At 38.3% G+C, this 72089-nt stretch overlaps 2 protein-coding genes across 2 annotated transcripts; both read right to left on the reverse strand.

Annotated features, from left to right (window-relative positions):
* Positions 1-442: 442 nt before the first annotated feature.
* skib (v-ski avian sarcoma viral oncogene homolog b) lies at positions 443-46013 on the reverse strand. The gene is made up of 7 exons (XM_072666462.1): positions 44517-46013; positions 10243-10356; positions 9289-9392; positions 8568-8812; positions 5625-5857; positions 5153-5383; positions 443-2587 (listed from the first exon to the last, which is right to left on the reverse strand). Exons 1-7 carry the CDS (start codon positions 45408-45410, stop codon positions 2369-2371), a joined length of 2040 nt encoding a protein of 679 aa, XP_072522563.1. The 5' UTR covers positions 45411-46013; the 3' UTR covers positions 443-2368.
* Positions 46014-52869: 6856 nt separating this feature from the next.
* tmem51b (transmembrane protein 51b) lies at positions 52870-69877 on the reverse strand. Its single transcript, XM_072666091.1, is given in 6 exon segments — positions 52870-54255; positions 54257-54329; positions 55563-55728; positions 55731-55753; positions 64007-64450; positions 69656-69877. Coding segments are annotated over 5 exon segments (786 nt in total). The 5' UTR covers positions 64384-64450; positions 69656-69877; the 3' UTR covers positions 52870-54108.
* Between the last annotated feature and the right edge of the window lie 2212 nt (positions 69878-72089).

Below are 72089 nucleotides of genomic sequence, written 5' to 3' on the forward strand. Positions count from 1 at the left end.
TATAGGGCCATTTTGAAGTATAGAAGTATTCAAAGTGCATATAAATACCAAATGAAACCTAGTGTTTCAGTCATGAGTTGATGCACTTGTCACAAGCCAACATTCCAAACATAACACAATATTATATAATATTTTGCTTTACAACACCAAATGCCGCTGCAAAAGCTGGGTGGCTTTATACCCTTCTAGCAAAAATGTGGCATTCTTGACCTTATCATGCACAGCTCCTCCAAAGCATCCCTTTTGGAAATGCTTTCCAATGGAGATTATAAAAGCTATGTATAACCTGTCAACAATAGATGTATTTTAAACTAACTGAACATACTAATTAATTGGAATGGTTGTCAAGATATTATGAACAAAGGGTATATTCACGTAACATTTCTGTGAACAAACTGTCGTTGTTTGTGTGAATAATGTGGAATGAATATGAGTCGAAATGTCAATACTCATTGTTTTTTTTTATTTATTGGGAAATATATGCAAGGAAAACAAAAACAATCGGCCAAAAAGAGCCACATCAATACCAAGACAATGAGCCAAGCCTGAACATGTGTGTGTATAGTATGTGTGTGTATAGTACATTGGATGGATTAAAGCACAGAGGAATGGAGCTGTAAAAACAAAAAAGCAAGCAAACAGTACACAAAAGGGCTGCTAGAAAATCACCCCGAATAAATAAAGTAAGATATACTGCATAACTGCACAAATGCAAATAGGTCTGAATACAAAAGGGGCTCCTGGTTAAAAAGAGAAATAAAAACATCACATATTATTTACAATATGTCAGTTACACACCTGGGCTTTTTCTAGAGAAATCTGAAAAGAGTTGCTTTGGTAAGGTATTAAAGTGTTTTTCAAAAAGACTGGAATTAACCAGAAATATACTGATTTAACATTTTCCCACGTTATTATATTACAAGAATTTTCTACAGTAAATGCCCTCTGGTTGAAAATGTGGTAATTTTTTTTGTTTTTGCTTTAGAATAAAAAAAATCTCAAAACATACAGTATATACTGTTTGAGAGCAAAAACAAACAAAACAAAACAATAGTTCAGCTATAACAAGAGAAAGCAAGCACACTGACAACTATCTTATTTACAATAATTCTCCACTAAATTGATGTGTTATTTACATAAGTAACAAATGTATGAAAATGGTTTTTAAACTAGCTTTTGTGGTTTGACATTTGAAAAAAAAACAAAAAAACAAAACAAACAAAAAAAAAAACAGAGGGCATAAAATGCACAGTACAATTCTTTATTTCTCAAAGTGCAATTCTTTTTTGGTAAAGTAAAAAAATATATATCCATATTTTTGTATATAAGTAGAAATGTTATTTCCATAAACTTTTTTTTTTCTTAAACAAGCCCTAGAACCAGTGACTAAAATGAACATTTGAAAGAGAATAGCATTCCCTAATGATAATGTACCAAATAAAAAGACGTTTTGATTCTATTCAATGACCTTTTGAACAGTTAAAATATTCCTCCACAAAAAAGTCCTCCATAGTTCTGTTCATTTCAACAGAACCGAGATTTGTACAGAGAGGCAAAAATAATACTTGCTTAAAAAGATACTGTAAGGAAAAATGGGGGGTTAAAATCCACAATCATAACTGCCAGTACTATAGGGTGTAAATTAAGGGGTTAATATGGTGGTAAAAATATGAATACAAAACTATATATATATATATATATATATATATATATATATATATATATATATATATATATATATACATACATAAACTGGTATGCATGTTTATAATAAAATCCTGCCCAGAAAATACATATAGCACTGCTGCTCATGCAAATTATATGGCTAAAACATGAAGTAAGCATTATAAACATTATAATATGTAGTGAAATTCTGCATGTCCTGTGTATATTCTGCTTTTTTTTAATACCTTTTTCGTTTACAAATCATGTGGCACTAGCAGGTCAAATATCTGCTACTGTCAACTCCTAATTAGAAAACAGTTGTTTTCTGTATATTTTCAAGTATCTGTGTTAAATAGCTTATAACAAAATATAATTCCTCAGATTAGCTTGAGAAGCTAACTCAGGGTCTGTCAGTTCAGCGTGACAATGATTTCCGCCTGAAGTGTCATCATTAAACTTAATGCTGATCTAAACTGTTATGGTTAAAATGTCAGGGATTTGCTTTAGGTAAAATAAAAAACACACCTTGTTCCAGTTCACATATTTATAACCGTCCACAAGCGAATAACTAATATGCATGTATTTGTATTCTTTTTTTTTTTGCTCCCAAGTCTTTGTAGTTTAATCACATCTGTTTTGTTCATTTCACTTGAGGCATATCAAAAAACTAAAAATGTCTCAGAGTATTTGTTATTTTATTTTTTTAAGAAGCATCCACAGCATCTCCATTCTCGCTGCCTATTGGCTGCTGGCTCCCATGAGTGTGTGTATGTTGTGTGTGTGTGTTGTGGTTAAGTTGCTGCTGTAGTTGCAGCACTGCTCTCTCTAGGCTCTGCCTCGCCTCACGCTCCTTCAACAACTCCTCTCTCAACTGCTCACGATCAGCTTCTGCCTGCTGTAACTTCACCTGCAAATCTTCAATCTGAAAAGAAAAAAAGGAAGTGAGAATGAGTGAGAACAGAGAAAAAAAAAACATTTAAAAAATAAAGACAAAACTGAGGTTAGGAACGATAGAGAAGGAAAGAAAGGTAAGACAGAGAAGGAAAGAAGGGTAAAACATTCTTATAAACATTTTAAGCAAGATTACTATATTGTTTTTGTATTGTACAATTATAGAGTGAAAAGGTCACACATAAGATTTGAGCTCTCTTAACTTTTACCAAGACCTTCAATTGGCTTGTTAGGGCTATAGCTTGACCCCTTCAAACATTGTCCTGACATTCAGCAGCCTCTATGAGCTTATCTAAGCAGCTGCCTAGCATTGATGTCTGGAAAAATAAGAAAACTTTTAAAAAGAAGAACTCTTTAAACAGAAGCTCATCTGTTGCTGCACAGTTTGTGTTATTCATCTCCTAGTTCTTCATCAATGATCACAGATTGGTGCCCACAGGACACTGTTGACTGGATAGTTTTGGTTGGATAGTTGTGGTTTGGTTATTTTTAGTCCAGTAGTAACACTGAGGTGTTTAAAAACATCAGCAGCTCTGCTATGTCTGATCTAGCCATACTGATGCAAAACACACTAACACACCACCACATCAGTGTATCATAAAATGTTGGTGAGAATCCACATTTGAAAACAGGACATCAAATCATTGTGATTTTACGTTCTTGCTCTCTATCCTGCAGCGCTGTTAACCAATTATCAAATGCAACAAACAATGACTATTTTATCAAAGAGAAAAATAAATAAATCCATATCAATTTGACACATTTTTCTCACTGAATAATGAGCTTCTGTGGGCAAGGGTGACCAGATGAGAATGAGAGAAATTCAGGGCATGAGACTTGGGGTGAGTGTGTCATGACAGAATAATTAGAATAATTTAGATCAGACACACCAATTTTAATAATCAGTTATCAATATTAATACGATTATCAACAGATTTTGAGCATATGATCAAGATCATGTTGGCCTTACTCTCTCAACTGAACCTGCCTTTTTTTCTGGAAATATCCATAGCTGACTGGCTGACCACATACATGCACAGTTACGTTACGTTAGTATCATCTCTTCATATCTATCATACACATACAGACAGCACTACTTGAGCACCTTAGCTTTAATAACATACAGGGCAACCAACGACACAGCAGCTATTCCTTCCCTCACTTCTTTTTAAACAGTAAACAGATCACCTGCATCATTAGCCTGCTTAATTTAAAAAATGTCAGATAATCACTTCTAGCTAAATATAACAGAATAAAGAGTGCATCAGAAATATGGACTGCTGATAATGACTGCAATGTGCTGGTTCTGAGTGATAAAATACAAAATACTCCTTTGCAAAACTTACAGGACATACAACACCAGTCAAATAAAGCACTGAATGTGTGTGCGCGCGGTGTTGCACTGAGAGAAAGAGAAGCTGGATCATACTATTTTGCAAGGCAAGGGGGGGCTGCTGTATTTGCGTTGTTAAAATAATTGGTTTAACCATATACAAATTAAAATTAAAATTAAAATAAAAAAAAAAACTAAAAGAGGGGTTGGTTATGTCCCTGCTGACCATTATTTAAAACTGGAAATAGAAATAAATAAATTATATTGCTTAAAATATTGAAGAAATTAATGTTATCTTTAATTTCATGCCTTTTGGAAATCTTTTACTCGCTTAGCTCGCTTTACAGTAACAGTAATTTTGCATATTACTGTATATACACTGATTGACCATTTCATTAGTACAACCTGCCTAATATTTAGTAGGTCCCCTTGTGCAACCAAAACAAATCTGACCATTCAAGGCATGAACTCTACAAGACCTCTGAAGGTGTTTTTTGCTATCTGGCACCAAGATGTTAGCAGCAGATCCTGTAAGGTCTGAGGTGGGGCTTTCATGGATTGCATCAATGGGTCTTAGGCACCCATGACCCTACCACTGGTTCACAGGTTGTCCTTTCTTGGACCATTTTTGGTATGTACTGACCACTGCATACCGGAAACACCCCACAAAACAGCGCAACGTTTTGGAGATGCTCTGACCCAGTCAGCTAGCCAACACAATTTGGATCTTGTCAAAAGTGTCTCAGATTCTTATGCTTGCCCATTGATCCTGTTTTTAACACATCACCTTCAACAACTTACTGTTCACTTGCTGCCTAAGATATTTCACCTCTTATTTTGCCAACTAATGTGCTGTGATGTTAATCTAGGTTAAACCACAGTATTATACAAAATTTACTATTATTTACTCATTCGTTACTGTAAAAAACTGCAGAAACCACCTAATATTAATAGTATATGTGTATTTGTATAAGAAAATATAAGTTAAAGAAAAGATATTTTATTTTAACTGGAATTGTGCATATGGTCTTGTGCATTTAGGATGAAAAACTTGCCATGTTTTTTACATATAAATATGTTAATTTAGAATGTATATCAAATGTAAATGTAATGACAATTATGCAAAATGACACAAATAACTTCTAAGGCTTAATGTCACCAAAAATAGATTGTAAAGACATTGAGCAAATTGATCCATCTTGCCTGTGTGGAGTATTTTGCGCGCAGTCGTCCAGCCTCACATCCTTTATCACACACTCGGAGCTGCCGCTCTCGCTCCACCTCCCGCCTCAGCCTGCCACACGATTCGTTAGCGTCACGCACCCTTTTCTCACACTCCACTCTCAGTCGTTCAATTTCCTTTCGGAGGTTGCGCTTGGCCTCGATGGCCTCCCGCAATCTGCCCTTCTTTGTTGCCCTCACAAACTCTAATTCCTGGAATGGAATTGTTAAACAGAATTAATAATTCAACTGAATAATTCAACTGAAACAGAACAGAAGGTCATTAACATATAGCAGTTTTATGTACAGTAACAAAGAGCCAGTTAATTTCTAAAGAAACTCAAAAATATTGTCAAAATAATGCAAAAATGCATTCTGCACGCACGTCATAACTAGATCTCAGAGACACAAATAAAGGATATGGCCTTTTAAGCACTAATTGTACTAATATTACCTGTTGAAGGGTGCGTTTGGCCTGCAGAGCAGCAGTAAGTTTTTCCTCCTGCTTGACCCTCATGCGGACAATCTCCTGTAGGAACCTCTCTCTGGCCTCTCTGGAACTCAGGTCACTGTATAGTGTTTGCCGCAGTGCCTCCAGCTCTGTCGGCCCGGCTGCTTTCAGCCGGACATCACACACTTCCGCTGGGCTTGAGGTAACTCCGGTACTGAAAGAGTGTGAGCGAGGGTCTGCAAAAAAAACATGAAAAAGATTTAGCATCCTCAGCTGCATTAATATACCATCATGTTTAGTCTATCAATACTTTTTGCATAGCTCTGTCGTTTACATTTCACAGGATCATCAATTAATTCTACATTGGAAAAAAATAAAACCCACAGTTGAAAAAAATAAAATAAATAATCTCAATTAAAGTGAAATACAACTTAAGTCCCTAAACTGTTGAACTGTTTAAAAAGACTTTAATTGTTCTGCAGAGTATTGTCTATGGGCCTAACAGAGAATAAAACACAGACTAACTGAAGGGTCCATCAAGTTCTGAACTAGAGTTTGTCTTCTAAGGCTGAATAATACTATGAAAAAGTAACATTTAAATTTTTATTTTTGCTTTTGCTACTATGTACTATGATATATTGTGTTCTGATAATGTGTACAAAAAGATATTTGGACTTTTATAACATCTTTACCAATGTTTAAGATTAAACAGAAATCGAGGTAAAAATTAATACAGGATCAGTTAAGGACTAAAGGCTTATTCAGACAAAACATTTTGTACAGGGAGGTGGAGCAATGTAATTTTACCACAGGACATCTATAATGTTAATAACAGATTCGCAATGGATATTAATGAACGACAGTGATTCTCCTTATTACTGGCACACCAAAAAAAGTAAGCCTGGGAGATAAGGTTAATTTAAAAAAAATTATTATCTATTGAACTATTGTAATTAAAAATGATATTAATATTATAAAGTGTCTCATATGAGCGTTATAACATCTAACGTGATGAAGAATCAAAGGAGTGAATGTTAATTGTTCACTATACTTCACTATAGTTGCAGGTAGTACAGACTTAAAGTATTCATCAACATAGGCTTGTTGTTAGAGCCAACATGTTAGTTTGTCAGAATAATTTACAGTGGGTTGCAAAAGTATTCACATTTTGTCACCTTACAACCACAAACTTAAATGTATTTTATTGAGATTTTAAGTGATGGACCAACACAAAGTAGCACATAATTGTGAAGTGGAACAGAAATTATACATTTTCAAAAGTTAAATCAAATAAAAATCTGAAAAGTGTGATGTGCAAAAGTATGCAGCACCCTTTACTCTGATACCCCTAAATAAATTCCAGTGCAATAAATTGCCTTTAGAAGCCACTTAATTAGTGAATAGATTCCAGCTGTGTGTAATTTAGTCTCAGTATAAATACACATGTTCTGTGAAGGCATAAGTGGTTTAAAGCATCTTCACACATCAGCATCATGAAGACCAAGGAACTCACCAGACAGGTCAGAGATAAAGTTGAGGAGATGTTTTAAGCAGGGTTATAAAAACATATTTGAAAAACAAGCTTTGAGCATCCCAAGGAGTACTGTTCAATCCATCATCCAAAAATGGAAACAGCTTTCTACAACTGTAAATCTACCAAGATTTGGCCATCCACCCAAACTGACAGATTAAGCAAGGAGAGCACTGGTCAGAGAAGCAGCCAAGAGGCCAATTGTCACTCTGGAGGAGCTGCAGAAATCAACAGCTCACGTGGAAGAATCTGTGCACAGGACAACTATAAATTGTTCACTCCACAAATCTGGCCTTTATGAAAGAGTGGCAATAAGTTGAACATTGTTGAAAGAAAGACATAAGAAGTGCTGTTTGCAGTTTGCATAAGCCATGTAGGGGACACAGCAAACAAATGGAAGAAGCTGTGGTCTGATGAGAGCAAAGTTCAACTTTTTGGCCTAAATGCTAAGTGGCAGGTAAGTGTGGCAGAAAAGTTGTACTGCTCATCACCCTGAACACACCATCCCCACTGTGAAACATGGTAGTGGTTGTATCATGTTGTGGGGATGTTTTTCTTCAGCAGAGACAGGGAGGCTGCTCAGAGTTGATGGGAAGATGGATGAAGCTAAACACAAGGCAATCATGTAAGAAAACCTGTTGGAGGCTGCAAAGGCTTAAGATTGGGAAGGAGATTTACCTTCCAGCAAGACAATGACCCTAAAATACATCACCAGAGTTACCGTGGAATGGATCAAAGAATATTCATGTGTTAAAATGGCCCAGTCAAACTACATCCCATTGAGCATCTGTGGCAAGACATGAAAACTGCTGTTCAAAGACACTCTCCATTCAACTTGGCTGAGCTTGAGCCATTTTTCAAAAAAATAATGGCAACAATCTCAGTCTCTAGATGCGCAAAGCTGGTAGAGACAATCCCCAAAAGACTGTAATTGCAGCCAAAGGTGGCAAGTATTGATGCTGAATACTTTTGCACATCACACTTTTCAGATTTTTATTTGATTAAAAATTTTTAAACCATGTGTAATTTTTGTTCCACTTCACAATCATGTGCTACTTTGTTTATCACTTAAAATCTCAAATACATTTAAGTTTGTGGTTGTAAGGTGACAAAATATAAATACTTTTGCAATACTTTTACTTTTAAAGAGTTTTGGGTACAGCATCCTAGTACAAAATGGGATGTTGTTAAGGACTAGATTACTTTTTTAGTAAAATAAGTGGCTCATGTGTGTGTGTTGCCTAGTCAAAACACCCAAAGAACACCTGTGACTGGTGGGAATGCTTAGAGTTCACATTCTATGATTGTTTTGAAGCTTATCTGCATATTGAAACCATCAGGATTGCAAAGGCCAATGATCATGATTAACATATTAAATATACTGTGGAGCCCAAATGGCTTCTTTGTGAAATTACCTTCGTCACAGTTGTCCACTTCAATCTCAGCATCAGAATCTGAGTCATTTTGCTCTGGCTGATTGAGCCGTGCTGTAGGCAAAGTCTGGGTCTCTCCAGATGGCTCGTGTTTGGCAGGTCTGGAGGTGAGGGCCAGTGGGGCTGTGAGTTGACAATCTGCAGCCTGTGGTGTCTCATCCTTCCTCAGGCCAGCCGAGGCCACAGTCACACCAGGGGCCAAACTGTCAGGGCCTTTAGTGAGCGATCTAAAACATCCCAGAAAAACAATCTAACATTCTGAACACACAACATGGAATAGCAGAGAACATTCCCAAGGACAACTTATGTACTCCAAAAATGTTTTTTTGAATTTGAAAATTATTTATTTGATGACACTACATGCTTTTACTGAATCAAATACATCCCAGTACAAAATGTTACTTTTACTGGGGGTTACTTTTACTGTTGTAAAAATGCTCACATATTTTTATTTTCTAACTCAAATATCTCATTCTTTCCCAATGTTTTGTGTCATACTGCATTTCCATCTAAAAAAAAATGAGGTACAGAAAAAGATGGACTATATTACTCTTTCTTATTCCACATCAAATAACCATTTACCAATGCAGTGTTAGTGATGTTGCCTTTAAATGTGACAGTTCCAAAATACATAACTACTATCTCCCTATGCAAAGGCCCAAGAATGTCTGTGAATTGGCATGGTTGAAGTGTACACACGCACCGGTCATGCTTGTGGCTGAGTGCTGCTCTTTCAGAGGATGGAACTCTGGGACTCCACGGTCGGAATGCTGATGGTCGCTGCTTAAATTGTAGCTGCTTCAGATCCTGATCAGGAACAAAGCATGTTAGAGACTTTTCTTACACAACAAACATATTAACATAAAATGTTAGAGAGAAACACATTTAAAACATTTACTTTAAATGAGCATTATGTGAGAACTGTGTTTTTCTTGATCCTAGGTTTCCTCTACAATCTGGGAGCATAATCTGAGACACCTTCAATGCTACATTTTACACATGCATTTCTAGACAAGCTATAGGTACAAAACTGTCACTTAAAATAAAAGAAACACATGGACCGTTGCAGTATAGTAATATTACCGAATTTGACACTAATATGACTCAAGTTATGCAACGTTATGCAGTTCTAACAAGTGTTTTCTTGCCTGCTTCACCAGAGTACCTCAGTGCAGTTAGCAGACGTGCTGAGCCCGGAGTGGGAATAACAGACACACTATTTTCTCTATTCTCTATAACAGTATTCTACACGTCACTGGAGCAATTGTTTTAAAGCTGTTATTTTAAAGTACAAATTCTACATAATTGCTTGAAACCTTCAAGTGATTATGCAAATAATAATGGAAAGCTTTCTCACTAGTGCAACACGCATGGTGCACACAACAAAACTAAATTGTTTGAAGTTAACAGTGTTGACTAATACCGAAGTACAGTATATCGACAAACACTGCTACTACACTGTTTACAAGATAGCTGATTGTGTTGCCATCTTATTAATAATCCTGATTTTTAACAAGAATATTTGTGGTTCATGCAAGATTCAAATCAAGTCAACGGTAGTGGCAAGGAAAATACATTCATCCTCATTTTAAATTAGATACTTTCTTTGACCACTGATGCAGTGACAGTTCTGCAATACAGTTTCAGAAATACCAACCTTGTTTGTGGACACGGTCAGATACTGTAGCCAATCAGCTTGCTTTTCTTTTTCTTCAGACGGTGAATGTGAAGGTTCCTGTTTGGATTTCTTGGATGGTATGGGACTATATGTCTGTGAAAGAAAAGATGAAAGATGTTAATAGCAACCCTTGACCCTATATTTGCTGTATTTATTTATCATGTATTATGTACTTTATAATGGACAGAAATATGTGTAAAATATTATCTTTATATTCTGTCCAATTACCATGCTATTATACAGTATCAATATATCAAATACAATTGCTATAAAAAACATTTCTGTTGTAAAACCTTGCAGTTAAGGCTTAAGAAACCTAATATACAGTAGCACACAGTTCACAACATAGTATCAGGTTGGGTTGATGTGACATTGCTTAGGGTGGGCACACAAACATGCATGTACACATACACACACACACACACACACACACACACACACACACACACACCCTTTAGAGCCTGCAGCGAACATTTGAAACTGAGTATAAGCTACCATCTGCGAAAAAGAAAGGAGGAAAAAAAAACAGTACAGGCATTCATTCATACAAAAAGAAAGCCATCAGGACATTAAAGGCATAAAGGCTGACAGTGAGTAATCTAGCTGCCCTCAGGTCACCACTTGCCAGTGCAGGATGTGTTTACTTTTTGTATTTCTAAAAACCTGCCTAGACCTGCTTTTTCTCTAACTTAAACACAGGAATTTAAACTGCAGTGCCAGTGTTAGTGCAGGCTACTTCAGTAAGTTCAGCTCAGCATAAATGTGTTAGAAAGTAGGCAAAACCATGTTTATAACCAACTAGTGTGTAATATGTGAGTATGTGTATCTTTGTTTTACTCCAAGGCTAACTCTGGCACACACTTTGCATCAGGCAGATACGATCCAAGTGAGTGCTGAAGTTTTAAGAAATTAAGTAAGCAGGACAGTGCAGTTCTGATGCTTAACCACCAGAAGGAGGTGTTGGTCATGTTTCTAATGGAGCAACAGCACACTGAGCCAATAGCCAGGCTTTTACAAACTCTTTTCCCACACTCTCTCATTTTTTCGCTATTCGCCCCCCCCCCTTCTCTTATTCCTATATCTTTCATTTCATTTCTCTCTCCTTTTTCTTAACCTCCTTCCTTTCTCCCACTCTTTTCCTCTTGCTTGTCTTTTTTCTCCTTGCCTTTGCAGTTCTGGACTATAATAATAAGCTGCTCCTTTTATCACAGGGCACTGCTCTGTGTGGTGCGACTGTGGCTGTCTGGAGTCCACACTTACACATACACACACAAACACACCCTCTTTCTCGCTTTTTAAAACTCAACCTCTGACTAGAGTGGTTAGCACAAAAATCCTTGGAGCTAGAGCACCACACACACACACACATCATTTAATGTTGAAGAACACTTCAACAGTTTAAAGAGAGAAACCTCTTGTAGACTCAATACTTCATCACTCAAAATGTTATAATATCTACATACTGTATATATACAAATATACACACATATAAACCAGCTGCATAGTTCACAGTGAATGAAACAAATACAATACCCCCAAAAAATGATTTCACAGCAAAACAAACATGTTTGGTGTAACTTGGCTAAACTACATATAGCTCGGAGCAACACTACAGCATGTCATATTGAAGATTTTTATAAGTGTCAGTGCAATTTTGGGCCCTGTTTGGGAGTTAACATCTCTGCGAAACGAGTAATTCTAGACTTACAAGGCAGCAGTAGAAAGTGCTGCAACTTACATTTAGTAAATTTCACACTAGGTCAGAACATAAACTGTGACCAAGTGCATATTAGTCTGTGAATCACAGTAAAAACATTTACCAGATCACTGAGCTGAGAAAGTCAGTCCTAACCGCAAAATCAAAGTGGTTTCACATTTTTGTGAATATGCTAGCCTGAATGCAATTTCATGTTAACATTACATTATTTGAATGCTAAATGTGATGGTTCTATGCTTCCTGAGCGCTGCTACTCTATGCTTAAAGAGCTTATTTTGTTCTGTTAACATTAGACAGTAAGAACATACACAAAGAGAAAAAGTTGAACTTTTGTTATTGATCAATACCACTTTAACTTTCGGAGTTGTTTAGATGTTTAAGAAAGCCCACCCGGAGTCAGCCTTGGATGCACAAAATCTCCATTTATCACAATCTGAGATATAACGAGCTATTTTTATTTCTCTGATGGTGACAGTAGTTATAAAAACATGAAACAAAATCAAATTAATAAGATTTATCACTCACCTCAGACACAGCCAAAACATGTCTGGTATCTAAAGTTTGCTTCTTTTGTTTAACAACTGGAGATGCTACATTAACTTAAAACCATTAGTCACACAACTCACACTGTCACAAATCTCATTTCAGTAGACACATGTATCTAGATACTTGTATATTGTTAACAAAATAAGATTGGTGATACCCCAGTGCTTGTTTGCAATGTTAGCAAAGTATCTCTCACTCTTTATTTAAAAAAATGTCAGTGTCAGATCAACAATCTCTCTGCTGATCGACTACAACTCGCCTACGTGATAAATCATGTAACTTGGAAAAAAAAAGAAAATTCATGAAAGCAATGTCTAATATGTTCCAAAATAAACATGTAAAATGAATGATGATGAAAACTACTAGATACTTAAAACAGACTTCTCTGCAATGTTTTAAAGGACTATTGCCCTGCCCTACTGTGGACTGTAGATGTGTTTGACCTTTGGTAACATATCACACTCCAAATCCTTTCTAAGCCTTATCGCCTGTCTACAAGGAAAGAGGTCAACTTCTTTTTTCTCTTTCTCTCAACAAACTGCGGATGGGCAAAATCAAAACATTACTCAAACATCCCCCCAACACACACACACACGCACACAGCCTGACTGTCTACTGCTGTTCCTTCCCTGAGGTTTGCAGTTCCAGGAAAAGCACAGAGCCCAGACAAAACATACTACACACACTCCAGACACCACCCGAAGCTCAGTGTGTGTGTGAGAGAGAGAGAGAGAGAGAGAGAGAGAGAGAGAGAAGGAGGGAGATTGCAGTGACGTGGCTTTTGCTCACCGGAACATCAAACAGCCAGACATATGACAAACATGTAACACAGGCAGTATCAAAGAGCTGGGCAAAACCACACACACATCAGAGAATTCCAAACTATTGTTAAAAGCACACATTGAAACTCTTCTGGCTCAAAATTGTTTTAAACACCTGAAAGGTTCAAAGTTTAAAGCCTAGTGAGTAATAATGAGTGCTGACATTACAACAAAATATGTGGACGTTGGAATTATTCTCAGGGTAGGACTTTTTAGTAAGACTTTTTAAGTAAAACTGAACGGTTCAAATGAGTGAGTGAATGAGCAAGTAAAAGAATGACCAAATGAATAAATGAGTGAGTGAATAAATGAATAAAGCCACATAGTTTGCTTTGGCTTGCAGATCTGTGGGAACTGTATGTGTAGCCCCTGAATGGTGTGTGTGTGTGTGTGTGTGTGTGTAGGAATTTAAACTTGAAGGCCAAGTACAGCCTTCTGAAGTGGCCATTCAATCCTATGGCCTTTCAGAGGCCCATTGTGCTGCACTGCTTTGAAGTCTCTCTCTCTCTTTCTCTCTCACACACACACACACAGGCTGAGGCCAAGGGAACATATAACACATAAATGTCTAAAAATATGAAGCTACAGGGTTGTAAAGTCTAGCCTGATTCAGATTACTAAAAATGTTGTATTACAAAATGTTGCTGTTGTTCCATTTATTAGGAAATGTTTACTAGTTGCACCACATTCTTTTCCTCACCACATTATTTTCCTCACCATCTCTTAGTGCCATCTTGATCACAAACGTAATAAATATAACTTTAGGCAGGTAGCACACATATTTGGCTTTTCCACACACACATCAAGTCATTAATTCACTGAAAGTTTAGCAAAGTAGGTAGATTAAATCAGTCTGTCAGTATTTATTTCTAAACCAATAATAGTTCTTGTGCATTAAGTATTGGTACAAAAATTCAACTACGATTATAATGATACAAGTTCACTTGTCATGCAATGAACAGCAAGCATTCAATGAGATAAACAAGAAAAACTGTTACAAGGTTACTTTATGTCAACAACTAAAAGTAGTTTTCAAAACTACTGTGACGATGCTCCAATGAACCCTGTGAGGAGACACAGAATTACTGGGTAGATTGTGGCTGAATGGAAGAATGGAATGCAGCAGCAGGTTGGGACGGGACAACGCAGAATAATTATTTTATAAACAACGTGATTTATTCATAACAGTGAAGACAAACAAAAAAAAGTACAAACAAAACAAACCAAATTAAAAGGTTAACATGACTCACTGGCAGTAAGAAAGAGTCTTAGGTCACAAGGCCATAGAACCGTGCTCTACTCCTTGTCAGTCTCCTTGCTGTCTATGGTGAGTATCTGCAGGCCCCCTTTTAAAACATTCCTTACCTTTTCTATGATTAGCCACACCCCTGCATCACCTAAGCCAAACCATTACCCTCTGCAGGGGTGTTGCTGTCCTTTAAGAGTGGATAAAACAAGCATAAATAAAACCATCATAATCATTAAGCCTTAATCTGTAGTATTAGCAGTATCATGATTTGAATACAATGCACACTTTACCTCACCTGTCTCTTTCTGGTTCTGTAACAGAGTGTAAAAGACATCACCCCTCTCATGAGCTAGCTGTGGGCCCTTGCTCATAAGTGAGCTCTGATTGCTCTGCCTCCCTTTTACTAAATCCACTAGACCACAGACAACAGGTATCACAGGTAAGTATTGCAAAAACACATGCATTGTCTTCAGGTGATGGACAACGCGGTTGCCTCATCACAGTGCTTTAAAGCATAAATAATGCAAATGAGATTCTATATGAATAAAACCACTAAAATCACTAGTTCTCCTTGTTTTTGGTAAATGAAAACATTGTGCAGATCAGCTACTTATATCTCGGCTGTTCCTCAACACTGCCAGTGCCAACTGGAGCACCATAACTGATTCAGCTTTGTTTGGACCACCAGGACAAATGACAATGACAAAATGACAATACTGGCTTTAAAAGAGATTAGAAATTGCACCAAGCTGCAAATATTTATACAAGCCATGATTTAAAATGTGTAACATAGGTATGCATGTTCTTGTAAGTGATCAGTTCAACATATGAACATGGTAAGTGGTGCCTGCGGACTGGCTAATGGGACTGCAATCACTGCAATCAGCTCATATTCTACAAACATATATTCAGACAGTTGTGTGGAGGCTAGAACAAAAATAAGTTTGAGATTTTTCTCTTTTGTCCTGATTGCTTGTAAGTAGCAAACAATCTGCCATCTTGCAAACCTTTCTTCTGCCATATTTCTTCTTAAAACATTTCAGAAATTATTTGGAGATACAACGTTTCCTCTATTTCAGAATCAACAACACAATTTAGTTTACTTGAGTACACTACTTTGGACATCTTGGTTTAATCTGTATGTTGTCCTGTATTGTTTTGTATATGCATAAAAAACAGTTTGATTTCTTGGAGATGACTTAAACTTATTACTTAAAATAAACTTATTTATTTATTTATTTATTATTAGTCTGCCTTCAGGCAGTCAGTAGTCACACAATTTACAATGCCACTGTATATTGTAGCTGGTGCACAGCAACCAGTATAACATGTTTAGTGTAACAGCTTTCTTTCCCTGACTAAACCCTGCACTTGAATCCTCAGATTCGTGCAGGTTAGGTGAGCTTCACCAGGCTAAATGACAACAGCCTGGCAGCGCCGAACTGAGCAAAACTGTTACTGTGAGGTGTTGGACGCATGTAGCTTTATTAAGAGGATATGGAGCATGTACATTTGTGTTGGAGCTGTGTGCAGTATATAGCAGCACAATATTTATCTACCTGTGAGGCGAGTACCTTGCTGAAACATTATTTTGGACTATACAAGTTATTACTTTTTTTACTTTTGTTGACTGATAAATGTACATTACAATTGAATTATCTAGGAAGGCAAGAGGATATGTAGTAGAAGTACAATACACATATTTTGTCCAATGTGCAGTCCTAGTTGACTAGGCTATTGTATTTGTGCTATATTAAGATCAGTGATCACTCAAAAGCAGCTGGTTAGGGCTAAGCGGGCCAAAGTCATCTAAAAAGTTTTATATAATATTTTTTTGCCTGAGCAAAGCTTCGTCCCTCTGCGTCCCTTGACATCCGGCCTTTTGCTTCCTTTCCTGGAAGCCCAACTGTTGTGGCTGGAAACAGTGAGCACTGTTGAAAAGTGCTGATTTAACTGCATTGATTTAGAATACGAGTCAATAGTATTCAGTACCTTTTAGCCAAAAGACTATTCTTGCAAATGTTAAAAAAAAAAAACAGGACATAAATCAAGGCACATTAATTTAATGTAATTAGGTGAAGTCAAGGCTTTACACTAAATGTTGGGACATTACTATAAGGATTTGATAACATTCAGCCAGAAAAGCATTAATGACTGAAACTTATGTTAAAACTTATGTTTTACATAAAGTACATCAATCAACAAGAAAAATCTTAGTTAACACTTTTCATGCTAAATACCTTGCCCCTATGCATCACATTGTAGTCTGAAAGATTAATGTGAGTTACTTTAGATACAGAAGGTTGACAAAGAATAAAGCAGTGGAGAAACATAACAAGAAAAATGATTTTGAATCAAGATGGCAATCAGAATGGCAGATGGCAGGAACAGTGACTAAAGTGAGATCTTCTGTGGTTTCTATGGTACATCAGTAATTACGGTTTGGAAATTGTGGTTGATCGTACACATTCACTGAGCTTTATGTTTGTTATTAACGCAACACGCTTTGAAAAATAGAATAGCAGCAGGTGACACAAAGACGAACATTATTACACTGGTTAAGACACATTTGTAAATTTGGTAGTATGAAATCCACAGGTATGGGCAATTCACATGTACAGCGATGTTGTAAACAGTGGTACACGTCTTTATCATATTCTCCAAATGTAGACAAGTGTAGGTATGGCATAAACCAAAAATGATTTGGCTCTACCTCTAACCTAGGGGTCACTGAAAATATTTTGAATCAATATTTGAATGAATTATGCCATGATCCAGATAGGAGAGGTCTCTTGTAAGATGACAAAATGTCACATCCTCAAACCATGAGTTGGCACTGAATGGCTATGTATGAAAATGATGCAAATAGGCTACAACCTTCACAGTCACCAGATACAACCCACTCGAACACTTATGGGAGAATATGACTGATGTGTTAAACAGTGCCACAAATTAAGATCATTAAACCATCAAAACAAATTGTGCTAAAGGGCTGACCACTGAAGCCACAAAGTTTGTACTCTGGGCCATGGTGGCTATGTCGTGAGGATGATCTCAAGGCAAATCAGCCCTTATTGGATTGCGATAATAGACTTTGGACTGGTCACTTGAAGCTGGGCAGTAGACAGACTTTCAGGAGCTGTTTATGTAGATGAGTTTCAGACTGGGTTCAAACACATAATCCACACGGAACACACTCCATCTGCCTTTGACAAGCTCCACACTCACACTCATACATAGCCACACAGACACACACAGACTTAGGCAACACTCAAACTAAAATCTATTATAGTAACTGTGTCTACTCTAAAATCTCAAGGGGTCAGGGGAACATTTTGTAATTTCTGCAGCAGATTCAGGCCAAGGCTAAAAGTTAAGCTCCTGTATTGCTCTGTATTGTTATTGTGCATTAGAGCTGGACGATAGTGAGGAAAACCTGGAAACCTCTGTCCTTTAAACATCTACACAAGGGTTGTTGTAATTCAGCTAAATCCAAACATACAAAGCTAATCAAAGAATTAAAGGTAGCTAGTATGCAGTCTTTGGCAAAGACTAGCTGGAATATTTGGCGACTCTGCATAGGCAGTGTATTAGAATGTATTTTTATCCACTGATGCAAAGGAATCTCTTCATTAAGCTTATATTGTACTCATGGTACAAGATGGAATCAATCTGTGCATTGTGAAGTCCATAAGCTACAGGGTATGTGGAGCATGTTTTAAAATGCAGAGCCTTTACAGAAACCATAAGCACAGGATAAGTTACTCCAGACACACACACACACACACACACATACACACACATACACACACATACACACACACACACACACACTAACACATTGTCTTTCTGCTTCTCTTCACATTTAGAGCACTAATAATGCAGGAACAGCTGCAGCACTAACCAGAAAGCCACAGTGCCTTGTGGCCAGAGCGCTTTTTTCATTGCCCTTTTCACGTTTTTTTTTTTATAACTGTACTGCAAGCATACTTTTTTTTTGTCCTGCAAGGACCATCATTCCAGAGAACACGGTTCCACTGCTCTAGAGCTCAATGCTGGAGGGGCTTTATAACCCTCTAGCCCAAGCCTGACATTAAGCACGCTGCCAATAGATTTATGTTTTATGCATCTACTCTGAGTTCTATTTTATTGGCTATACTTCTCTGTGCTGTGTGTGTACATTTGTACAATTGTGTCAGCAATGAATACAACTTAGTGTAGCTAAATGTATTCATTAAAAGGGGTGTCCACAAACATTGACATATAGTGTATTAACACAAATGTACTTGGCCCACAAAGTGATTCTAAAATGTTGTGATAATGAGTGTAGCAAGTAATATGAGGTGAAGGCTACGAAGTTACTATTTAAAAAAATGTACTGAATTAGTTTGGAAAATGGCAAGGAACATTCCAGGACACACAGACATGATCGGAGCTTAAGTGTTGACCAGTTTAAGTTTTTAAGCTGTGAGCTTAAGTGCTAATGCACAAACATGGAAGGCAAAGACACGATTAGAGTCTCACGGGATAACCTCGGCCCAACCCAAACACACCGGGCTCTAAATAAACAGTGGTATAATATCAGGTAAAAGGTACAATGGGATTCAAACAATGGAAAAGCAAGTGCTAAACAGACAACTGTGCAAAACCTCAGCTCAAAATCTTACCTTACTTTCCCTTCATGATCTTGCTATGACCTTCATGACCTTGCATCAGACAAAATGTGCTCCTAATGCACATTCCACAATCAAGCGATGTGATTCTAAGCAGTCCAATCTGTGAAAATTTATGATGTAAAGTGTTTGTTCCACATTGACTGACCAGAGTTTAATTATGGTAAAACAAAGTTTGTCCCGTGTGAAAATTCTTCGACTGCTGCCAGTTGCTGAAGTTCAAAGTGGACCAGAAACGGAGCTTGAACATAGAGCCTCATCTGGAATGTAGGGTGTGATCAGGTCAGGGGTTTTCCTTAGAGATATCTCTGAGTTCAGCTCAGTCACCAATCAATCAGTGCTGACAGTTAAACGGAGCAGGGCACACAGGATATGCGCTTTGTCAGGGTTCTGCTGTGCCCTGTCTGAAACTGAATACACAAACACTCCCTCACACACACACCTAACTCACACATCACAGCAGCATGGTGCTACAGAAAGTCTAACAAAACTGCAGCATAGGAGTGGGTGATTTGACACGGTTATTGTTACTGTGGTAAATTACAACATAATACACTGGTAAAACACTGAACAACTGCAGAAATGATAAAGAACTTAATGAACTATTACCTTTTTTATGTCCAGAATTTAATAATTTAATAATTATGTGTTGTGAGTTAAAATCTTTCATTTTTGCAAGGTTAATATGTACAATTACTTTAAGGTTAGTATATATTTTTTTCTCTTTTGTTACTTGAGCAGTTTAATCCATGTATATATCATAAAACCTAATTATTAAATGCAGCTGACCATCCAGTGTTTGGACAGCTGTATTAGAATTGCTGCTTTGGTGCAAAACTAAAAGTAGTAAGCTTTTGAAAATCAAGCATGTCTTGGCTGATCTACTGTATTTGAGTGGAAAATAAAGCAGTGCTTTAGCAAATCCTTTAAAACATGCAAATATTTCACTGACATTAGCAGTGATGCAGTTTCACCAAATCATATGCACATTTTTCTTCTTTCTCTATTAAATCGATTTTTTGTAGTAGCTACATAAGTCAATGAACTTTTGCTCACCATATACGGGCCAGGCCATAGAAGGGGAGTTGGGGGGGGGGGTATGTTGGAGGATGAAAAAGGAGCTGAATGCCAAGGGAAGGTTAAGAGGTAAAAGCGTACAGAGAGGCTGCAGGGCTCGTAAAAGGCCACTGTTAGAGGGTAGGGTGAAGTTAGGGTCAGTGTTTAGGGTCCTGGGTGATTCTGAGTCTGCCCCAGGAGTTTGGAGCGTGAGGTAATTGGCAAAAGCTGGGTGATAAATCCATCGGTAATTTACAGCCTCTATTGGGCTCCCTTAAAAACACACTAAAACACACTCCCTCCCCCATCCACTGGCTGCAGTTAAACGTCTAAACATGGTGGGAGAGAAAAACGGAGGTGTAGTAAAGGCAATGTGGCACGTCCTCAGAAAAGTCAGCGACCAGCAGCTTGCTAACGAGACAATAGGCTCCATCCATCCAAGAGTGAGGTCATTATTTGACCTCCGCTCATCCACACACTGCGTCCATTTGAGACTGCTAGTCATCACTGGAAGAGGACCTAATGGAAAACACGGAACATTCTGTGAAACGCTCTCAGGCCCTGTGCATTTTGTAGAGTACAACCGAAAGTGGTTGGGGAGGTAAAGGGGCCTCTAATTAGGGTTTGATACAGCCAAGGTTGGGAATGTATTTATTTTACTTTGCTACACTTTTTACGCACAATCACTTCGAAAGGCCAATGTTCTCTCAGCATTCGTCAAAACAAACAGAGTGCTAACTGGGGGAGGGAGAAATGACAGGAAGCATTAAAAATAACAGGAGATGGAGAAAAGAAGGATTACGTGGTTATAAAAAAAAAAAAAAAACTGACGGTGAAAAAAAAACTTGCTGCCAAAAACTGCCAAACCACTGTGTTGAATTGAGGCACAACCCAGCGACAGATTGTTTTTTCCAAAATACTTACAGGCATATAATGTTTGATTTAGCTGTTATTAATGCAACATCAGCAAGACAATATAAAATCTCAAAATGGAGAGAAAGCATTTTGGAAAATACCCTCTCTTGTTTGCTTGTTTACATATTCTGCTGTGCGGATATGTCGAAGACTTAGTTTCTATAGTCAATCTGATAATAAAAAATTATTACTAGGATAGTAAGGTGACAGACTTCTTCCATAGGAAGGGACATATCTTTTTAGAACAGAATATACAGTAAAACAGACACCCTAAGATGATCATTTTATTGATCGTGGACTGAAGTTGTACGATACATGGGCTTTTTTGTGAAATCTAAGCATGAATTTCAAAAAACCTTTCTGACGCAGGGTGTGACATGTTACATTATTTCATTTACTTTGTGTGCCGTCTGCTTCACAGACCTGAGAGTTCCTGGAAGCGTTTTTTTTTCCTGGACCGTTTTACAGCACTCCTCTGAATTTGAAGGGGCCAATGTTTTTCTCCATAGCAACCACATAACAGTTCGAGCACAGCTAAGCTGTGACTCAACAAACAGAACTCAACAAAATACCAAATTCAGCGCGTCTGTGCCAGGGTTTTCCCCAGACTAGACCTTCTCCCAGCAGCCCCTGCTGTGGCCGACGTTAGCCAGACCGAAAAACCTGAACACTCTAAATGCAGCTGACTGCCATTAAAATGTATATTTGCACATATTTGGCAGTAGCAACAGCTATGTAATCACTACCTCATTTTTACCACCAAAAATGAGAAATTTTTGCTGACATTAACTGCAAATGTATTTTTTTAATATTCAGGCCCCTATTTTTTCATACAACTTAAAAACACACTGAATAGCTAACATTAAATTTACATGATTTTATTTAAGCAGAAATTATGCAGACATTGTGTGTGTGGCCATTGCCTTTGACAATCTGTTTATAGTTAATCATGATGTCTTGAGGTTACCAGACAAATACAAAAGGTACCACATTATGATAATTTGCATTAAAATTACAAGCAATGACACACTACTGTATCCAAATAAAAATGTGACATTATTTAGGAAACTTTTTATGTTGTTTGTTTCTGCATCTACAAGGTCTCAGCAGACACAAAAACATGCTAACACAGCTGACCACTAGGAATTCGGTGGAGGATGCTGGCCAGTGTGTTACATAAATGTCTTCTGAGTGAGTGTGTATGTGTATGTGTATGTGAGGACAATGTGTCATGTGTCTGGTGTGTATTTTAATGTGTCCAGTCTGATTGGGTCAGAAGGATTAGGGCCTAGTGCTTTGCCTCCAGTCCAGTGAGCGCAGAGGGCATAGTGTTAGCGTTAGCATTAGCATATAATCTCCCAGCACCAAATCCACACTGACCCGCAGCCTAGGAACAGCAGGCTGTCTGTCTGCAGTAAACATTAATATTGGCGTATTTTAAGTGCATCCATCATGGAAGACACAAAGAAATTGCAAAAAGTATGTCATACAGCATCAGTGTATAATATTAGTTTATCTGAGTTTACTTCAATTTTGTTACAATGGCTACATTAGCTTTGGAGTTCAAATACAAAAATAAAGAAACAAACTTAGTATTGTTTTAGATAATAGAGCTACTATAGATACATCCATACATCCATAACATACCAGGGGGGTTAATTTGATTTTTTATTAGGTTTGTTTTAAAACAATGTCAAGTCGTGAGGTCATGAATGTACCGTATGTATGTGTTACTTATGGGTAACTTTTCTGTTAGTCCTGTTTTTCCCTCAGACATTCTAGTCCTGAAAACATATAAAAACAAACACAAACGCACGCACACCCAGTGCAGATTCCATGTGTGAAAGAAAATGTGCTCAGGGTGAACAGACAGCAGTGTGTTAGGGAGGGAGTAACTCTATAATAACTTTCAGCAGTCTAGCCAGCAGGCCGGAGGCCCAGACTTCGGCTGTTCCATTGCTCTTCCTGCACCCCCTCCACTGGCTGGTTCAGGCCCCGCCCCCTCCCTCCACTCGGCTCCGCAGGATCTGTAATGCATTCTGCAGATGGCCCGAAGCTTTTAAAGAGACACAATCCACATTTTTCTCTTCTGAATCATTCCCGTTGATGCAACCGCTACTTCGGAACAGAGATCATTATTTCCAGACTTTCATTTGCCCTTTTCCTTTTTTTCTCTCCACTTTTCTCTCGTTTACTTGCTTTTTCTTTCATTCTTTTCATTCCTTTGTAAGTCAAAAGACCTCGACATGACACAAAAAAACAAGTGACAGCTACAAATATGCTGCGAGTGTCAAAAAACAACAACAACCACTTACAACAAAAAATGTATGCTGCTTGTCAATTGCAATCAAAGTTTCTGGCCATGAACACATATTCGGCATGACGATAGTTATTAGTGGCTAAATCCAACAGACATGCTGAGGCAATGCTAGAGCAGTGCAGCTTGTTGCCACAGGGCTGGATGTGTGCTGTATAGTTCGGCTTGTAAATCAAACATGGATTGTATTACAGCTATGTGTATGGGCAGGGAATGAGAATAATGGATGCAAAGATGCAAAAGTATATCAGTCTGAAAGACAAAGCTGCATGTGGGAACTGAAGCTAGCAACTAAGTGCTCAGTACCTATAGATTATTTTAGATAATAGAGCTACTATAGATGTAGGCATACATGTTAAGGGCAGGCAATATTGTAATAACAATTATTATAATATTCAAAATTATTACAATTATTATTAATTTACTGTTAGTAATAAAATCAACAGGTGACACCCAGGTTTGCATTTCCATTTTTTACCACCCTACCCTTGGAGGAATGGCTTTAAAAACCCAGTCTTGCCCATCATTGCAAGTTGCATTGAAAACTAGCAGTCTAGAACTGTATCAGCAAAGTGAAAAAAAAACCCAAAACTCAGTACTGAAAGTCTCACCTGCCTGCAGTAAGTGTCTAAAGATTTGAACAGATTTTACAGATTTAACCACAAAATGTCTAACATAGTGTCTAGCACATGAGCAGAGAGACACCATGGAGCCAGCCGGCCAGAGAGGTAGTGCAATACACCACAGCAAGGAAATAATTAAAAATTTAATGGGCTTGAGTGTCACAGAAACCTTCAAGGGCGTGCCTGCCAAACACTTTTTTTTTATTCTTCCACAGTCAGCATTTTTTCCCCCTGCAAACCATGCAAGTGTGGGGTGGTGAAGAGAGGCTAGAAACTTAACCCCAAGGAAGGAATAAATAAATAAATAAATAAATAAATAAATAAGAGGGGTGGGGGGGGTAAGCAAGATGGAAATAGGACAAAAGTTAGAAAAGAAAACTTCTGGAAAAAAACTTCATTCTAAAACATTTTTCCTAACAGCCTCAAAAACATATCGCTTCATTATAGGGCTATTTTCATTATTGTGTATTATGAAAAATAGGGCATTTTTCATAATACACAATATTTACCACAATGCACACAGACTAAATACACCAGTAGTGGCAGGTTCTGAAAAACTGCTATTCATATTCTCTTCCATACGGAGTACTAAAATTTTTAGTACATCTGCTGTACTTTATTTAATTAAACCAGTCTAAGTACACTGTTTGTGATGAAACCTGCAGTTGATCAGTGTTCTTGAAGCACTGACGATATCCTCAATATATAGAAAAGCAAAAAATGCATTGCGATACAATAAAATATTGCCATATTCTTAAATGAAGAATGTAGGTTAAGCTTTAACACCATGTGATTTTGAGAGTAAGCCTCCAGTCCAACATTCATTTTGGATTTTCTTTCCATTTTCTTTCTTTGACAAGAAATCTGCAAATTCTCCCCTCTTAGCATGTCCATTTGGCACCTCTGACTTAGAATAGTTGCTGAAGGTAATTAAAAGTGTCTGGCATAACACAATTTTGAATTTTTTTTACATTATACAAAGTCTGTTACATTTTTTGAAGTGAACAGTTGATGCATGGGATGACGCATAACCACACACACACACACACACACACACCTCATCCACTGAGTCACCCCGGAGCATAAAACTCCACACCATCTGTGTGCATCACGTCTGCTGCCCAATAAAAAAACACATTCTGCACAAAACGTCTGCTAAGCCTTAGCAGTCATATTGCTTACCAGTTTAAATGTAATTATATAATTACATAGTTAAGTACAACATTAGTTTACATGATTTACATTTACATTCAATGTTGACAGGTTTTAGTCTGACAAACGTCTTTGCTTCAGTGTCAAACAAATAATCCAACAGCCCAAAAATATATCTCCACTTTTACTTACAAAACTAAGAATTCAGCTTCCATAGAAATTCTGCTTTAAAATAAATAAAATAAATACTGCGTCTCAATGATGGTGTAAAATATATGCTGTTAATGTAGTTAATGCACAACCAGATCAACATACATCATTTAAACTGTCTGATTAACACAAGAACAAGAAATACCACAGAAGGCAGAATAATATCTATGTTAGCAATATAGTTTAACTTCCTATCTGGCTATCCAGTTAAAGTTATCATAATGGATGATTGAATGTTTCAACATCTGCCTGTGGCAGCAATTGTTCTGCTTTTGTTTTTCCTTGACAGACCTCAGTGTCCCAATACTCCACTCCTATCTCTGTCAGTTTGGTTAAAACAAGATGGAGGAAGATTGCCTGTGCCCTGTATAGCTGTGGGCAAAAACACACTGTGCTGCCCAAAAACATCATTTCAAGAAACATGGTAAAACAAGAGATAACATTAGTAGTGCTTTTCCAAAATGATTTCCAAAACTTCACCCTGGACAGGTATGTAAATGCTTTAAATATGCATAAAGCACTGAACGGGTTGAGTGACTTTACATAATGAACAGTGTAGAAAAATCTTCATCATATACAGAGTAAAGTTTTGAGTAAACCTCCTTTAAAGAAAAATATGACTTAATGGTCAGCTGCAGAAAAAAATGCTAACCTGATAACACAGGGAGTGACTTCTAAACTCTTTAGAAAGAACTATTGGACACACTTAAAACACTCAACTCTTTTCACAGCAGCAAATCATTTTAAGACAAAGACAAAAGTGTTTATAGATTCAGAATTTCACAATCAAGATGGTAAATGTGGCCAATAAGGGTGAAATGCTAATATCATCATGCCCCTGAGATGCCTGCTCTGGCCAAATGCCACTGCAGAGTATATGGGAAGCATGATTAGATAATAAGTCTCTCAGAAAAAAAAAGATTTTAGAGATATATTTGCTTTGTGTTTATGGCTGGGAATTGAAGGCTTATCTAACGGGAGGAAGTTGTTTCAGTAATGTCGTGTACAATTACTTAACCTCTACAGGTCATTTCCTAAATCTTGACTAATGGAACATTTTAATAAAACATCACAGATGTCTTTACATAAGCAAAAAAATTATATGATTTATGAAAACTTTTAGATAACTTGCTAAGTAATGGAATAATCAATATGTTGCATGTGAATCTATAACATGTCAAGTCAAGTCAAGTCAGATTTATTTGTATAGCGCTTTTTACAACTGTTGTCGTCACAAAGTAGCTTTACATAAATAGTGATTAATAAAAAACAGAGACTAAGAAGAAAGAAGAAAATAACGTAAGATATGATGGATCAAAGACCCCAACATTGTTGCATGCATTTCATAACAGGCAACCCGGTGCATTAAAGTTTTACTTTGTAAAGCCAGCCTTAAGAGTTAAACCCACTCCCTACCACCAAACACTGCTTACAAGCAGAGAGGGGGTAAGAAGGCAATGAACTTCTGACCTGTTATACAGGTTCTTAGAGGAAGTTCCAGAGTTTGGGCTATATAGAGTGCATCTTCAGGCCTGCGTCTGCGTCTCACCCTGCAGGGTCGTAAAAATGGCACTAAAATCCAAACTTCCATCCTTTTATGGTGGCCAGATGGTACTGGAACTGTGTGCCCCTGTGCCTCTGGACTTGTCTGAAACTCTAGTAAAACCAGTCGACCTCAGCTACATAAAAAAGGCCACATTCACAAAAAAGGGCTTGGCCAAAAAGGCTCAGAAACAACAAAAACACCACACCTAACTGCTATCAAAAGCTTTTAAACAGTAAGAACCAATAAAACGCAGGTGACAGAGGGTGATCAGTGGTGAATGAGGAAAGTAATAGGCCAAGAACAAATGAGTCATCTTAAAAACAGTGCAAAAAATGTGTCTGATCAAGATATTTGCCATTTACTAATTTATGTAGTTCCAATAGTATTGGTAAGTTGTTAGCTGCAATGAAAAACAATGTAGTAAACAAAGTAATCTTGAAGAAATGTTAATATACATAATTATGATGTAATCATAATGTATCATGATGTAAATCACCTATTAATTACTGATTATTTATAATATTTAATTTTAAAGCAAACTTCACTCTATTAACATTCTGTATTAAGACTGAAAAAGCCCAATTGTTCCACTTCGGTGGCATATCGCCATAGAAATGTGACTTGTTTTCAACAGAATTAAAATAGATATGCATAGGATGCTACAGCTACATACAGATACAGGACAACTGTAACAGTAACTGAAACAAGTCCTATAAATTTGATTTATTGATCCTGTTTTCCAAAGAAATAAAAAAGAAACTAAGTTTCTGGAAACCCCTGAAGACAATTTTGTCAGATTCCAAATGTATGCATTTTCAAAAATGGACACTCACTGGATCTCCAAGAGGAGCCTTCTATTTGGGGATTTACAAGGGCTGCACGATATATATATATATATATATATATATTTTTTTTTTTTCTCTTGTATTAGGCTTAAAAAGTTGCTTAAAAGTAGCTTTCAAGTTTTGTTTAGTTTAATGTAATTTGCCTTCCATGACATTGCATGTCCTGTGATGTGACTACTGCACATGCTCACATTTTGATGATGCTGAAATGATATATTGTGAAGCCCTATGCTATATATTATTTGTTTATAATAATTTATAATTGTAAACAAATAACTCAATTTATCATCACAATGACCAATCACAATTGCAGTTTCTGTTGGTATCCCAACACCCACACATACATACACCCCCAATATAAAATAATGGATCAATCAATGGCGTTTATCAGTTTAAAAGATTGGTTGGCTCTCTTAACTCCTTATGTCCAACAAATACATATATTAAGAAATTTGATGGGGAAAATATTTAACCTTTTAGTGTTAGGGAATGGTCTGATTAGTCTAAAATGATTAAACTTTTAAAAAGTTATACTTTGGATGAAAATCAGCAGTACGCATTGTTTTTTTTTATTCAAAGAAATGTGTTGCTTTTATTTACAATAAAATGTGGACTTGGTCAGTCTTCTGGCATGTGATTAAAAAACACTGAATATAAATTAAGTAGTAATCCTATGCACTAAACCTTTTTTGTCATATAGTTTGATTGGTTTGGAAATTTGTGCTCAGGCAAGTTCAGAAAATATATTGACGAAAGAAAATGTTAAAACTTCAGAAAATTATTGGGTTAAAAATCTCTGACATTTTAAACACCCTCTCACATCAGCTGTTACCTCTTTTATGTTCCCTGTTGGTTAGCCTGCCTTATTGCAGGACGTTCTCGTTTGCGTCCTGCAATTCAACCTGACCCCTCTGTAACCCAGTCAGGGCCCTTCCTGGGTCACGAGGGCAGCAGTGGCCGTGGGCTGCCAGAGTTAGAAGGTTAACTATCTCTTCAGTGACTTTAGTAGGGCTGCTGTAAAAAAAAAAAAAAAAAGCACACACTCCTTTAAACGGGAAAAAAGGAGCACACCATTCAGAATAATACTAGCAGTTAACTCACCTTAATGTTACCGTTCTTTATCCCTTAGAATTAAGCAGGCTATTTTTGCAGCTTAATTTTTTACATTTTGGAAAAATGTTTATATGCCAGATCAAAAATTTCAAAAAAGATTTTTTTTACACTCAATGCAAAGGGATGACTGAACAACCATCTAAGCTGATCTACTAATTATTCTGAAAAAGAACATTTCTGAACATTCACCAGGCTTTAATATGATTAAACTATGATTATAAATGTCAGAAATCCAATTCATTTAAATAACTTAAATTACATCCATGTAAAAAGTACAAAATGTTCATTTTGCGTCTTTCATTCAATATCTGCACTATAAGTCTTATTCATGAATCTGTTTAAAATGTAAAAACAGATGTGTGTGTGGGTGGTAGGGGCATCCTAAATTTGCTTTCTCTTGCTTGTGTAAGCCAGCATGGACAAATGCAGCTTCAGCAAATTTTTTCATACACTGTAGTACTTTCTAACGGAGCAAAAGAAACAGATGAAAGGAGGGGGAGTGAGTGAGAAAGAGAGAGAGAGAGAGAGAGAGAGAGAGAGAAAGAGAGAATGAGAGAAAACCCAAGAGAAAGAGAATAAGGAATTGAGAGGGAGACAAAAACTGTAAGAAATGTAAAAGAAAAGAACAGTGAAAAGAAAGAGTGAAAGAGATACATAGAGAGAGAGAGAGAGAGAGAGAGAGAGAGACAGAGAGAGAGAGAGAGAGAGAGAGAGAGAGAGAAAGATAGAAGAAAGTGAACTAAGACATAAAAGCTGATTTTGTGCAGCGAGCCCAAGCGAAGGTGAACATATTTTTTTCTTTCTGAAAAGACGCCTCTTTGGCTCACGCTCAACAAATCCGACAGGGAGCCTGTTTGCATTCCAGGAAAATTCTGCCGTTTACTGCAGAAAGTTGGTTTCCGTGCTGAATGTGAACATTTCTGCAACTACAGCTGTCTCGACTTTTGAGGCAAGGTCTTCTGAAAGCAAATTCAGAAGCAGAGCAATTTCAATGAAAACACACTACAATCGACCTTGAAAAATGCTTAATGTCCAACGACTGCAGGAATATCCTGACCGCAAATTCTTTTCAAAATTTTGCCACTCCTTAGATAGAGCCAAGAGTACTTCCTGACATAATGGTAAAAAGAAAACTGTAATAAAGGTGATGCCATTTATAAGATAATGTCATTTTCAGAGTGAGAAGATGCTGAATATACAGAAAAAGATTTCTTAACATCTAAACATTCTATTAATCCATAGAAATGTTCTCATGTTCGCAACTAGTTTGGTTCTGCATTTCAGACGTTTTATTCTTCTTCTCAAATATTGTAATTGTCTGTTTTTAGAGTGCGCCAAGAACATGTGTTAACAAACACTGTCAAAATGATAAAAAAAAGAGTCTGCAAAAGAAAACATCCTCAACTGTAGCACCACACATGTCCCCATACAAATCCACTCATGTTGGTCTACTCTGCTCACAGGAGGACAATGACCTCAGCCCTGAAAAAGCAGACGAGGACTGTGCACCAGATGTGCAGCGAGAAAGAGAGGAGAGGAAGGAGTAAGGGAGTGGAGGAGAAGTAAAAAGAGAGAAAGAGTGAGATTTGAGTGCAAAAAAACATCTGCCTCAAGATTTTACTGCCAGCCCCTGAGGAGGCCTGTGATTAAGGGTTCAAGTGGAGTTTCTGAGGAGGATTCTGGGATGTCTCAGCTGTACTCTGCTTGTATCGGGGAAGACAGGCTGAGAAAGAGAGAGCGAAAAGGAGAGGAAGACAAAAAGGGAAATAGGAATAGGAAGTAGGGCTGGGTGGCAAAACAATAGTTACAAAAAGCATTTTTCTGTTTCCACAAAGAACACTTAAATATTGATTCTGTTAAAGTAAAAAATGTGTATTTGGGATAAACTGATAATGTTTACATTTTTGTCCTAACATGGACATTGCGTATTTGGCATGTTTATGATAAAACTAACAATAAATACTCAATCTGTTATTTTCATTACTGACAATGTTTGTGGCCTTTACCCTTATTTGGTAAAACATGAATTAAATCATTTATTTCTTCTTTATATTAACAATGCAACATTTAGGTTTAAAAGATAATAATATAGTTACTTATTTTATAGTAAAATACTTTTCCAAAACTGACAATATATATTTTTGAGATATTTATGATACAAACCAAACATTTAGTACATTTAGTGCAATGCATGTATTTTAATAAAATTGTAATAACAATAAAATCTATCAATCAACAACGTGTACCACGTGTACCAATGATACTCAATGAATATCAGTACATTTAAAAAGATTATTTAGCTGTTCTATTCCTGATTGCTCCGATATGAACTTCTTTTGGAAGTGCAATTTTTACAAAATAATGATACAAATGTCTAGTTAGCCTGATACTCCACTGATATTCTATGGACAACAATATGCTAGATTTAGTTGAGATTTATATTGGTAATTTTGTTTTACTATTTTTTCTCCAATACTACATTCAAATAGTCAAACACTAGGCGGTTACATAAGAAGTACTTTGGTTAAATATTACTTGATAGATTAACATCCCAGGTCTTCCAAACAGCCTTCTCCTACTGACCCGCACCCTAATCTAAACCCCCAAGATTGGCCACAAAGACACCCACCCACCATACCCTGACTTCCCTCTAATCAAAACCCAGCAAGCACATGCCAGTGTCACTCCACACTTGTGCACACCTGCCAGCCCCACAATGGCCCATTTCCTCCCACTGCGTCCAGCCAGGCCCCTGCACTGCATTCACTGCAAGCTGTGCCACAACAAAGAGAGATAAATTTAGGGAGCAGGCTTGATGATAGGGTGACTAATCCTTTTGGAAAGACTAATTCTATCACTGGCCCCGTTATACAGTCAAGGCCGGCTAAACCATGTGCTGCAAAAAACGTCCCTTTGGTCAGGATGACCCTCTGGCCTGTGCGCACTCTACTGCAGTCATAACTCATGCTTTCGCAGCTTGACCCAGACATTCCGATCATATCCGTCTGGGTTTTTTTTATCTGGATGTTCCGACAATGTGCAATTACATAAGAGTCTGCTGCCAGGGCTGTTTTTAAACCAGGCCCTCAAAATACAACAGTTTTTAGGCCTCAGCTAAAGACACACAGTGAGTGTTAGGCTATAGAATGCTTTATAACAATTCTCTGAAAACTAAATGCAGATGCACAGCTTCCGTTATGGCGAGAGCAAAAGATGCACACACACACACACACACACACACAGACACACACACAAACACACAAATTACCTCTTTTTCCAGCCAATAGTGTGCAGTTGCATTTTGCAAAATGTTATTTTTATTTGATTCAATTTCACACTGTAAATCTGACATTGCCAAACGAAAATATAGGTTATTTTACATAATAACTTTAGAACAGAGTCTGTACATACAGGAGGCACAGCCAGGGTGTCAGTCAAAACTCCTTCGTTATAAGCTAAGGAAAGGTGTTGAAGCCAAAAGGAGAGGTGATTACCCAGTTTGTAATGGTAAGCTGAAAAGCAGCTTGGAGATGTTTAAGATAGGATGTAAGCTAGCATTAGCTAACAGCTAGGGTCCTCCTCCTACATGGCTAGCAAAGACTAATTGTAACTCACAATGATGCTAACAGTAAAAGACAAGAGACAGGGATGCGGCTGGAATATTTCATTTTTGACTCTGGTCACTAGACTGAGTGGAGGGAGAATGAAACTGGCTTAAGCTATTTTCCAAATGTAAAAATCTTCATATATTTTCATTCTGGAGTTTAAAGCTTACTTTTACTAACATAATGAACGCCTATGTTTGGGATAAGGGAGAAAAAGTCAAGTGTATCCAAACATTTGCAGTCTGTCTGTCTGTCTATCCCCTCAGAACTAATAGAAGCAGGGGTAAGCTCAAAGAACCAGAAAATGGTGCCAGAGAGAATAAAAAAACAGAGAGAGAGCAAGAGACCCCTGTGTAACTGAGTAATTGGGGATGACATGAGTGTAAAGACAGATCAAGCCATTTTGAATAAAAGCTCCATCTTCAGAAAAATGGAAAGAGGTTCAGCAGATGTTTGCTAAAGAATCAGTGAGGGGGCGGAAGGAACAAAAGAACAAGCGACAGAGCGACAGAGCAGTGGAGGAGTGAATGCACAGACCCACACAGCCACGCTGGGCTGTATAGCAGAGAGGCAGCTGTGCTGAATGCATTTGACGTTTGGATTCTGCCTTTAGGCATTTGCGCTGCACGTCTAACACTAAATTCAACAGCAGTAATACTGTCTGAGTTTAAGGGGAGAAATTTACTGTTAAATCAGCATCAACTTTATTTAAACTTATACTGGTTCTCTTATCTATTAAACATGGCATATTGCTCTCCATAAAATTGTCTTCTATGACTGCCTATTTAAAGTATGTTAGCACATCTAAAAACAGTAGAAGCGCACACTTTACATTTGGCTCTTTAGTTTTGCAATGACTGCTATTAATGCATGTCATGAAATTTTGTGTCCACTTTTATAGATAACAGTTTGTTACACAGTGCCACAAACCACATAAGCAAGCGTCTCACTGAAACGTCTTAAAATAACAGGTCGACCAAACATGCTAACTTGGCTAAAAGTAAATGGAAGGTAGTAGGCACTTGAAATCAATTCAAATGGTGGTTATTTCCTGCCTTTAGGCACATCACTCTAACACTGAATACAGCACCAGTAACACTGTGTTTATAAGAGCAACACATTTCTCACTTTTGCACGTTAGTACAACCAATAAAGCTGTTGCAAACAAAGTAATAAAAAGTGTCAGTTACTCAATTATCAATTACTTACAAGTCACTTGTTATTACCATGCAAAAACATGCTGAACATTGGATATTATTATTGCTTAAGCAGAGAAGTGGGTAAATTCAGTAGAAACTGCATCCAAATTCATGTTTTTAAGAAAGAAGAGGAGGCAAAGCAAAGTCTCGTTACACATTTGGAACATGCATTCTTGCTTTTTCACCAAAAACAGACTGAAAGCAGTTGATACAGAATGTAAATCAGACATAAATACTACTTATTATGAAAGTAATTATCTAATGAAATAATGATATTTAAATAGTATAGCACAATGTACGCTGTACACTTTTAGAGATTTAGAAACATAACGTTTGGGTCTCATTTACTAAAATAGTTCCAGCATGCAAAAACGGGAAATGATTTGTATTCCCCAGACATGACATGCTCTCAGAAAGCACACGCAATGTGGAGAATCTGACATTATCTCCAAGTGGAGGCCCTCCCGCAGGCTGTGTGTTTTCTGAACAGCCATCTTGCTGACTGAGGCTGAAACACCAGGTTTTTGAGGACCATTGCAGCTCTGAGAGGAAAATGGAGGCCCAGCCAGCTGTGTGAGGCGCAGGGGTGAATCAGCCTTTCTGGAAAAATCTGAAAAAAATGCCTCAAAACTCTCAGATGCTGTGAGAAGGGTAGTGAAGGAAAAACAGAGAGAGAGACAGAAAGCAAGCAAGAATGAAAGAGAATCCACCATTTTGTTGAAATTAACAACTTTGCATTGCGTTTCAGCTGCGGCTAGCAATGTTGTGGCGAAACTGAGGGAACTGTTAAGAGTTGGTTGCTAGCTCAACTTTACAGTCTAAGACTTGAAGGATATACCGCTAACATATTGGTGCCAGATACCACAGAACACCTTCAGAGATCCTGTCCATGCCTTGATGGGTCAGAGCTATTTTGGTGGCACAAAGGGAACCTACACGATATTAGTTAGTTTTAATGGTATGGCTGAAGGGTGTATGTATTCATTTACAATTGAGTTGAATTATTTAAAATGTCAAATATCTGACCTGAGTTCATCAACAGGCAAAAACATATCAACAGAATCTTAGCCCAAAGCCCTAGTAAATCTTATTTTCTGTTCCATTATGCTTGGGAAAAACACTCATGCAAATAAAGCTCTGTTAAACTAAAGAATAAGTAATGCTGTTAATTAAAAGCAAATAAAAGAAATGGACTGAAAATAGATTTCATTCAGAGCACTTTCTAAAGCAAAGGGAAACGAAATGGAGGCCGTGGATATCAGGTCATCCTGACATCATTTTTCTCTGGTGCCTCACTCTTCCCCCGGTAACACAATCACCATCAGCACGGAGGAGGCCAAAGAGGCTGGAGATGAGTGTATGTGTGTGTGTGTGTGTGTGTGTGTGTGTGTGTGTGTGGGGGGGGGTTAGTGAAAGAGTATGAGCGAGAAGTAGAGAAAAAGAAAAAAAGAGATGGGCAGAGAGAATGAAAGAAAGAGAATACAGAGAAAGAAAAAAGCTAAACAGAGAGAAAGCGAAGGAGTAGAGAAAATGGAAAAAGGGGAGAGCGAGAGAGAGAGATAGAGAGAGTGTATTGGCAGGTTTTCCTCAGCTCCCACCAGCCAGAGGAAGCACTGAGTGTTCGTATTTAGCACAGGAAGAGCAGCTTTGCTTAGCAACCGCACTCGCCTCTCCAATCACAGAAGTTTTTGTGGCTAATGCAGGCTGGGCGTGGAGTGGAGCCGTCTGCGTGCCTCCGAGGAGTGAAAGAGAGGCCACGGACTGCTTAAAAACACAAAATCACTCTTCAGAAAGGAAGAGGAGCGAGAGAGTAAGAGAGAAGCTAAAGCAGCCCCCCACCCCCACCTTGCTCTGCTGCAGCTAAAATGCATCACTAATTGCAAAATGATTTCAATACAGTCCTAAATAAATCAAAAACATATACATTTTTTGTATTGGTTATAGATCCATTGCACTGTATAATATAGTTGTTTTCTCTATACTTTTACACCAGGACATGATTTGGAACATTTTACTTTGAAATAAAACTGTAGTAAGACAGAGTTAGGTACAACCCAACACATTTCGTTTTTGGTATATCATTTGAAAACCTGTAGCGGACATCTGTAGCTATTCAACTCATTCATAAACATTCTTTCAGACATTTATTATATGTTAACAATTCAGTTGTTTGAGTCCAAATGTTACAACTTTGCTCATTGGTGCCATTAATTGTAAATGGGCTTAGGGGCTAGTTATAGGTCAATGGAAAAATGAATTTAATACAGTTCTAACCTAAGTGTATTGAAATATCTCCACCAAATAAATAATGAAAAACTAGTGGAAAGTGGCAAATTTAATTTTCAGCTACTTTAAATTACACGCACCCCCCCACACATTTTGGTGCTCCATCTTTTGAGATGAGATGGGGTGGTGATCATCCAACATCCTGACCTCACTAACACTCTTGTTGCTAAAAGCAATCAAATCATCTCAGCAATGCACCAAAATCTACTTGAAAGGCTACTACAAAAACAGTATATAGCCAAACACATTTTTAGATTTCAGATGAAAACATTAATGAGTAGGTGCCCCAAAAATTGTACATATAGTGTCTATTGATATTGTGGCTTGCTCTTTCCTATGTTCCCTTGTACAAGCAAAACATCAATAACAGGGCTGCACAATATTTAGTTTCTGCATCACCATTAGAAGCATTATTATTACTGTTATTGCTACATTCATTTATGACAGCTATTACTTCTACTGATTATGTTCAGCTTTAAACTTTGGTTCATGATGATGATATTGTACTTGATAGTCAAGTTATTTTGAATCTTACAGTTAATAATTAATTAATGAACTAACCATAAACATTAACCTCTTACTCTGTAGATTTAACATAGTTATTAATCTTAACTTGAATGAAATGCTATGACAGCTGGAGTCCACATTCTAAAAGATTAAGAGGAAATAGAAATAGCTGACAAATTGCCACTTTTTGTAAGTAAAGACTGTTGACATTAAAGAATGTCTCCAGTTCTATGTACTCGTATAGGCAATACACTCACTGTTACCAGTGCAGGTTTTAAACATTTATCAGTCGGTTTTCATTAGAAATGCATGAGCTAATCTTCATGTTAGCTCTGGGGGCGGTCAGTGGGCGGTTCGTAGGCGACAGCAACATGCCGGTTCGTCATACACAACACACACACAGAGCCCAGTTGAATCACCATCCCACTGACTAACAAACCCCAGGGAAACAGCCTCAACTGTTTACCTCTGTAATATAACATAAACAAACTTAATTACAGACTAGAAAGCCAGCAATAACACAGACTAGTGCTAACCACTGCTAAGAAAAGCCCTGATGGTACATAGAGCAGCAACTGAAACAACGTGTAGCATGAGAACATGCCTAAAAAGTTGTGTAATTTTGTCTGAAGCTAAAGCCATCACCATATAGCGTATCACATTTTGCATCTTCAGGCTGCAATGCAATACTATTTGAATGTATTTGTGTAATTACTTATTCAATTACATCTGCAGTTATGCAATAAAGAGCACATATACATGTAATTTACATTTACAAGAGGTATCTGAACTGAATTTATATATTTTGATATCAGAAAATGATGAAAACGTACAAGGAAATATGAAATATTGCATGTATTAGAGGTAAATGATGTGGTTTTGGTCAACTTGGCTCTAAATTCATAATTTACTCCAACAGTAATTACATTTCCAACCAGATTAAAAATTTGCATCCCCTGGCTCATCAGGATAGATTAAAGTGGGAATATGAGGCCACAGAGACGAATCTAATGCGGATGGGAGAGGACATGCTAATGCTAATGCTAAATGAACGCAATCCCTCATGAAAGTTTCACCTCTGTCGGATTGAAGCGAGGCCAGCTCAGACATTGTCAGCTGTGTTCCGGATTAACTCACAGTTCAATTAAAATGGTATGTTTCGCATCATGGCAGCAGCATACTTCAGGATTTTCCTCAAGTTGAAGATGATCACTATCAACTGTAGGGCCAATCTGAGAACTGATCATAAAAACAAAATGCCCATCACAACACCACCTGTGTGTGTGCAGCCAGTGCCAGGTTGTGTTGCTCTGAACTCATGCCATGAAATGCACTTATTGCTGGACACTACACTATCTATACCTGTATACTGATACTTATGTCACACAACAATGTTGACTTTTATTCATTTATTTAAAAATGACAAAAACCTGAAATTACAATGCATGTAATTCGCTGGGTGCTTCAAATTGGTATTCAGATGTTCCAGTTCAGAATACATAATTAAACAGCAAGTTTACTTTCTGTACATGTAGTTTATGTCAGACATAACATTTACAATACTGTTTAAGATTGCTTTAGTGTTACTATATAGTGATGATAGTATATCAGTACTAATACTGGTACATAAAGGCATCAATATTGCCAACAGATGATACAGATATCAGTGTTTGATGCGAGCAACATGTTAGTGTTGCAAGCAAGATGTCCCTTTTAATTGGTGTATTCAGCTATATCAAGGTGCACCCATTGCTGACACATTTGTTTAACTGTACATACACAGTTTGTATAATCTCCATAAGAAGGACTGCCAATACAGTGGAATGCTCTGTAGCAGCTGCACATTAGCCTAAGGGCACCATGTTCCATGTAGTGGATCCGTGTTCTCAGGGGTCATGAGCCACCATCCAATGTAGGTAGACATTGGAGTTGGAGTTGAATATATGATCAAGAACTAATCAGTATCAGTACCAGTACATGAATTCACTCATGCTCTTGTGACTGAATGCATTTAAATCCTCATTATGAATATGATGATTACGAATACTTAAAATTGGATGAGCAAAACTTTGTCCACAAAACTTTGAACATACAGTGTTCAAAGTGTGCACGCCTAAAGCCAGAAATATATACAGTGCGCAGAGACAAATATTATTAACAATCTCCGACTGCAAACACACAATAAACTCAGCATGCTTTTAACACACACTGCTCCAAACTGCAGTGGTAACTGCTGCATGTCTGAGATTTTGGAGACAAAAGCAGGTGGCGGATCCTCATCCCTACACTGGACGGTGCAGGGCCACAGCTGATGACCTTTAACCATGAGGTCAGGGCAAAGAGAAAAGGGCACAACCTCAGGGAGGGAGACACAGAAAGAGAGACAGAGAGAGACAGAGAAAGACTCCCCTTGCACGTCTGTCCCACCAGGCCCAGCTCAGAGGCGTCTCCAGGGAACGATTCAACCCATCACCCAGCATCATTAAAATTCAACCGCTCAGCGTGGAGCCGGCCAAAAGTGGATTTTCGACTCTGCGAGCCAGCCACTATTGTTTTTTTGCGTCTGATTCTGAGTGTCAGACTGGCATGCCTGGGTGTTCTAGATGTGCTAGATTCGGAACCACTAACAGGCAGCAGTAGGCTGGAGAAAGCATTAAGGCTGCATTATGGGCAGAACAGTATATTGTATATTGCAAAGTATTATAACAATCATACTGCTACATATTAGCGAGTTATACCAAGGGTCTAAACAAGGGTCTTCACTTTCTTTACTTATGTAACTATATAACAACTTAATCATCAGTTTCTGTATCAGTATCAGTAGTCTGACTACTAAATGTCATCAAAAATTTAGTTGACTATAAATATATATATATATATATATATATATATATATATATATATATATATAGTGAACATTTGAATATTTTGTAATAAAGGTGCATTATTTTTATATATTTGCATAAATAAGATCATATGCCTTGATTATGTTTATGGGATCAATCCCCCTGATTAATTAAAAATCCCACTGAATATTTATCTACACACAGCTATGCACTTTATTTGAAATAATTTTGGTCATTTAATCGTTACTGTGCTCACTTTGTATTTTGTACGGTCAAGTGTACTTGGTGATAAAGTAACTGATTCTGAATAAATATTGTGAAAATAATCAAGGAACAAATTTTTTGCTCAGCTTTAGTGGGCTGCACAGTGAGAGTGAACTGGGCTGGCATGAAGCCTTACCGTCCACAATGCAGAGTCAGTAGACAGATGGGGGTGTAGATGAGGAGGCGGTGAGCTCATATTAATCTCTTCCCCCACCGGCACAGCTGATCCAGGCATTATGCATGCAAACTTGCACGCAATGGGCCACCTCTACATACAACCATCCATTATGGCACTCAACACCTTCAGCTGGTCACTTGGCTGATTAGTTTTTGTCTCTAGCTAAACAGTAATGTGATGCAGACAGCTGAGAAGAGAAGAACAAAAGACACATTTGATAGGAGTTAAAAAGCTCCACGACAGATTTTAACAAACCATATACTATGAACCACAGCATGAATGCCAAACTAGGATGGATAAGGCTAGCGCCTCAAAACTGACTAATCAATCATAGCTTATCATAGCATATCTTGGTCATCTTTAGAGAAATTACTCCAAGTAGGGGGAATGTAAACTTTTTAAAGACCCTATTCCTTATAATAGTAAAATTTTGAAAAGAGTTTATTTTCAAGTTATATTCTAATTGTCCAAGTTTATATGGCTCCCAGATGGCACAGCAATTTAAACATTTACCACACCATCAGGTAGATCACTGGTTCGATCCCTGATGATGCCACAACCATCTGTAGCTGAGAGTCACAGAGAGCACAACCAGCCTCACTTCCTCTGGGTGGGTAGGGTGCACTCCCTCATCCCTCAGTGTTAGTGATGCTTGTTTGCTAGTCAATTCAAGAACACTCTTGGGGGAAGGTTATTATTTATTTGCTTAATTTAAAATGTTGGAAAAGAAAACACTAAATTTGGAGTGTGCAAAAGTTTAAACATGTTATTTTAAATGTTTTTGTTACAGAAAATCATTAATCAACAAACAGGACTGTAAACTTGTTCAACCTAGTTGTGATGTTTTCTTATACTCTGTGGTGTGGCCGTAATTAGATAAAAGGGAGTCAAAAGTATACTTTGTGTTAAACTATAAAGAACTTTAATGAAGATGCTAATCCAAAGGCTTATAGAAAATGGTGTTCACAAGGAGATAACACCTGTCAAATTACCTGGGTCACTGGCAAAATGTTTTTTGTGATGGTTTCTGCAGATTTGTAATGTGGTTTGTGTTAAACATTTTGCAGCCATTTTTTTGTTAGTTTTTTGTTGGGTCTTTTATCAGACAGCCATCTGTCCAGTTGGATACCCAAAGGACCATGTGATTGGCTGGCCAAAATGAAAGAAGAGGGAGGTGTGTGTGTGTGTGTGGGGGGGGGGTCACTGGCTTTGCATAGAGGTCACATGTCATGGCCCTTAGACTATTCATGTCAAGGCCCCAATGGACAGAGTCGGCAATTTCTTAATGAAATGTTCAACACCTTTTCCCAACAATCTGCCCACTGCTGCAGCCGGCCAGACAAAGTCTGGACACTGGCCTCAAAGGATTCGGGTCAGTTCTTTATCCACAAAACAGACTCACCGGCATGTCCTTTCAAAGTCATGTGATGATGTGGACTAGATAATCAGTAACCGGTTTAGAAAAGCTAGGTTATACCCTTTCAAAACAACAGCTGCCATTTACATTTCATAGTAACAAATGGATGGTTAGAAACTATCTCTTCTTATAATAACGTACGATATAGTTTCGTCACATTACCTTAAAAGGTGAAAAATGTTTAAGTGTACAGAACCTCCACATAATTACAGTACAATGCTCCACATTAAACCATACACTCAAGTGAATGACCTTTTAGTAACCTTTTTTTCCTGATGCCAGTGTACAACAGCCCCTTGAATCTTTCAGTGTTGTACAATATGAGTATAGCAAAGGCCAATACATGAAACTGATTAATAAATGATAGAATTGGTCCAGCTGTTTAAAGAAGACATTGGAGATAAAGAAAAGTGTGGCTGGAGTGAAGCAGAGGCAGTGAGGGTGGTTTGATGAGTAAAACTCTGGTGTGTTGCAAGGTGGCTGAGGATGGGCGATGACGCCGATTTGTTGTTGTTTTGTGTGTAAGAGAGCTGGGGTGGCCTGCTGTCCACTCGTTCAGCTCTGTTCAAGTGATTTATACACATACACACACACTGGTGCGCTCGTCCCAGGGGAGCTGACCACCATGCTAACTGGGACACTTCTGACAATGAACCAGTGCCAGTGCTTCAGCCAAAAACACATATTATCCTGAATATATCAGGACAAGTATGACAAGAGTGTAAATATGTGACTGTCTAAAGATCTAACCGATTCTAATATGACTCTGCAGTATGCAACGGTTGGGCAATTATTCGAAAATGAATTAAAGCCAAATTCAGAACCTTTAATGTAATACTGCATGTTGATTATTTCAATCATTTTTTACTTCTGTTGATACTTCTCCACTGTGTGTTATACTGACCTCTTAAAAACATATTACAGTGTGTGTAGTCACCCGACTTCACCCTGCCTGGTCTGCAACATGGAAGCAACATGGACGATAACTCATACACCAAACCAACTGAGCAACTCAAGCAGCTTATATAATCCTTAATTAATTAAGGTAAAAGTTAACTGTGTTTTTGATTTAAGGTCATATCATCCAGGCAGTACTCTTTTTGAAACAATTCAATGCATGATACAATGATTCAATTCTTCTGGCATGATTCAATACCATAATTTAAAAACACACTCGATAGACAAATGTGAATTTTACATTCAAGAACACAATAACACAACACACTAAGCTTTTAAATTTTGATTCTTACATACAACACATATATATTATATAAGTATATTATTATGGCACAAAATATTAGTGCATGTGTTATTGAATACTACTGTAATATTAGTAGAAGCCCATTTTTATTAAAATGTGACCATTCAAGGGCAAACTGGATTTTCAAAAGTCAATTATTAACCCAGCAGAGCTAATACTTTGTACTACTATAGTAAATGATCATTAAAAATAAATTTCTAAATGTGTCATGTCTTTCACATTTCTCACAGTAATCAAACTGCATTCACCCTGATCAGCCACACTGAGCCTGCTGGAGTAACACCATGGTAACACACACACATTGCACTCAGCATCTGCCACATGGCGTCTGTGACCGCTCACACACAGGGTCAGCGGTGACCCCAAACACCACAGCTTTTTCAGGGAATGACCTCTACAGCTCCTCTCCATACACACACTGCACCCCCACAAAACAATACACACACATCACATCCTCCCACCCAGCCTCACCATCTCTCATAATAAAATATCCCCACTGATCTAGTCGTCATATGCAGATGCCCTTGAGTGTGCACTCAATGGAGCACTGATGATAAGGCCAGGACACAGAAGACATCATTTAAACCTTTTAAAATAGAGCGTTTAATTTCACATTCATGGGATAAACTGTATCATCCAGTAAACAAATTCTGCAGGTAAAACAAGTGTCTAATGTCAAATTCTCAGGGTAAAATATGTGCCAAAATTTAAAAAGCAGTGCACCAATGTGGGAATTCTGGGACTGAACTGCCAATATCAGATTTTTTTCATGTACATACTTGCCTATACTGATTACTTTACATTGTCAATTAGGATGTTGGACCTACATCATTCTGGATCAGCATTACAGAGAAACATATTCATTTCTCTAAGATTACAAATGTAGTAATTTTTAGCTCTCATCAGGCAAAATATGGTATCTGATTTCAAAATTCTTTAGTGTCTTTTGGTAAAATGCACAATTAAAAGGTTTTGGTAGTCTCCATTGTGCCTGGTAAAAGAAGGGCCATCTTGAGTGGTAAAACTTCCACTTTCAGTTTCCTCTGAACATTAAGTGATTTTTTTCCTGGTGTGTCCAATTTCAGATTTTGGTAAATGAGTGGCTAATATAAGAATAAGGAAAAAATTGCATTTGATCTTGCAAATGGAGGTGGGGGTGTATCAGCTGAAAAAAGAAGTGTCTAAAGTCATAGATGTGAAAGTGAAATGCTGTCGTTAAACCATGGAAGTAAAACTGCATAAACAGTCAGGCTAAGTGCATGTACTAGCAATGCTGAGTGGCTGGTGCAGCGGCTCCTGCAATACGATATTACAACGCAGCTGTACTGACAAGACACTGCAGCACAGAGTGAATATGCATGATTAAGAAGTTCAACACACACTTTTCTTCAATTGTCTGATCTTCAATTGTTAGGATGCATTATGAACTGAAAAGAATACACATGTTATTAAGAATCTAAACAGCAATAACACACACATAGACCACCACAGACACCACTGTTAAACATGAATAAACTGTGGTATGTCCTGAATGAGTATCAATTTCACACACATCCACACCTCACACACACACGCAGCTGAGTATGAACAAAATCTATAACATACACTCCCACTGATGGATGTTAGAATTTAAAACCTCAATACACACTCTTATACACACACGTGATCAAACGTACACTCACCCTTACGTTCACATACACAAGTACATGAATGTGCTGGCGACTTAAACCTCAAAACACACCCTCACAGATAAACATGTTAGCAATTTAAACTGCATCTGGCAGACCCACTTACACAGGCGCAGGTGATCATGAGCAACCTTACTCTAAAAAGTTACACAATCTTTCTCTCTCTCGGGCACACACACACACACACACACACACACACACAGACAGTGTAATCCTTACCGTGATTTCTGGTGCTGAGTGTTTCTCGCCCCGCTGGAATTTCTCCTTAAGCTCGTCCAGCCTCCTCTGGAGTTCGGCATGCTCCGCAGGCTGCGCGCGGTCGCGGTCCAGTAAGACGTACGCGCGCCAGTTGGCCGAATCGAAGCCCCAGTGGCACGTGCGGTTTTCGCGGCGCCGGTGGCTGTGCACCACAAACCGGCGCGCCGGAAACATGAGCCCGCAGTCTGCGCACTGCACGCACGCGGCTCCGGGGCCTGAGTACAGCTCGGGCACGAGTACGCCGTCGCAGCGGCCGAAGCATTCGTGGTACACGGGGATGCTCTTGTCGGTGCTCGCGAGCTCCACGGCTGCGGGGCCTCCTCGTGGAGGCAAAGCGCCTCCGTGAACGAGTGCGTTGCAGAGTCTCTCGGCATCCGTCTGCGTGATCAACCCGCACGAGGGCGCAGAGAACGGCAGCACGCCCACGACTTTAAGGATCTCGAGCTGTTCGGCGGTGCACCGGGAGCAATACACGTGCAGCTCGTCGCACACTGCGTTTATCTGCTGCAGGGAGAAGTCGCGCAGCACAGTGTTCAGTATCTGCGGCAGGCACAGCCGCTTCTCTCCACCGACCACGAAGCAAGAGATGGTCTCGCGCTCCAGCACTGTCTCGCAGCGCGCCGTAGACCGGTCAGGAGGCACCAGCAAAGGCCCGGGCAGCAGGGGCGGCGGCGGAGACCGAGCGGGTCCGGGTGGAAGCGCATCGTTACCACCGGTTTTACCGAAGGGAGCCTCGCGCTGCCAGCGAGCCGAGAAAGCAGCCGGCCCCCCCAGAGAGCGCATCGAGCTCAGGTGGAACTGGCGGAGAGTCTGCTGGAGACCAGCCGGAGGCTGGAAACTCGGAGCCGAATCCATTAGCTCGAAAATAAGATGTAAAAATAATAATAAACGAGCAAACGAAGAAATATCGTAAACGTATGAAACTTAGCACCAACTCCGTCTTCAATGAAGCCCATCAAAGTCCACACGCTCCATCTCTCTTCACTTTTCTGTGTAGCAGCGGAGCTAGCGGCTAACTGAGCTAACTCTCGTTAGCTAACGGCGTTAGCTCCAGTGCTAACTAACTCTTCTCATGTTTAGCGCAGCACTGTGGTAGATTTTAACCCAAAAACAAGTTAAAATGTTTTTCCCGTTATCCGTGAATAGTCCGTGTCCGTTTCCGATGAGTAGATGTGACCAAATGTGGTTCCCAGTCAGAAAAACAAAAACCAAAAACTCCCCTTCAGCGCCTCAGACAGAATGAAGGCGGACCTGCTGAGTGAGAGACAGAGTGAACGAGTGTCTATTGCCTCCACCCAGAGAATCTCTCTCTCTCTCTCTCTCTCTCACTCCCTTCCTCCCTGAGTGAGAGACGGGCAAAGTGAGCGAGTGTCTGCTGCCTTCACCCAGAGAATCTCTCTCTCTCTCTCTCTCTCTCTCTCTCTCTCGCTCTCTCTCTCTCTCTCTCTCTCTCTCCCTCTCTCTCTCTCTCTCTCTCTCTCTGTGTTTGTTTGTGTCTGCGTCTCTTATTGAATTCCTGCCCGGAATGTAGTGACTCCCTGTGCTGGCCCTGCCCCCCCTTACTGGCTGTTCTCCCTGAGCCGGCTGTTCCCGGAGCTGCTCTTGCTCCCCCCGCAGAGCGCAGCTGTGCTGTCCGGGTCACTGCAGCTCCACTAGGGGGGAAAGTTTGGAACCGTACTTTTCATTCTAAAATACTGCTCTGGCTCAAATTACGCTAATTTAATAGACATTCATATGTATTAATGTATACCCTGTAAGTAAACTGTTCACGGTTTGTGATTACCATCCATTTATTCATTTACCTTTACTGTAGAAGTTGATACTAAAACATCAAGTTACTTTTAACACATAATTTTAATCTTTCTGCTTAGTCATTAAAATCACTTTAAATGATACCAATTTATTGTGTTGTTATGTATGTACTGTATGTATTCTTCATGCATATGTTTTCAGTACGTTTGTAATTATTTCAGAGCTTAATAATCAGGTTAAACCATTTACATGAGTAATTGAAATACTCTGCCTATTTATGATCTATTATTTATTGTGATTTATGCAGACATATGTCAGGTCAATGTCAGATGAAACACTCTTAACTTTTTAACTCTTACATAAACACAAGTCTAATTGTTCCACTTTATTTTTCAGAGTATATTAAAGTGGCTTCTACAAAGTTATAAAGTATATTGTAATTGTAATATAAAGTAATATTGAAATGGTTCACAAGTAATTTGATGTAAAAAAAAATCAAATTCTAGCAAGATTGACCAATTCTGAATTTGCAGTTTAGTGGTGGTAATAGCAGTGGTCACAGGAACCCATACGCAACCTTATTACATGGTTATTACATGTCAGAAATGTGAAACATATTTTAAAAAATCACAGCCATGGTAGATACAAGGTGCATACAGGATGTTCCAATGCAAAATAGTCTCCAAAGAGACTGTTTACCTCTGTTGTAGCATTGCCAGCATTACAACCCAGAGGTGTTTGTTCACTGGCGGTTTGAAATAAAATGGCTATTCTATCATCAGACATTACAACCCCTGCCTCCTTCATCAGTCAACAATGAAACATAATAATGAAACATTATTTTGAGTGACACTTACTTGGCTTTGTGCTCTCAGATATAAGACTTCATCCTCCAAACGTGTAATTTGAGCCTCAGTTGGCTGGAATAAGGTTTATGGTGTTTGACCTGCCAGCTAATCTTATCTAAGCTTAGTTAAGCCTAACTAGCCGGCTACAGGTCCAAAATACAACATAATCTGTTAGCACTGACTTTCTGTTACTCCAACACAGACAACACAGAGGTTTGTATAGTCAACATTTGGGCCAGTAGTGCAGGAGTTAGTCAGAATTGCAAAGTGGTTGCTGGATCTGTAGCCAGGCAAAAAAAAAACAACAACTTTAATTTCAGCTATAAACACCAGTCACTCAAATTGAGTCATTATCATCAAAACATTTTTGGCCAGCCAGGTATATTTTTTGTGACGACAACAATGTTATCATGCTAACTAGCTAACTAACAAGCTAATGCTAACCAGCTTCTCCCACATGAGGTCGACTCTAACCACAGAATGCCTTGACATTTATTGAATGATTGATGTAAAATTAGGCGCAGTTTTCCCTTATTTGGTGAACCTGTAAGTAAACTGAACTTTGTATTTGATCATTTATTGGTTTTGATATAATGCAAGAAGAGAATTCATGATGGGCCCTCCGCGCTAATCACACTGTTCCTTACCCCACTTACATACTGTATGCTGCGCTAATATTTGGAGACAGTATGACGATATGAAAAAAGATACCACCCAAACCGCCATACAGTATGTGTGTGTCTGTATATAAATCAACACAACATTAGACATGTTCTAGCAGACATAATTTATTCTGATTAGTTTTGGAAGTTTTCATTTTTCTGGTATAAAATACAGTTTAGATGCACTGCTAAATATTCTACTGTAAAATACCAGCATATTCTGGCTACTACTTGAATTACATTACAAGTGATTATCTGTACAAAAAATGATTGAAATGGTATTTACTGTGGTCACCTGGATCACAACATTACTTTCTTATGCAAATGTTTGGGACTCGTTTATTTATTGAGAAGTAGTGAACACAGTTTCTGTAGCTACTCAAACATATCATTATGTTTTTAGCAAATCCCAATGTTCAGTTACTAATGTCCAGAAAAATATGCCTCATGCCTTATTTGCTCATCAAGATCAGAGATTTTTGAGCCTTTGCGCTAGTTTAGGTTCCCAAATTAGGGTCATATTGATGATATTTTGAAAGATAGAGTAACTGTACATAAGAATGTATGTTTGACTAGCTACAGAGTGCTATATCTATATATATTTGCTATATCTTATTTGACAAAATGTGTCAACTGGCCAAAACCTTTGCACAAGACTAACTGTGACATACCTAGACTTGCAGTTATAAGCTGTAAATAAAATGCATGAAGACGTTATCTCCTGTTTTGTTTTTTTGTTTTTGGTTGAATGTAATGGTAAAACAACTTAGTAGCCCAGAAGTTTACTGTCAGTTTACACACATAAAATATTTTGTAATAGTGTGTAAAACATGCACATTAACACAATAAATCAAAAACAATAACACACTATTTCTTCAACACATTTTGGACTATGCACAAAGTACCTTAAATATGTCATTTTAAATGCTGGTCAAACCCATGTGGATGACATAAATAGCAAAAGTATGCTGTTCTACTGTCTCTATGAACAAAAATGGAATGTTGGTCTAACAGAACCATCCGCATCCATACTTTGATCGCCGGTACAACCTTTTTGTACGAGTCAGCTTGACTCATATTATCAGAGGGCTGTCACCTGGATGATTAAAAATGTTTACATGCAGAGACATACAGCTGCAGAATCTTTCATATAGTTTGTTGTCATTTGCACTGTACGCCCATGGCTCACAGCTTCTGCTTGACATGTAAAACTAGTTAAAATTAATTTGTTGTGTTGTTAGCAGCATGTAAAGATTGATTATTTCCATGAAGCCCCTGCTAGCTGTAAGAAAGACTGTGCTTAGCCTGTTTGTTGCTTTACATAATTGTAGGAAACACTATGGCCCTTATGCCTCAGTAATCCTTAGACAAGGGAGCTACTAAATGGCAAGCCACCATCACACAGCAATACTGCAGTCTGTTACTATGGTATCAAAGACATCATATCATACACATTTTACATGTTCCACTAGACTTTGTTACTTTAGAACTTTCAAGCTTTTCAGTGTTACTTTGCCTTCACAACTGCTATATGTAAATCACCTCTGTATTGTGTCTCATTTAACAAGCAGGTCAGGCTAAAATATTTCTAAAAACATCAATGTACATGATGAGGGACTACCTCTTTTAAACTGAATAGGCAGTAGTAATCTAAAAGGCCTTACAAAAGTAAAAATTCTTTCTCAAGCTTTGTTTGGCACAACCCTAATGCTGCCCAGCCCAACAGAGAAATATTTGTGTAGCATCATCATGTTGTGGGGATGCTTTTCCCCAGTGGGCAACTTGAACTTTTCACGGGATACTGATTCCATGGCATAGGCAACACAGGAGTGGTTGAACACCAATAAGGGGAATGTTCCACAAAGGCAAAGTCCGAATTCAGTTTAAATTTCTTTTAATAATGACAATTAAACATGCAAGTGTCAATGCAAGTGTCATCCAACCGACCTACCTTGAGCAAATTTGCCAGGAAGAAGTAGACATTTATCCCAACAGACTGTTCTGTATTATATATATAAATATTCAATATCGTTGAAACATTTGAGTTTTTTTGGAGTTTGCAATTAAAGGACTGTCTGGAACCTATTGAATCTATTTGAATCTGTTGACTTTTAAAGGGGTTGAATACGTGTGCATGAAAATGTGCTGTAGTTTGTGACGTCACAAAAAAACATAACAGTATCTGTACTGAGCTGCATTAATGGGTGGAAAAGAAAGCAAGGCATATTCCATTACACCAGCTCTTTCATGAAGTACCATGGTATGAAGCCTTAAGATAATAATGCAGTTTCGAATTTCGCTATGTGTGTTGGCAGTGATGCTGAAAGGTAAATAGCCCTCTTCTTCAGATTCTATGCAAAGCATGCGCCAGGATAACACGTTTACATCAATATCAGTAAACCGTAGCAGGGCTGGGGATGACTTCACATTTATTAAACTTGATACTTGAACACAAGATTCAGTTGGATACTATTATGTTTAATACTCATGTAAATTATTACAGTGTGTATTAAAGGCACTGTAACAGTTTTGCAAAAATTCAGTGAATGTTTCTCTCCGGCCCGTTTGTGTGCTGGGAAAACAGTTGTCTAATGTGAATGTAGCTAAAGCTAATTGCTTTGCGTTTTAGGCTGGGAAACACGTTTGATTCAAACAACACTGACTGATTCAACAGCTTAACCACTTCCCGGTACAATCGAAACACCAGTAATTCGACTACCAAGTGTAAGTAGGTACATGTGGGTAGAAATTTAAGCGACCAGGTGTACACGGGGTCAAATTACTGCATTGGATTAATGCTTTAAAATGAAACATTTCTCCAGAAATCATTTAAGAGTTAATTTCCATGTAAAACAAACTTTCACACATTTTATAAGCTCTAAGTGACTTCTTTGCATTGGATATCTGGAAATACAGTGCATAGAAGTTTACATACAAACTGCAGAAACACAGAACTAATCATGGTAAGGCCTCAATACTGATGTGATCTTATTAAGAAGTGAATTTGATCTGCTTCGATTCAGCTTTCCAACACTACAGACTGAACAGCAAGAGATCAGTTTAGTTGTGTAGCTACACTACAGACCCACTAGAGGGTGATATTCATTAGCACTTGCACAGCTGACTGACTTTCTGAGGAGTGCAGGGTCTCAGTCTAATAGTAACATCTGCAGAAAATCTCCATTAAGCATGATTGACCATATCTTATTTAAAACGGTACACAGTTCTCACGATTGTGGCCCGGCCCGCTTCACTGTGCCAAATTTACACAGTGCAGTGCATCAAGCCATTTTACAAAACACCCAATTAACATCCTATGCCCCAAGAGCTAGCATTTCCCTCTTTGGCTGAAATAACCTCAATTAGAAACTTCCCAATGTTGACCATTAGTCTCTAAATTCACTTTGAGAACGTTTTTCCCACTTCTCCGCTCTGATACAACAAAGATTTCCTAGTGGATTCCATGATGGAGAGCTTGGCAGCCAAACTTTAGTCTTTCTCTTGTGTTTATCTTTTTGTTTGACTATTTGGCAATAGTTTTGTTCTTGCACTTTTTCCATGAAAACCAAACTGGTGTAATCTCTTTCTGATAGAGATGCTACACTTCACGGCCAACTGTGGCAAGAACTACCTGCAGGTAGTGTTGACATTTTAGAAATAATTGAGACGTCTTAACGCATAGTGCAGTCTGCACTCACTTGGGCTCACTTTGCTCAACAACAAACTTTAATTTTAAATGTCTTAAGTTTAAATAAGACAGGCTCCTCTAAAGTCCTCTCCATTGATTAGTGTTTGAGTCTCCAAATAGCTTTACAAATAATTTTAAAGCCATTTGTTTATTTGTTTAGTTATATGACCTACATTATTTAGTATTTTTAAGTTAGGAATCAACATATAGTGTAAAACATTTCAATAAGAGAAAAGACTGCCTGTTAATGCCCTTGATTTCAGAAGAAAATGTTGCATCAGTGAGTGTCTACAAAACGTATAAATTGTGTATAAGTAAATGCTTGTACACGTGTGCCATTAGAGTATTAACTCTAAGGAAACATTAAAGGGTTATTGCAACTTAGTCAAGCAAAACATGGCAATCCGACACATACATGAGTTGTATAGCATATAGCAGTTGTGAGTCGCTGCATTGAAGTAAACTAGCCAATAAAAACAGAGCTCATTTCCAGAGCTCAACACATCTGAGCATTTTTCTTCGCCTGCCCACGGTCACATACTTACTATACATCAAGAGTACTTAACTTAAAATACTGATTACATGTAGTCTATTGCATCTTTCAACAATCAAATAATCATATTTAATTGATAGACATTTAGCTGAGGAAAAAAAAGGACCCAGTCACTAAGCCTATCAGGACAACATTCTATGGGTGGACCAGTTTGAAGTGTACATTGTAGGATCTGATTTGAAGCCAATATTGCATTTCATAAGAACACCACTTACACCAACATTCACATGTTGTTGTAATGATGTCTCATTGACACTGGACAACTTGCTTTTAGTGAAAGAAGTCTTTATCTGTCCGTTTATATTTACACTGACTGCATTTATCCAAACAGACATATTACACAGGTAGGCAAATCTGGTTAAGAGACTTGCCCAAACACTTTTATTGATGTAGTAAAGTGTGCTAATCCAGCTGGGGATTCAAATCCTTATTTGCATAAAAGAAGACTGTGTTACCAACTACACCAAACCACAAAGAATCAGATTATGCAGCAAGACAATACTTAAAAACAGAAAAGCTAATCGACATCTAAATGGCTTTAAAAAAAAACAAAAAAAAACAAAACAAATTGAATGTTTTACCTTGGTACGTTGGTTATGGCAAGGACATCTAAATGAATTAATGTAAAATGTGATTAAAATACATGCACTGTTCAAAGCAAGAACAGAAAATAAAGACTGGGAAAATATTTTTTCACAGCAAAATAATATGGAGAAAATGTATAAGAGGAGAAAATATTTATTATTTTTCTATTCAGGACATAATCGGAAAAAGATGAAAATAAATACAAATATTCTTTAAGCCCCCTGTTGTGTTGGATCTGCCACATGCAGAAAGATCAGTGCCATTAATTACGTCCTTCTACTAAACACAAAATCCATACAAAACAGCGGCAAGTGGCAAAAAAAAAAAAAAAAAAAAAAAAAAAAAGACGACAACACATTTTTCAGTTTTAGTTCATTTAGTTAAATTTTTTTTCTCTACAGTAGCATTCTTTTTTTAGGAAACATGGTCACAGTTACCAATTCATGAGCAAAACTACTGACAGGTGTGTGTGTGTGTGTGTGGTTTTGTGTAGCGTTTAAACACTAAGTAAAATATAGCAGTGTTCTTTGGTCTTCACATCTCCACATGTTGATCCACAGAATGGTCTCTAAATTGGCTCCATGCTGCCCCCCTTTTCCTTTAGGAACAGTTTTCAGAAATGCTAATTTTCCAAACAATGAAAGAAATTCAAATAACATAATTTGCATGGTAATGGCAAACTAAGCGTTTTTTGGTCATTGTTAGGCAGGCTAGCATGTTTGGTCAAGCTGTTCCTTTAAAGATGAACTGAAGACGCATCAGAACAGACCGTGATGAATTTAGTTTCAGTACAGCCATGATGACAGTGAGGTAAGGATTTCCTTTTGATTGAAGGTTGAAAGTAGCAAATTCTGTAGTTGGTGATAAAAGAAGAAAGCCAGTAATGGTCATATTTTGTAATGAACCCATGTCAGTCAAAGGATACACAGTAATAAAAAAAAATAAATAAAAAAAAAATCAGGATTACAATCACATCTTCGGGCCAGATAGCAAAGTACAAAAAAATTAAATTAAGGCTTCAGTGTTTTGTACTTGAACAAACAAAGTATTCCGATCTGATGAAATATTTACTAAATAGCTGGCAAGTAATAGGATGGCCCATATTACTTTGTATAGCTATGCAACTTTCTTTCATCCAGATCTATAGATACCACTATGGCAGAATGTCTGAAACCACATAAGCAAGTCCATTTGAGATCATTTAACACTCTAATGTGGTCTAAGGCCAATGTGTGATTAACATACACAATTTACCAAGTGTTAATATGATAAGTTATTATCTTAACTTACTGGTTAGCTCTAGTCTCATAGCAGAAAAGTAAACTAACTTCAAGCACAGATCAGACTTGGCTGACTGGCATTGGGATTAGGGAGAAATTGGCTAAACGTGTTAAGTGTCACACTAGTTGAAGCATTCTGTGTGGATACCCTTACAAATCATGTGCCAAGTCCAGAATGTACTCCCTCAGACTCCATCTCCTGGAAATTCAGGGGGTTTATCCTCATACTGTGGTGGAGGTGTCAGAGGCTCTATGGTAACCCCAGCCTGTGGTGGGTTCTGGAGGTTTAGCCGAATGTCTTTAACATGGAGTTTCTCTGACATTATCCTGCGGGACACGGAGTGGTCTGAGGAGGCGGCTGGCCCTGCTGCCACTGCGGCTTGGCTGGGGGTTTGCAGGCTGAGGCCTGGAGGGAGGGAAATATGGTCATTGATGGAATTACTATTACACAAAATAAAAATAAAGAAACAAGTGTTGCAAATTGTGCCAAAGAACCACAACTACTGATTACCTATTTTTGTGTGAACCTTGTTGTTGTGAACCTTAACTAGGTTTAAAAAGTTTCTCATCAAAGACTGAAGCTCAACTGTAAGTGGATCACGCAGCAAGATAAAGCCCCTAACTATTTAAGTCTACAAAGACATGGTTAAAGCAGAAAACATTTTGGAAGTCTAACAATTGTCAACTTTTAAACTTTTTTCCCCCCTAAAAAGTCCAGAACCTAACCTTCATGCAAGTAGGTCATGCAAAAAAACCCACAATATCACTGAGTTAAGGAAGTTTTGTAAGGATGAATGTGCCAAAAAAGTAACCGGTTGTCCAGGAAAACAATACAAATAAAAATACTGTTTTGGGATTGTTTGTTTATTTGGGTTCTATTTAATAACTTTAATAACCAAAATAATGAATAATATTGAAAACAATTAATAATCTAAAAATGTAAACTTATTTGATCAAGCATTTTGGTTCCTCATGAGCTTATACATCTAAAGCTAAAGACAACTTAACAGAAAAGTTGTGGAAAGATGCAAAACAAATTGCACTTAATGAGCAGGTCCCACCATGCGATCACAAGTTTTATCACAGAACAGAAATATTTGTAGGAGGATGACTGCACTCACCTCTATTTGAGAGAGAGAGGGATATCAGTAACAAGTCAATTTCTTTAAGTTTTGAGATTTTGCCAATATATTTTGAGAATTGGGTGATAATATCTAAAGTCCTATTTAAACAATAACAACAGTCCTTTTTACCCCGATGCATGAGGCATAACACGTTCCTTGCACACTCTAGGAAAGCCTCTACTGATGAAGCATCTTAAGGTGTGAGAAACAGCTTTAAAGTGGATTTTTATGAGCTGTACAAAAAATGTCTCCCTTTCACTTACTAGCAGATTTGGCATAAATAGGCAACATTATTGCTCGGCAGCAATTCTTCCCATGTCTGGTCAGATTGTCCTTTTAAAGGCTTAGGATTCCAGTAGTCAGAATGTATCAGTAGAGTGGAAATGATCAACAAAGCAAGCAAATATTCATTCATTCATTTATTCATTCAGTGTGTAAAAAGATTAATTTATTTTGGACCTTAAAAATACTGCAGCTTTTCCTGATTTAGAAACAACGGTCATGGTTATCTGTACCTGGCAGCAGGAGGGTTTTGACCACTCCCAGAGTTTTGCCCCTCCCCCTCATTCTCCACAGCAGCAATAAGGTCCTCGTATGATGGCAGCTGGGAGGTGCTCTGACGGAGATTACTTTGGCGGATTGGATATTGACCACTGGTCACAGCCTCTTCGTAGCTGGGACGTCATAGTTAGGGGCCGGCTGCTCACTAACAAAGACAAACAAAGAAAGACATTGCTGAAAAGCAGTGCAAGGTGTAACACTACAGTAATTAAAGGTAAAGAAATAAACTAGCATAGCAATTTAAATGTGTTAGATCTACCTACTTAAGAATTACATTTGCAAAATGATCACTATAAACAATAATTATAAACAATGCTGTGAGCATTAAAGCACATTTAGTCTGTTTCAGCCACTCAACCTTTCCATGGGGGACCTACTTCAGAACTTTTAGGACCATCAGGATCTTCTGCGAAAGGTCAGAGGTGTCAATATTCCAGGTGGTACTAAATGTTATGGCTAATAGATGTAGATTTCCATTATAATTATTATTATCATTATTAAAGTTTACATTACTCCACAAGCTTATCACCCACCATCATAAATCTGTGTATTTAGTCTAAGGGTAGGATTTAGCAGTCCTCTGGAGTAATAATGAACTTTTGAATTGTGCAGTACAACATGACCTGGCATAATAATAATAATAATAATAATAATAACAATAAAACAAAAATCAAACGATACTGTAATTAGACCGTAAAAAAAAAAAAGATGGTTGGTCAACCAAGCTGGAAGTATTTCACTCTGCCTGGAAGGATAGCGGTATTAAGTAGAGAGTATACAGTACGTATTAAGCTCGCTCAGCATATTTGGTCTTGCTGATTAAGAGCAAAAACTTTCTAAACTCAGCAGATACAGCACCTCAGACTCCAGATATTTTTACCAGCAATGTTTTTACAGACGTTTTATATTGTATAAAATAGAAACAAATCCAACCCTTCATATAAAATCTAATATGTCTGTCATCTGGTGTGGCTGATATAGAGCAGAACTTTGCTGCAGAACAAAGGATGGAAGTGTTTTACTCACTTCCATAGTCAAAATTAGATGACATTATCTCCTCTGCAAATTGCACAACCTACACACTTGATTCAATTCCTTCAAAACTTGTCAAATAAATCAGACCTCTTTTAACTTGGGGCATGTCCCAAAGCTTAGACAGTACACCAAGATAAAAATTTGGATAAGAACCACATGCTTGAGAAATTCCAACTCCGATTCAGACCCCATAATATCAGAGAGACAGCTTTGGTTAAGATAAACAATCTTTTTCTTGCCCCTGATCATGGCTGTGTATCCTTATTGGTAAATAGACAACACACCACAATATCCTCCTAGAACGTTTTGAGAACATAGTTGGAATCACAAGAACAGCCCTATCGAGGTTCAAATCATAGTTAACTAAGCGTTAGCCGTTCGTAAAGATAACCAATGCATCTTCAAATTTTACAAATGCGAGCTGTGGAATTCCGCAAGGCTCTATTTTAGGACAACGATTATTTACATTATACATGTTGCTACTGGGCCACAGTTATCAGCAAACATAGTATATTTTATATGAAAATATAAAAGCCATAGTGTAAATTTACAACACATCTTTAGAATAAACTTAACTAATCTTAGTTATCTGGTATAATAGGTCAATGTTCTTGACCAAATTCATATTACATGTACCGTGACATGCACAAGGTGATACACAGCTCCATATATCATATTATCCACACCTAATGACAAATCAAGATTAAAGAAAATCGAGGATTGTGTAAAAGATTCAGAATGCTGGATGTCACCCCTTCCCTCTTCAAAACAGTGACAAAACAGAGATTCTACACTTCTGGGTCTAAAAGCTGCATCTTAAAATAAACTCTAGCCCATCATTCAACCAACATATTTCTACATCTTCGGGATATGCCAAGCTAAGAAATTATCCCTACGTGATGCCTTATCCCTACGTGATGCAGAAAAAAAATAAAAATAGTACGCTTTTATTACCTCAAGGCTAGATTATGCTAAGATGACCAGCAGGAACCTCAGTAAACTTCAACTAGTTCAAAAAGCTGCAGGCAGGGTCCTTAGTAAAACTAGAAAATGTGACCATATCAGTTCAGTTATTTTAGCACTGCATAACCTTCCAGTTAAATTCCGGTGGGATTACACAATTCTAATATTGACATACAAATCCCTGTACGGCCTCACTCCCGAGTACCTGCAAGATCTTATTGTCTGTTACGAGTAGGGTTGGCGCGACCCGTCGTTATAATCGACTGTGATCGGTTTGCATAACGTGTTTAGATGTGTCGCGAAGATGGGCGCACCCTACTGAAAGCATGGATTTATCCCGGTGCAAAACTGCAGCTACAAAACAAAACAAAACAAAAAACACGCCCGTGTGCATCTAAAGTGTGGGATTATTTCACATGGAAAGTCACATTATTAAAACGTTTCTGAATTGTCCAGGGTAAATACCTAAGGCTTTTCTCGATACCGCGGGAGCTTTTAAATCACACACAGCTGGTCTTAAATCGCTCTCTGCCAACATATATAGTCCACAAACAATCAGATTTCTCGTCGGTCAGGTGTTTAGGCTACATGCCATTTGTTTCTCTAGAAGTCCAGTCAGTGACTCACACACACACACACACACACACACACACACACACACACACACACACACACACACACACACACACACACACACACACACACACACACAGTTTTACTTACAGATTGTTGAATGTGTGGCCATTTTATTTTACTTGAAATATTTAATCTCTTGTTGTTGAGATTTTATGTTTGACTGTAAAGCTGATAACGCTAAAAGTTTTTTTGTTACAGAATAGTGTCCTTCAAGTGCATACTATGTGTTAAGAAAAGACGATTGATGAAAATCTCGCAATATTAAAGGATTTTTTTCCCCCATTATTTTTGGGAAATATTATTTGAATTCCTAACACACTCACATTAGAGTAATCTAAAAATAATTGTTAGATTATTTTGACTAATCCAATAAAAAGAATCATTTGATTAAAAAACTAGTTATGAACATTCACAATTACTTTGTTCTCAGGGTGCTGGCTTCTTACTAGTTCCCAAAATCCAAAAGTTTCAGCGGGGGAAAGAGCCTTTTGGTAATTAATTTTTCCCTTTAGAAAAAGGATGCAAATCCAAGGGCTTATTGATGCAAGGAATTGTGGTAAACTGAGGAGCTGCTCTCTCCTTTTAATTCTCTCCTTTTACCTTTGCAGAGTAAATAACTGCCCACTTGCTGCTGGGCTCCCCTGCACCTGCGACAGACCAGCTGCCCACCCACCAAACTCATCACCGGGCTCCTCTGCCACCCTCGTCAGACCAACTGCCCACCCTCCTGCCACTGCTATCAACTAATGACAATGTTAAAATTTACATGGACTAATTATCTGCCACTATTATTATCACCACCACCATTACTCATCATTATGTTCATTATTTATACCATCACTACTATGATTATATTTGTCACATCATATTATGATTCTAGCAGCACACAAAACAGACTACTGTGGTGGTACAGTGACTTTTCCTCCTCTGGTCAGAACTCTGTTTAGTTTAGCATTTGGTTAATTAATGTTTCCCCTTAGATAAAGGTTGTAGGTCCAAGGGTTCATGGACACAGGGAATTGTTATATATACTCAGGTTTGTGGATGTTGAAGCAAATGGACACCAGCGTTTCAGGGTGCTCCAGTGTCTGTGTTACCTTCTGGCTCTCTCCTTTTAACTAGGCTATTATAGTCAGACCTGTTGTCAGCCACACTCTGATATTGTTCAACATTCTCTGCTCTCTATAAAGCCATTCAGATCTAACTCCATCTCTTTACCTTCTCAGAGTAAATGGTCACCCACTCATCCAGCCCGACCTGCTGTAAGACTGACCGCTGGGGTCCCCTCTAATTGCTTCAGACCAGCTGCCGTCCACCAGTCCGACCACGAGGCTCCCCCACCACCCGTTCAAGACCAGCTGCACACCATCCTACCACAGCTACCTGCCTAATTACAATGTTAAAACCTAAATGGACTCTTAACTATCTGCCACTATTAATATTACCACTATTAACTATCATTACTCTCATTACTCTTACCTTTACTACCAGGATGATATTAAGTTATACTACACCACGATTATTACAGAACAGTATTTAGTCAGCCACTAATTGTGCAAGTTCTACTACTTAGAAAGATAAGAGAGGTCTGTAATTTTCCTCATAGGTACACTTAGTATAGAATAAGTATCTGGTCACCCAAAACAAGCAAGATTTCTGGCTCTCAAAGACCTGTAACAACTTCTTTAAGAAGCTCTTGTTACCTGTATTAATGGCCATTGATAATCTCCCTCAATCTTGGGCCCCATGCAATATCTCATCCTGTGGAGTCAAAATGATCATGAGAACGGTGAACAAAAAGCCCAGAACTACAAGGAGGGACCTGATGAATGACCTGCAGAGAGCTGGGACCAAAGTATCAAAGGCTACCACCAGTAACAAACTAGGCGTGTCACCCTGCTTAAGCCAGTACATGTCCAGGCCAGTCTGAAGTTTGCAAGAGAGCATATGGATGATCCAGAAGAGGATTGGGAGAATATCATGTGGTCAGATGAAACCAAAATAGAACTTTTTGGTAAAAACTCAACTTGTTGTGTTTGGAGGAAGAAGAATGCTGAGTTGCATCCCAAGAACACCATACCTACTGTGAAGCATGGGGGTGGAAACATCATGTTTTGGGGCTATTTTCCTGTAAAGGGGACAGAACGACTGATCCGTGTTAAGGAAAGAATGAACAGGGCCAAGTATCATGAAATTTTAAGCCAAAACCTCCTTCCATCAGTGAGAGCATTGAAGCTGGAATGTGGCCGTGTCTTCCAGCATGACAAACACACTGCTCGGGCAAGGAGTGGCTCTGTAAAAAGCATTTCAAGGTCCTGGAGTGGCCTAGCCAGTCTCCAGACCTCAACCCCATAGAAAATTTGTGGAAGGAGTTAAAAGTCTGCGTTGCCCAGCAACAGCCCCAAAACATCAATGCTCTAGAGGAGATCTGCATGAAGGAATAGGCCAAAATACCAGCTACAGTGTGTGCAAACCTGCTGAGACTTACAGGGAAGGTTTGACCTCTGTCATTAGGTTATGTTTTGAGTTGAACTTTTGTTATTGACCAAATACTTATTTTCCACCATAATTTACAAATACATTCTTTAAAAATCCTACAATGTGATTTCCTGGATTTTTCCCCCCTCATTTTGTCTCTCATAGTTGAAGTGTACTTATGATGAAAATTACAGACCTCCCTCATCTTTCTGTAGGAGAAGTAGGAGAACATTCACAATCAGTGGCTGACCAAATATTTCTTGGCCCCACTGTATATTATTATTAAGAATATGTTGCACAACACAAAACCTGAGGTACACAAAACTGCTGTTCCAGCAGGAACCTCAATAAACTTCAACTGGTTCAAAATGCTGCAGCCAGGGTCCTTACTAAAACTAGAAAATTTGACCATATCAGTCCAGTTCTATCAGCACTTCATTGGCTTCCAGTTACATTCCGTATTGACTACAAAATTCCTCTATTAACATATACAGCCCTACATGGCCTCGCTCCTGAGTACCTGCGGGATCTTATTACATATTACAAACCATCAAGAATACTTAAATCTCAGGGTGCTGGACTCTTAGTAGTTCCCAAAATTCAGAAAACCTCACCAGGGGGAAGCCCCCCGACTCTGGAATAACCTTCCAGATAATGTTCGGGACTCAGACACAGTCTCAATCTTTAAATCTAAGCCGAAAACTCATCTGTTTAGTTTAGCTTTTGGTCATTAAATAAAGATAATTAGATAAAGGTTGCAGGTCCAAGGGTTCACGGACACAGGGAATTGTAGCACACAGAGATGCTGGAGTTTTTGTCTCGCTGCTTGCACGCGACCTCTCAGGTTTGTGGATGGACGCTAGCGTTTCAGGGCGCTCCCGTGTCTGTTTTATCTTCTGGCCTTCTCCTTTCAATTACGAGAATATAGTCAGACCTGCCGGAGTCGTCAGATACACTATGATAGTGTTCAACTTACTCTGCTCTCCAAAAAATCTCAGAACGAGTTCTCTCTTTTTACGTTCTCGGAGTACATAGCCCCGCTGAGGTCCCCTCTACCTGCGTCAGACCAGCTGCCACCTACCAGTCCGACCATCAGGCCCCGCACCCACCACCACCCATACCAGACCAGCGGCACACCCTTCTACCACTGCTACCTGTTTAACGACCATGTTAAAACCTAAATGGATCTGCCACTATTAATATCACCACTATTAACCATCTACACCATAATTAGTATATTATGATTATGATCAGAGCAGTTCAACAGAATAGATGGTTTGGTAATTTCTATCAATAATGTTTAAATAGTTCTGACCAGAGAAGGACGGGTGCCCCTTGTGAATCTTAGTTCCTCTCAAGGTTTCTTCCTCCAGCTATGAGGGAGTTTTTCCTTGCCACTGTCGTCGTTCGCTTGCTCACGGAGGGTCCTTGATCCTTCATGTCTTATGTTATTTCTTTTTTTGTCTGTCTTTTACTAATTACTAACTATGTAAAGTTGCTCTGTGACGACAACAGTTGTAAAAAGCGCTATACAAATAAATTTGATTTGATATGTAAAAGTTTTCATTTTGCATTTTTAAGAATAAACTTTAAAGAAGCAAGAACTCTAAAGGTAGCTGAAATAAATCAAATTACATTACTTTTGTATTATATAGTATTCTATATAATGTATAAGTTACTGTAGGTAATCAGTAAATACAAGTAATCAGTAATCTGTAACAGAACATTTTTAAAGTAACCCTCCCAACTTTACTGTTTAATACTTTTCTCTCTGTAATAAGAAATGTAATTTCAGCTGTACAAAAGTCCAAATTTCAACATTTTGTTGTTGTTTAACATTTTACACACCACACAAAATAAAAACACTCTCTACTTTCTCCTCCCCTTCCAAAACCATCCCTACGACCACAACGTGTGAGAAAGCACGAGATCCATCCCAAAATCTAGGGTTCATAGAAGCAAGATAGTTTAGTTTAGTGTTTTAGGTACAGTTTTACCACACTATAAAAAGTCCAGATTTAAGTTTAAAAAAAAAAAAAAAAAAAAAAAAAAAAATCACCAATCTGAACACACTGTAAAACAAATGTTTCAGAAAAAAAATGGGAGGAAAACACTCCTATATAGGAGTGCAAAACTAGTAGAAACTTAATACAACAGGCAAAAGGAGGTTCCAAAAATACTAGTCAAAAGTAATTCTAGCAGCATTTCTTAGATCTGCTGACAAATAGTTCATTTTAACTTTATGTAATATTATTAATATTAATAATAATAATAATAAATGATAATAACAATAACCGAAACAATGTCATTTGTTGTCAGGACCTCGCCGTCACACTCTCCCCCGGGGCAATCCCAGGACTCCGCCCACATGCCTAAACAAGGAGCTGGGATTCCGGATGGTGGCCGCACACACGCGCAGCAGTTGACTTCCCCTCATTAACGAAACTCCCCACACCTGTGACTGTGGCTTTATATTCCTGTGTTTCACGCTTGCTCAGAGCTGTGAATTAATTCTGTGTATGGCCTCCGTACCAGTGTGCACCATGTTCTGTTCAAGGGGAAGCTGTCTGGATTGTGTTTTCCTTGCCCTGCCTAGTCCTTGGTAATCCTACTCCTCATCTTCTCCTTGTTATGTCTGTTGGATTTATACTCCCTTACCAGTTCGAAGCTCTGCTTCATGTTTGTTTCCCTCCTGGTTATTGTGCCTTCCTGCCCTGTCTAGTTATTTCGCTTGGCTTGCGGTTTTAGTTTGTATTTCTCCCTGAGCACCTCTCAGTAGCCTTGTTTTTCCAAGCTCTGTTTCCTCCCAGCTCCATGGTTTGTTATTTTGCCCAGTCCAAGTTACTTGGTCATGTTAGTATTGTTTAGTAGTTCTCTGTCTTAGTTTGTGGAACTCCTGTATTCACCTGTTTTGTTTATTACCCTGCTATTTTATTAAAGTTCTTGCATTGTCCATCCCTGCTAGGGTTTCTTTTCTCACTGCCATGCCTGACTCGACCTGACACTTGTAATCCAGACAAATCTGATGATTTAAGGGAGCTGAACATTTTTGCAAGGCACTATATGTAAATGCGTTCATTGTCATGGTCTCCTTTGTTGCTATATAGTTTTATGGACTACACATACTTAACACACTGAAATAAATGCTTTTCGGATAACATGATTTGGGACTATTAATGGCAATGACAAGACAGTGTAGTGTTTACACGTTTACATTACATGTTTTGATTATTTTCATATAGAAGATTGCAATACAGTAAATTAAGTAAGGTCAGCAGTTACTCACTTCTCTCCTGGATCTCCCTGTACCTGGTCACTGTATTGAGCCGCAGAGGCTGTATTTCCCCCGCTATGTCTTCTCCTCTGTTTGCTTCTCACACTCAGACAAACGGCCAGCAGCAGCATGGCCAGCCCAGCCCCAACCAGCACAAATGCCACCGATGAGGTTTTCAACTTTGATTCATCGCTGGTTGAGTTTGAGGCTGACCCATTTCGGGGTGTTTCCAAAGGAACCAAACTCCAGAGGATCATGACAACACCCAGGGCCACCAGTCCGACCCCCAGAGCGCAGAAAGCATACTGTGAACCTAAGCTGCTTCCTCCAGCACTTGAAGAACGAGCGCGGCGGCTTCCAGAGCACAGCGGCTGTCCACTGGAACACATTGTGTGCACACACCCACCACCCGCACGTCCTCACACAACTTGGGAGTCTTGGGAGAGCAGTGCAAAACTGAGGGAATACAAGAGAGAGCATTGCATTAGTTTAAGAATAAAAATACAAAATGTGCATAGGTCCATGAGAAAACTCTCCAATGGAGAAGGGCAACTTCCTGAAATCAAGGCAAATCTGGGAACGTGGGCAAAAAACTTGGAAGAAAGGGATCTGTGCTTCTTCTTTTTTTCCAGAATACTGTGAAAAATCTCAGAAGAAAAAAAAAATGCCAGAAGGGAAGACAAACATCCAAAAATCCTTTAGATTTAAAATGGGAGTGGCACGACAAGATCCAAACCAGACAAGATCCCACACAGAGAACAGAGAGCATTTCAGCCCACATTATATCATACATATGTGTTGTCACTCTAAAATGATTTAACAGTTATACAGACGCGATCACAACTTTGAACTGTTACATGGTCTATACACTTGCACTCACTATTATGTGGTCTATAATAACCTAATGCTAGCCTACAGGCTACACTTAATTTTTTACAAAAATTTTCAACATACACTCATGTTACAACTGGGCAATAGGACTATTTTGTTTTATCCTGATCAATTTTGTTATCAAGATACACAACATACTTTCCTGAGCATATCACAACATATCACCACAAGATAGCACATGAACAAACACACACACACCTTACATTACACTAATATTGAGTACTGGGTAGGCTCTCCCTTTGCTCTCAAAACAGCCACACTTTTTCATGCCATGGATTCCACATGTTGAAAACATTCCTTTGAGATTCCAGTCCAATGCTGACATACCACATCCCAAAGGTGTTTAATTGTATTTAGATCTGGCATCTGGAAAGACCTGGGGAAAACAGCCTGGTCAGATGAATCTCTATTTCTGCTGAGGCATACAGATAGTAAGGTTAGAATTGGGGGTCAACAGCATGAATCCATGGACCCAACCAGCCTTGTGTCAACACTTCAGGCTGGTGAAGGCAGTGTAATGGTGTGGGGAATGTTTTCTTGGTGCACCTTGGACCTATTAATACTATTTAATCATCACATGAATTAATTATTGTTGCTGACCATGTGCCATCTCTTCATGGCCACAACTTTCTTATATTCTACTGACTATTCATATAATAACACACCATCTCACAAAGCAAATGTCCTCTTAAACTGACATGACAATGATTTTAGGCCTTTATATAAAATTTGAATTCAATAGAACATGTTTGGGATTTGATATATAGGAGATCCAGCATGACAGTGCTCCTGAAACATCTGCAAGAACTGGGAGATACGATGACACCCCAGAAAACCCTTGCCTTTTGGAGCTTTTATAATTCCAGTTTAAAATGATGAAATAAGCATATTTAGTTTATTTAAACACTATATACTAGGGATGTAACGATACAAATAATAATAATAAAAAAAAAAAGTCATGGTTCTGTTTACACTGTGGTTTGAACTTTACCGTATCACTGTCGTCTGCCATCCTTATTTAAACTGGACCACAAAAGTATTAAAAGAGATGAAAACCAATGTCAGTCTGGTGATGTTGAGCAGTGTAGCCTGAGTGCAGGTCAACTTAAAGGCTTTGTTGTATTTCGTTGAGTTTTGATGAACTGATGAGTACATTGCAGCTTTTAGACCAGCACAGCATACATTTTCTTTTTGGCTTGATGGTTTAGCTGATCCATCAGTATGACCAACTTGACCAAGGAAGCTGACCAGTTTGAATTTACTACACTGGCAAAAGCATGTCAGTTCAGCTTTTGTTTTTAAGAGGCTGCCAGTAAAATGTTGACAATTTCGTACAAAGTAGCATTAGCTTGCATGTAGCATATTTTGACTCTAAAATGCATTGAAATTCAAAGGATCCATCTATGATCAACAGAAAAATGTATATTGGACAAAACATGCCTTTGCAACATTTTTTATTTCCACAGAAAACTTCACTCATTTTTTCTGTACAGAAAAATCTTTTAGACCCAGAGTTTCAAATGTGGGCATAACCGCATGGCACAGACTACATGACAACACACCTTCAGTGGTCTATTTATTTCAAACTAGGAAACAAATTACATATACAGTCTCACCAAATTGACTCCAAGTTAAATGCAAAACTCTTGTCCTGGTCAATGCTCTGGTGATGCAAACAACGTAACTAAACCACGCTCCTGCTCCTCCTAGCCACCAATAGGCCGCAGTATGCTTCTTTCTTTATTTTTCTCTCTCTCTCCATTACTTTTTCACTCTATCCGTCATGTGCCCCCCCTCTCAATTTTCTCAATCAAAGTGTTAATTTGGGAGCAATACTGGATACAACAACAAAGATGTCATGAGCCAGAATGTTAATGTCACAGTTTAAACAGACAGAAAAGTCTAAGATATTTGAGAGGCTTCAGTTTAGTCTTGCAGCTCAGAAATTGTGGTGTTCTGCCAAACAACCCTGTTGCCATGACACCAATTCACGCACACAGTTATGTAGGCATTTCAGCTGCCATGTGCTGAATGATGATGAAGATGGTGATGGGGCACACTCAGGTAAAACCTAAAGTGCATCAGAGACATTTGGCTTCACATTTCAACCAATATCAATACCCCCCCCTTCTTTTTTTCATATTCTATTCTTTCATATTTTCTTCATATCACCTCAATTTCATGACAAATGGACCAACAAAACCATAAACATTGTATTAAACTGTATAAGTAATGTTTGGAGACAATAAAAAAAAACAATGCTAAAGAATGCAGATCAGCAGATCTGACATTAAGCAGTAGAAGCAGTTGAATCAATAGCACTGTAGTGAATATTGATCAAGGCTTAAAACATGAGCAATAAAGTAACTAAACAGGTTTGATATGTTTGCTCATGACAAGCCAACAAGTTCATAGTATGAGGAACAACCGGTCTACCATCAGCTCAAAACATATAAAGAGATCAGAAAAACAATCTTCTGCTATGCATTTCTATCTTGAAATGCTGGCCCTTAGTAACACCCATTGTATGTTGTTTAACTACTGCAAATGATGACTTTTTGACTGACTAGTCAATAGAGCTGTAATGATGCATGATTAAATTAATCTTGCAATATATTGCAATTAAATTAATCTTGCAATATAATGATATTGTAAATACATGCCAGTATACACTGGAGATGTGACAATGTTCTGTCAGTCACAATTGTGTAAACCAAAAGAAAACAAAAACAAAATCATCCCCCAAGACAAGAGAAACTATTGGGTGAAAAAAACTGCCACTACAGAATACCTTTTAATTCCTTCACAGATGAGGACAGACACCAAACATGATTTGTAGAAAAGGGCAGCCACTAAACTCCAGAAAAACACCACACCCATAGCGAAAGAAATTTGCAACAGTTTCTAGACACAGAAGATCCATACACTTTGTTTACAAGTTGTGGTTGAGATGCATCTCAAGTGATCACAATCTGATTGCAATGTGTCATGCATTAATGCATCAACATTATGTGATCAGCTTAAAGCAAACATAAGAAATAATTATATCTAAAATATCTAAAGGTCCCTTTATCTAAAAAAGATAAAAGGTCACACATCTAATGCTTTTCTCTACAGAATGTGAGATTGTCTTTACATTGTAAAACATGGTAACTACTTCACGTGGTAAGCAATATGAAGGAAATAAGCAGTTAATTCACAGTGTTCATTTCAAATAGAAAAAGGTTATCACAGTAGTTGTTAAAGTTAAACCCCTCTTTACAACGCACATGCTCCATGTCTGATGTGCAAGGCCCATTTTAAACCGTTGTTACGACCACATGGTGTGAACAGAGAGGGGCCCAAATACACAAATCATTTCTGACCAAACACAAAACAGGGAAATCTGTCAAAGGGCCAGGAAATGTTACCTAAAACGCAAACAACCAGACAAGATGGACAAAATTCAATCCACCACTAGAGCCAGATAACTCCCATTGGTCTCATTCCTCACAGTTGACTTTCTGTAGCAGTACAGTGCACAAATGAAGGAGAGTCAGATTACTTGCTGCTCATGCACACATAATTCATCATTTAATGCCCATGATATTGTTATTGTGTTATCCTTCATACATCACATGTCTATATAGTGCTGCCCTAATGTTAGATAAGTATCAGTTGATTCTCAACATTCAAATGGAATCCTGACATTTCTAGTAATAAGCTAGACAATGGCATTCATTCTGCATGCAATTCACACCCGTCTATTTACCTTCAGAGCAAGACAAAAACCTGCTTGGACAGATTACTTTGCCTTATGACACCCTGCATGCATTTCCCCATCATGAAAGCATTAAAAACACATTTCATGTTAATAAAAATAAAAAAAAGACAATGTGTCCAGAATCAAGCATTTTATCTACATTTTAAAAATGCATGTGAAAGGCAACAGCATCGCCATTGACAAAAATGCAGATAAAGAAAGCAGATATTGCCATCCCTCAAATTGCCCACATTCCCCATTTCCGTGGCTCTAATAATACCCTAATAAAACTAGTGACATTTAGATAGGCACTGATAATTCAGTTAAACTTTAAATTTAGTGACAGTGATGCATGGCCACAGTACAGACAATACATTTTGTGCTTGATCATGTAATTTACTGAAAAACTAGCCTCACATCCCACTGCAGCATCTCAATCTTTACCATTACACCAAATAACACTCATTAGGGTTGCTACAGACCACCACACAACCAAATTCATAGTTTTATAAATGTATCAAGAGGGGAAGACAATAATCCTAACTTAATTCTTAAACAGACAAACAAAACAGAAAATGACGCCTACAGTGCGTTAGACTGTGGTTAGCTAATAAGGTTTTACAAAGCATGTCAGTACATGCCATTAAGTTATGAAAAGGCAAGTGCAATTGCTAGTACCTATTGTTGTTTGTACACTGTGTCCCTGCAAATACAAGTTCTAAATAAAAAAGTACCAAACCAAAATATCACCGCTTCAATAATGATCATATGGAAGATAAAAAGCTGTGTTCCACACACTTCTACTTTTGCCCACTTTTTATAACCACATGCGTCATCCAACAGGACGCAGAGGAAAGTGGGAGAGTTTATGAGGTTTAGCTAACTCCCTTACAGCCGTCCCAAATCAAATGAAACAGCATCTACACTGATAACTACAATTAATGAAGGAGGGGAGGAGGGAGGGGGGGGGTAGACAAAATAAGCATTTCGACATTGTGAAGAAGAAACCAAAAGTCAGATAAACTCACCTTTACCTACCCGGTGTCTGCTACTCGACGCCCTTGGAGTTTTATCCTGCTGTACCTGAGTCAGGTGTGTTTCTCCTCAGCACAACGAATAAACTGAGGCGAAGAAGAATCTTCATGTGCTCTCATTCATTGAGCGAAGAGAGGGTTTGCAATCATTTGGGTCAATTCTCTTTTTTCTTAAGTTTCTCTCCTCCTTTGTTGCGGGCTATCAGAAACAGGAACTTTGCAAATCGGCTCCCGCCGGAGCGCCTTTACCGCAGGGTCTTAACGCTCGCCGGGTCCCGGATGTCCAGCGCAAAGTTCGTTAAATTTCAAACTCGAACTGAATCGACTCGAACTGAATCGATTCACCTCCCCTCCACATTGCCGTGTTCCGAGTTGTAACCTAGACAGTTTTGTGATTAAAGACAGAATAAAATTAATAAAAGGTTTATTAAGAGGTAAAATAACATATTGGGCCAACTGGGTACGAAGAGCTGGAAACCACGGGACAGACGGTCAGGTAGAGAAAGCTATTTAGTTCTGATGCAATTGCAAAGTCATTCCTTGCCATGAAAATAAACTTAATCTCAAAGATTACTGCATCCCAGCCACAAAATCAAATGTATTTGTATAGCACTTTTTACAACTGGAGTTGTCACAAAGCGGCTTTAGAGAATCAGTAATCAGTAGCTAAAAAGACAAGAAATCAACAACATAAGGAGACATGAAACCATAAGACTCCATTGAGCAAGCCAAAAGCAACAGTGGCAAGGAAAAACTCCCTCAAAAAACCTTGGGAGGAATCAAGATTTACAAGATTTACCCATCCTCCTCTGGGCCCATCCTCCTCTGAGTAACGAGAGTAATGGTAGTTAATGGTGGTAATATTAGTAGTGGTTAAATAGTTCAGAGTCCATGTAGATTTTAACAAGGTCATTCAGAATAATTCAGTGTAATTCAGACAGGTAGTAGTGCCAGGAGGGCGTGCAGCTGGTCTTGCACGGGTGGTAGGGGAGCCTGCTGGCCGGACTAGTGGGTGGCAGCTGGTCTGACGCAGGTAGAGGGGACCCCAGCGGTCAGTCTTCTAACACGTTAGGCTAGATGAGCGGGCGGCCATTTACTCTGAGAAGGTAACGAGACAGAGGTAGTTCTGGATGGATGGATGACAACTCTGACTATAACAGCCTATTTAAGAGATAAGAGAGCCAGAGGCTAGTAGAGCCACGGGAGCACCCTGAAACACTGGCGTCCTTCTGCTCCACCGTCCACAAACCTGAGTGATCACGTGGAAGCAGCGAGACGACAGCTCCAGCATCTCGGTATACTACAATTCCCTGTGTCCATGAAGCAAAGGCTTTTGGAGGATAGCTTGGTGTCGAGAATGGCAGTGAAGAAGACACTTCTCACCACGAAACACATCAAATGCAGACTGACCTTCAGCAACAAGTATAGAGATTGGACTGCTGACGACTGGGGTTAAAGTTATTTTCTCTGATAAAGCCCACTTCAGACTGTTCGGGACATCTGGAAAAATGATTGTCCAGGGGAAGAAAAGGTGAGCGCTACCATGCTGTGTCATGCCAACAGTGAAGCATCCTGAGACCATTTATTTGTGGGGTAGCTTTTGAATCAAAGAAAGTGGGTTCGCTCATAATTTTGCCTAAAAACATGGCCAATGTTCCAGGAGCAATATGGTGATGAACAATGCTTTTCCCAGCATGATAGAGCACCATACCACAACGCAAAAACGATCACCACACTGTAAAAAACACTTTTTCAAAATGTTGTGGAAACATAAAATTACAAGTGGCTTCAAATTAATTGCAGCAGTGATGTTTAACCAACGTTTTAAATCACGTTTTTCTAACATACAATGAATCACACTTAGTAAACTTTTCAAAACGTGTTGAACTGAAACCATGCGTTAGTCCCAGCTTGAATTCTCAGTTGCGCAGGTGCAGTCACTTCATCGCTCACTGAAGGACATTTTCTCCTGAGACTGTTGGGACGTTAACGTACTTTGAAGGTAATTAGCTCAGTAGTAATGTTTTAAGTCCCTGCAAATATGAGTAACATGTTTTAAGGAAAATGTTCAACGTTCTTTGCCATGGTAAAATGTTAGCGATGTCCTGCTAGCGCTCATGCTAGCAATAGCTAGTTAGCTAGTGACAGTTGATGTTGGATTTTGCTTATTAAACACCTGCTGTTTTTGTTTCTCACTCCTGTACACAATCGGTTTTGTTTTAAAAGGGTTTATGCTCATTTGTTCTTTCGTTTGCGTCCGGGCAGTAGGAATTTAGATAGCTAGCACTAGCTAGCTATCTTAGTAATGGCTATGAAGCCTGCTAGTGTGTAACGCTAGCGCTAGGTTAGCTAAGTTAATTCCGCTAGCTAGTTCTAGCTAGTGAGGCTATTACCCTGTATACTGAAAGTTCTGTTTATTTTTCATGTT

Source organism: Salminus brasiliensis, chromosome 21 (assembly GCF_030463535.1).
Source record: "Salminus brasiliensis chromosome 21, fSalBra1.hap2, whole genome shotgun sequence".
NCBI classification, from domain to species: Eukaryota; Metazoa; Chordata; class Actinopteri; order Characiformes; family Bryconidae; genus Salminus; species Salminus brasiliensis.

Coding starts and splice junctions, on each gene's coding strand:
- skib (XM_072666462.1), bottom strand. CDS start 45,410: ATGGATTCGGCTCCGAGTTTCCAGCCTCCGGCTGGTCTCCAGCAGACT. Junction 8,813..9,288: donor CTCAGCCACAAGCATGACCG/GTGCGTGTGTAC, acceptor GGGATGTTTTAG/ATCGCTCACTAAAGGCCCTG. Junction 2,588..5,152: donor GCGCAAAATACTCCACACAG/GCAAGATGGATC, acceptor TTTTCTTTTCAG/ATTGAAGATTTGCAGGTGAA.